This window comes from Sylvia atricapilla, chromosome 2, assembly GCF_009819655.1.
Source record: "Sylvia atricapilla isolate bSylAtr1 chromosome 2, bSylAtr1.pri, whole genome shotgun sequence".
Lineage (NCBI taxonomy): Eukaryota > Metazoa > Chordata > Aves > Passeriformes > Sylviidae > Sylvia > Sylvia atricapilla.
This window is the reverse complement of record NC_089141.1, coordinates 101,088-172,773: the sequence shown is the minus strand read 5'-3', so window position 1 is coordinate 172,773 and position 71,686 is coordinate 101,088. Positions and strand designations below refer to the sequence as shown.

The following is a 71,686-nucleotide window of genomic DNA, read 5'->3' as shown; positions in this document are numbered from 1 at the left end:
TCTGTCATTTCTCTGCCCAGAGAACTGTAGGGGGGAAAGGACCACATGCAAAACATAGGCTCTAAAAGGTGCTGTACTCAGGATAAAGACTTTCCATCTCAGAAGGAAACTAGATCACCTGAATGATGAGCACATCATCTTTTCTTTTGGAACCAAGAGGATCATCCATCCCCGTGCTCCTGAGATACAGTATTGCAGACTCTCGTTCTCCACCTCACCTTTAGCTCTGTAGTGTTTCTTTCATAAACAAGCAGGTTCAAACGTGTTCTCAGAAACGCTGAAGATTATGCAAATGCTGTCAGAAGTGATTTGCTAGACCTAATTGAAGTAATTGAAGTAAAAGATTTATTCTTTCTTTGTGAGCTGTGCTTGATGGCTGGCACACATCTGGTGGGAGAGGCGTGCAGGTGAGAGCCCCTGAGGTGCCCCCACCAGGGCTGTGTCCTGGGCTTCTGTAGGGCTGGTTTGGTGCAGCTCTTGTGCTGGGCCACCAGGGCAGCAGGCACTTGCTCCACTAAAGCTCTGTGCACTAAACACCAAGAGATGAAGGCAAGGCAAACCTCCAAAAGGCATTTCTCACAAAGCAGGGGCTGATGCAAGGTGGCCCTACGTACTGAATCTGGCTTGTTTCAGGCTCCTTGAAGAATGAGTTCCTTGAAGGAGGAATTGTTCTCAGTATTTTTAAAAGGGCTCTTGCACAAACAAAACAAACCCTGGGCTGAAAATACTGTTGGAGTGTGTGAAGTAAATGCCTCTGTGCTTTCTTTGCCAAGAACGTGAGAAACCTCAATTCAAATTCTGAGGTAGTTTTAATATAATTAAAGAATCACTGATTTGCCCTGGGGGGATTATTTCTGTGCACAGGCCAGAGTGTCATTGAAACACAAGTTTTGTCTCTTTGTCATTTGACCGACAGAGACATATGGAAGAGAAAACATAGTAAAATAAAAATGTAAAATGTAAAATGTAAAATATAAAATATAATAATAAATCTATTCTGCTAAATACCACATAGGGAAGACCAAAAGATCAAATCAAACAAAGACTCAAACCAGCCTATGGCGCAGTTGCAGGAACTTCTGTACTCTGTAAGTGATATTTCACTTCATAGGAAGAGTTAACACATTTAATGTTGAGCTGGTTTGGTTAGGCATAAATTATGACATTCCTTAGAACTTCGGTGGATGCTAACCTCCCTGGAACAATCTCCAAGGCCCCAGAACAGGTATGTGCTCCTTTTGCTGTTGTTATACACCTATTTTCATGTAACTCTCCATTGTTTCACTCACATTTGCTGCATGTCAAAATAAAAATGTAAGGTTAGCTCTAGCTGCTTTTATCCTAGTGGTCATTCAGGGAGCCATTAATATTTTTCCCTTAAGCTTACAGAATTTGGTGTCTATCAAAAAATTTTCTCTCCTAAGACCTCTACCTGGCACACTGATGTTAAAATTGCAAACATGGTTATTAAATTTTACCATATCTCATCTCTCAGTGAAAAATTTTCTTGTAATTATAGGTACTGGCTATATGTTTTAGCATCTTCATTTTGAAACCAGTTGGTAGTTCAGAGCAAGATGTGGATTTTTTTTTTTTTTTTTTACTGCTGTTGACAGGGGCTGTGTGAAGTACCAAATTCAGGAGCACGTTTGGTGTATACTGTATAGTTAGCAAGTGCTTTGTAAAAGGGCAATCCTTTGCTGAACCACAAATATTTCCACTCATCTTTTAGCTCACAAATGATGATGAAGTTCATCTTCTGCAAGGGTAATTTTGTTACAGTGATTGGATCAACTCAGGATTAACACTTCTTTAGATTTGGCTTTTGACAAGGGGACTCATTGCATTGCTTCTGTGAAGTTTAATTATATTTCTGTTTTTCCATTAGAATAGCCCCCAAACCATTTTAGAGACAGTTAGCTCATTGTACTTTGCTACCTTTTTTTATTCAGAACAAAAAGTTAACTTTTCTTCAATTAGATTGTTCTCACATTCCCTCAAGTATCAAAAAGATAGAACCGCTTTTATTTCAGATGGCTGAATACTCTACCCACACACACATCCTGGAAGATTAAAGACAGGGGAAGGGTGTATGTGTGAGCTAAGCAAATGTCTTTGCCTTGGATAGAGACCAGGCCTCTCTCACTGCAGATTTCATTCCTGAGAGAAAGGATCAGAATGTTAATGTGTCCACACGTGGGAAATAATGCGGTGCTATGGCTCCTATAATTCACCTTGCCCAACATTTCTGTGTTGTGGTAGAACAAATAGAATGTCAGAGAGCACTAAATAGAGCTGTATAAGGCACGGCATGAGTAATGCGTTTAGTTAAACTGCCTGGGACAAAAACTTATTGGTGCTGTCATTCTTCATGCTTTAGGATGCACATTGATCTCTCAAAAAGGCTGGGGGAAAATTTATCCCCTCGCAGCCCATTCTTCCTCCTCTCACTGCAACTTAATTGAGTATGAGCATGATTGTTTGCATTCTGTTTTGTTTGCTTTTCCCTTTTGTTGACTCCAGCTGAAGATTACATGAAATATTGATTTAACCTGATAAAATAATGCCTGGTCATTTTAGCAGCAAGTAGTAGAGAGGTATTATGTAGCCACATGTGAACTGATTAGGCTTTCATTGGTTTTCTGATTTCCTGAAAAAGAGGTGTGTCAGATCTGTCTTAGGAAGATTACCCTGTCATTAACCTAAGTGCTAGGAAGAGGATAAAGGCTTGCCAGCCAATAAGCTGTTAATTGGAAACTTTTTTCTTCCTACAGCAGTCAATCAGTGAAATGTAAAAGGATCCTGTTTCACTCACATTTTTCTACAAAAACTGCAAGCAGGACATTGCACAAAAAAATAGTGCTTTAAAGAGATGCCTTTCTCCTGAAAGCTTGTCACTTAAATCAGAACTGAGAACTGGGTTTTTAGCATGGAGATATATATTCACTCATTACCCAGAAATGTGATTTAAGATCTCCTCCATGCACCCTGGGCACAAAAGTGCAAGTCACATCTGGAATGTCCTCTAACAATCTCAAGATTTTTTTCAAAAGGAAACATATTCTGAAATGTGACACAGAGAAGGAGACATCCCAGAGATTGATTTCAGACTGTGCAAGTATTCAACATGCATGTTTTTATGGTAAAAATACCTCCAGCCTAGCTTAGCTCCTACGTAATTTTGCAGGTACCTCTTCCCAATCTAAAGGAAATCACCTGTTTTGTGAACCACAGATACTGTTAAAATTGATGTGAAAACCAGTGGTCCAGAAATTATCTGTGTGAGGAATTTCTTTAAAATGCCAGAGCTGTTCTACAGTAACAAATTGCATCAAAATTGAACTCGGGGGTGATGCTAAACCTCCTGCTGCTTAAAGAAACATCTTTTAAACTGGTGTCTTACCGTGCAGGTTGAAGACATTTTTGCAAAAATATAAATTTACATTGGTTCTTGTAAACCATGACAAAAGGCTGTGCTGTGGCAGGAAAAGTAACATGGATGGACTTTCAATGTCTTAAAACCAGTAATACTCTTAATACAGTGACTGAGCACTCTAAATCTCTGGCTTGGGATATCATTTGCCTTAACTACTTGTGGATCATCTGTCTTAAAGTGTTGACTTGTTCTTGAAAACATAAGGTTGGCAATGCAGTGAAAGTCAACTGACAAATCTGATATATAACTTCAATTAATATTTTCTTACAAGTAGCTACACAAATATAAAACCTTAGAAAAACATCATATACTCTAATGAGCACGTTTATCTTTTCCTTTCTCTTTACCCTCCTTTGCAATAAAAAAAAAGAAAAAGGGGGAAAAAAGAGAAAGAAAGGCTGTTGATACATTATATGAGGGGTAAAGACATCTAATACATATTAACTTTCAGAAATGGAAATTTGATGGCCAGAGGCCAATTTCCAAAATTATGAAGATATCCTGCAAAAGTAATTTATTGAAAATACTTAGAATTGAATGCTCCAGAATCAAGAGGGCAAAGCATAAGAAGAAGTTAAATAAGGCAAAGTTTAGATGATATTAGTAAGTTATGTTCATTGATTTGTTGTAGCATTTCACTGCAGTACAGAATGGGATTTTAAAGTACAGTGAGCATTAAAAAAAATCCTAATGTCATTTTTTAATTGAACAAAAGAAATCTGCACCAGTTTCTGGCTACTTTGGTGGAGAAAGAGAAAGACTTTGAAATCAAGGAGTAATAGCCGTATGTATGGATAGTAGGTTTGCATTAGGAATAAGCAGTTGATTTAAGAGCATTCCTGAGTTGATTGAAAGCAAACTAATTCTACTAAGATAAATGTCAGTAGAGTTGTGAGTGCTTATAGTACACAGCTGTTTCTCATGAGGGGTACGAAGTTTGGCACTGAGCAAGGCTCCAAGGGTGTGTTACATCTCCTATCAGACCTTGGAATTCATCCATTTGGGATGACATCACAGGAGCTGTTTAGGTTGCAGTTCTTTTTGTCAAGATGGACCATTGTTGTGCTACTTTTGTTTACATTATGTTTCATGGTTTTCCTTCAACTGAATTACTGTCTGTATGCAAATAACCTAATTTTTAAAAGGCACCACGCATGTTGGAATTGCAGTATAAAGTAGTATGATCTAGCCCAGTTTTTTCAGATCATACCAAATGTTACAAATGAAATTTCCCACCAGCTGTATCCTTTCTGTAACAGATGGCCTGTTCTCCTGATACACAAAGAAGAAGTTGAGTCTATACACAGTACTTGGTGCTGTAGACAGCACCAAGACATCCTGAAGACACTTTCTCATGTTACACTATTTTTTTTTTTTTTAATGAGGAAGAATTTACCATAACACAAGTTTTACCCACCCTGTACCATTCAATCCCAATCTGTCTTTAATTCCTGCTTAGCAACTATTCTGGTTGTCCTATAAATGGTGAATAGTTTTAAACTCAGCCCAAGTGGGTGATGCTTTAATGCTTCAAACATTAACTTCTCAAAATTACTGCATAATTCTCTCCAGGTATGCCACTCCCATAATGCTTATGCTTTGTGATTCCGTGGGAGTTTCTTTTAGCCCTCTATCACTGTCTCAGTTACACCTCTTACACCATGATTTGCCTTTCCTTGCATGATTCTCTGCACAGTCTTTCTCTCATTTTTATGTTTTGAGCCACACAAACTCTGGCATTTTGACAGAATAAAAGAAGGCAGTAATTTTTTCTACTACTAAGCCCAGGCTCTTTATGAAAACTGGCCTGGGTTTTCTTAAGTTCCTGGATATTTGGCAATTTCACGTGCACTGAGATCAGCCATTTAATCTGTCACATGGAACAATGTGGGATAGCTTTGATGAATGGTTTGCAGAACATGTATTATCCCTGTTTCAGAACTAGCTGAAATGTCTGATAATCATTATACCATGCTTTACCTCATTTTTATGTGTTCAGGTAGGTAGTTCATTACTTTTAACACTTCTCATCATGCCTGAGTGGTAACAGTAATAGCTTCAGTATTGCTTTCTGTTTGTAGGAAGCTGTTGTTAAGAACCGGGGTAAGTTACATCTATCTCGCTCCTTTCCTTCCTTGGAAAGCATGACGTGGCCTCCTTTCCTCATCCCTTCAGGCATCTGCTGGGCCTTGCTGGCAATAGCTGCATCAACACACTTGGGGAAATGGCATGGCCAAGCCTTGGCAAAACTGGGCTGAAAACTCACTGTGGCCATGAGGGAGAGACATCTTGAGAGCACTGATTGCTCTCGCTCATGCCGGGCCCTGTTTGTCCCCTGACTGCATCCTGCTCTTCAGGAGCCCTTGGTTTTCTCTTCTTTGATTCTGAGGGATTTGAGGTGAGTTTTGGTGTTGGGTTTGGTGTTCTGTGTTGTGTTTGGGGGTTTGGCAAGGGGCTGGGGTTGGTTGGGGTTTTTGTGGGTTTGTTTTTTTTAAGTTAGAAGTTCGCCTGTCTTGTTTTGTAAACTAATAATTCTTGACCTTTCTTGACTTATACACATGACATCTAGCTCCATGATTAACTTTTGTAGCTGGTCTGATTTCATTGTGGCTGATAATCAACTTTCTCTTATGGCAAAGAGTACTTACTGTCCGAAGACACTACATAAAATCATCTTTCTGGGGCATGTCTATGATAAGCAATAGGGCACATGGACAGAAAATAATCGATGCCAATTACACTGAGAAAAAGAATCTGCTCTTCTCAGATGGTGACTACTATCACTTCTATAATAAAGGCCTGCTACTACCTCTATTACAAATCCCTTTTCTTCTGAAATACATAACAATTCTCTGAGACATAGCTTTGTATAATAAACCTGATATCCAAGAGCAAGTGTGAAATCACCCACTCACTTTTCAATAGGCAATTAAACAGGGCAGTTGAAGCAGTTCTGTGCTATACATAAATGATGGGAAACTGTAGGCCAGTAGGAATCTGTACATCTGATCAAACAGTGGTTTCAGTTTCTGTCTCCAACAGAAGCCTGCACTCCACTGAGGGCTTTCCCTGCAAAACCAGTCTTGTTTCTGCTTCTTTTGACTTTGCATGTCTGAGGGCAGAATGAGCAAAGAGATTGACCTGGCACTGCCCTGGGAGGTTGAAGCTGCTTCTGTCAGATTTTCACAGCAGCTGTGAAATTAGTTCAACCTCACTTCAACCACTTCTCTTAGAGGTCTCTGTGTCTATATGATCTTATTTAGTAGCCATCAACAGACAGACATATTTAAGATAATTAAGTCAGTCAAAACACTTACCTGATATGGTAAAACACTTTGTGTGTTACATATATATATCTATATATATATATCTTTGTTCTATGTTGTGGCCAGCAACTGGGTACCCACCAGCCACTCTCTCACACCCTCACCACCTCTATCCCCCAGGAGCTGGAGGATAGACTAGGAAGAGGAAAAAATGAGAAAAAAAATTTGGTTCAAGATAAAGGCAGTGTCATAATCTGTTTTATAATAATGATGAGCTGCTGTTTGAAACTGTATTGGATTGAAATGGGAAATAACTAATAAGGAAATATTTATAGCTCAGCTCCAGCATTTTAAACCCATTAACATCATTGAACTTGCTTCTGATGAAAATAGAAGCAAAGGTGTAGTAGGATGCAGTTGCACCTAATGAACAATTAGCATCTGACTCTTGTTAGCTACAGCCTTGTTTTTAATCAAAAGTAAAGTAGGTTAACACATAGAAAACCTGAATTCATTGTACATGGCATTTTATAAACTTTGCTTCAGTTTGAAGACTTACTTTGAAATGAGGCTTTTCCTAGATTTGAGTGCTATCTTAATTGAGTCTTATGCATGGGGTTTTGCCTTACATATCCACTGAAATTATTATTTTATTCTTCTAAAGATTTAAATCACAAGTGCAGTCAATTTTGAAAACCTAATAATAATTTTACAAGCCACATTTTTCTGTAAGTAAATGCCTCTTGATGTAGATTATATCTATAGAATTCTTGTTTATTCTTATTCTTCATTTACTGGTAATTTATTTTATAAATACAGGCTTAAGACAACAAATCTGACATTGTAGATGGTAAACAGCCTCAACTATTTTCAGAAAGAAGACTTAAACACCTATTCTCTAAATTGCCAAAAAATAAAAAAAAGTTTTTCTAAGACCCTGCTATTCACCCAGTGTATTAAAGTGTAGTGCTTGTCCAAGGCTTCAGATCCCTTAATCATGCTACCTTAGTTTCAGTGGTATATTTTTAGCATGCAGTTAGAACAATATAATTGCTACTTTATGCAGCTGCAATAAAATGTGGCTGCTTAATGCCAGTGTGCCACACACAATATGTAGCCTTGCAAGGCTTGGAGCAACATTTGCTCTCATAAATTTGCCATAATAAGACTCCCTAGGCCGGAGTGTTGGATGTCTGACCCTACTCTTGTCAGGGTGGTTAAACTCAATGTAGCATTCAGCCAGCTATCTTGTTCTTTTTTGGATGAATGAGTGTAAAGACATGTAGACTGTGCCTGTGCAGAGGTAAGATAAATGGAAAAGGCACTTCAGTAATACTAATGCAGGTACTAAAATAATATTATATCACAATGAGGTAGTATCTGGACAAATAATTTTCCTGTAGTACCTCAATCATTTATCTTTATGTGGCATCTTGAACTGCTGCTGTGTGCAGCATCAATTTCTGCACTTTATAGCACGAATCAAAGCTAGGAATTGTTGCTCTGATTTTTTTCATGTGCTTCTCTTAAAGGTCAGTAAAAGGAAGCCCACCAAATAAAGCTTTTGTTTTAGCATATTTCTCAAATAATGTAATATTCCTGAAGATGGCAACAGTCAGAATATTGGTGCAGTGAAATACTAGATATTGTAGTGTAAAATATTCAACACTTTTTTTAAATCAAAAATATGAAACACTCGGTCTTTCTTAAAACTTTTGGTCTGTTTAACTTTATTTTTGTGCAAAAGTGCCTATTCATCTTGTAATTGTTTGATTTTGCATGTTTAAGTTAATTAACTACTTGAACTTAGCAAGTTTTCTGTCAGCTCTTTGCTTTCACTTTGCTGTTATGCCTAATTTTGTTCTGCTTGGCTGAAGTGGCTGGGATAGTCATTCCTTGCTGCCTGCTTCCTGGACCAAGGGAGCTTTAGGATTGTGCTGCAGGATTGGAGAAAACCAGAATTCCCCAGTCCAGAGCCCTGGGAACAGTGTTCTCAGTCCAGTGGAGGTTTCACCTGATTCCAGAGCCCTGACTCAAAAATAAGGACAGCGTGGTCTCCCTGATTTCAAACTTGAGTGTTACACCAACTGCAGTAGCTTTAGCACATGAACAGCTAAGAAGCCGTGAGGACTGCTGAGGAAACAGGACCTCCAACATTCTGTAAGTTTTTAAGTTCTTCTGCTGCTGCTCTCTGCTTATTTAGTGCATTGAAGAAGTCTGTGCCATCACATGGAAGCTGGTGCAGTGACAGCATTTACGGCATCTTGGGGTCTTTCTTGTGCATGTGTAGGACAACACTGGAGATGCCACCTCTCATCCAAGACAAGCTTTCCCATGCAAATGTTTTATAAATCCTGCTGTGCTCACCTTGTGTGCAGATTGTTTTCAATCATTTTTCAATCTTTTGCAGAACCTTAAGGGCAAATAAAAACATTTGGCCTTCAGGGCAAATAAAAACAAAATTTGACCACTGTGAAAAATTTCCAGAGCATAATAAACCTCTGACCAAGTTTCCACAGTCTAGGATATGTGCCCTACAGCTTTATACTAAGGAGAAATTCTCAGGCGCTCAGTGATCACTCTGGAATGTCATTTTGTAACACTATGCTGGGGTGAGAGTTAGTTTTGAGGGTTTGGCTGTTGTTTGTTTCTACAGGGGCAGTTCATCCATGTGAGCTGTGATTTTAATGAGGAAGAGAACTGAGTGATTCCTCCCTTCGCACGCTGAATTCCTATTTTACAACATTATATAACTCTAATCCCTGTTTCAGCACTTCAGCAGGATGAAAGTGGCGGGTCTTTGGCTCTTTTCCTGTCACATCACCATAGTGTAATGGTGGATTTAGCAGGGTGAAGTGAGGATTTTCATCTCTTACTACCTCTTGTGGCTGTCTCTGAAGCCGGTAATAGTCATGCCTCCTGTGGCTGCTCAGGATTGGTGTTTAGGGGCCAAAAGACTCTTCCTTTTTCTGGAAGTAGTTTGATGTCCTTGAATAAGGGAGGAAATCTTGGCTTAGTGCTGAACTCAGTGCTCAGGAAATTGTATAAGGTGAATATGTAAGGTTTTGGCAGATGTTGTATTTCAAGCAGATTTGGAGGAGGAATGAGAATTTGAAAGTAGAGCTTTGAAACATTGCACTTATAATTTAATGTGGATGCATTGTGGCAGCAGTGCTATCTAAATTGTCATTGTAACTCTCTTTCACTTATTACTGCATCTTTAATTTGGCTAATGGTGTACTACATGTTTTACAAAGGCATAAAATACCAAACTTACTCACTTGGCAGATTTTTCTCCTAAGACTGTCTGGTCTGTAGTAAAAACAAAGTGTTAAGTCAAGTTCAGAAGACAGAAGCATTAAGAGTTTTATTTCTATTCAGCCCATTTACCCCCTGAAATGATTCAAATTCTGTGCTGCCTAGGGGTACAGTTCTGAGCCCCATATTAAGTGTTAGTGAGCTCTCTTCCCAGAGTAGGTAGACAAAACAAATCCTTTTCCTGCTGAAGACCAAGGACAGCAGTTAGAACTTTCAGGCCCAAAAGCACAAACAAAGGTGGACTCGAGAGAGAAACAAGAAGGATGGGACCTCACAACTTGAAGCTGTAATTGGGCAGTTAAACCCCAGTATGCAAATGGACCAAAACCTATAAAAGTGTAGGACCTCATGACTGGTCCTACACATGATTTGTCCATCTTGTGACCATTTTAAGTCCACCCTGGCTGTAGCCCTGGTCAGGCTCTTGTGCTGCCCAAGGGGTATCCTAAAGGCCTTTCAAAAAGTATCTACTTTATTCTCTAGCTTTGTCCAATCTCTGTTTCAGGTCAGCCTTCCCAAGGCATCAATAGTACCAGAGGGCATATTTATCCATTGGCCTTGCCTTTTACTGCAGTACTGCAGACTTATTATTTTTAAATGCTCCAGTGTCACCTTTAAAGCATAAGAGGACAAATCAACTGTCTGTGTTCACCTACTGATAATACAGAGTTAATTTGCTCAGCTATGCCTTCTGTACACTCCTGAATTTAATTACTGCTCTCTCCTTTCTCTATTAGCTTTTGTTCGGTTGTTTCTTCTCTACAAATTTTTACTCCTTTTATACACACACAATACTTTGTGAATGTAAATACTAATTAATTTTCTGACTAAATAAGATTCCTTCTAAACAACTGAAATCATGTTATGTCCAGGTAAAATTTTTTTCTTTAAAGATGTGCTATTGAATAGGTGTTACAATGCTTTGTAGATGCTCTTTCCAAGAAAAAGAGCATGAGTTTATTTCTATTCTTGAACTTATTAACAAAAGTATGTTTAATACTTCAAAGAGGTTTCTTAAATTATGTGAAATAGACAAACAGGTCAAGCCAATCCAGAAAACCTGAGCATGGCTTTAGCTTTCAGTTACTGTTGCAAAATACTATGGCGGTCAATACTAGCAAAAGGTTAATGAAGACAGAATTTATTTCACTTAACTGGTTTCTGTGATTTTTTGGCGGAGGGAGGGAGGGTGTTGAATACATTAATTTCTTTGCTCACAGCCTGGAAAATCGGTCTCAAACTCATTAATGCAAAAGCAAGGATTAATTTTGAGTAACTCTTCACACTGAGAGGAATTGCTCTAAGAGATGTAACTTATGTTTTGGACAAACCATATCAGCATGGTGAATTTTAGGAACTCTGATAGAAGAAAAACTAGTCTATTAAAAGGTCTTAGTCTAACAGATGAGGGGAACCTACCTGGTTTCACAAACAGATTATGAAACTCTCACTTCTTAAGCTAAAGAGTGCATTTCTTTTCATTAAATTAAACCATCAGACAGCTTTGGAACCCCAGTTTGGTTTTTTCCCCTTAGTTTCTTTTGAAATTGTGATTGCAAGTCTGAGTCAAAATTTTCAGAGCTTAGAGTCCAAGTGATTTACTCTTAATAGTGAATGCTGATATTATGACCTGTTCCATGATGATGAAAACACTTTAAAAATGCAAAAAAAAGAAGTCTGCAATAGATCAGTAAAAATGTCTGGAAACAATGATCTTAGCATTCTAAACTCTAACAGATTTCCTCCCTTTATTTTAATTGCATGTGCTGATTAAGCATGTGCATTCCTGCTCTAAATATGCTGGAGTTGTGCTTTACTCGTAGAGTGCAGTTCCTTGGTGTAAGTTCTCTAATGTGTATTTTTATCAGTTTTTCAGGCTAAAACACAAAGCAATACTCTTTGTCAATACTCAGTTTAAAAAACACTCGAATAAATGCTGTGCCTGCTGGTATTTTTTTTTTCATATCTTAAAGTTTGTCAAGAATTACAGCAGCTAGGAACCACCCTGAGATTGCTGTGGCAGCATGAGACAACTTTAGAGCACAGCCAGAGCTGCATAGTGCAGTGGTGATGAAATTCCTCTTGAGGAATATAAGCTATAAAAGGTTGAAAGACCTTCATGCATCTTTCTTTTAAATCAAATTCCATGATGGTTTTATGTTTATGCATTGCCTCTCAGGATGTAATATCAAATACTGAAAGTAAGATAAATAGTTATTATTTTCCTTTTTGTTTTCTTTGTCCTATCCCATTATTATACTTTTCTCTCAACTCTTCAGGGTCCTACTGACAAAAAAACCTACAGGAGTAACAAGAGTTACCAGGTTTTTGAAGTCTGAACTCTCTAACAAACAATTGGCATAGGGGCTGGCCAAAGGTTTTGGGTATGGTACAAAGTAAGCTCCTGGAATGACACAAGTCCGTTTGAAATCAGTTGCTGCTGACCAGGCATGGACCATGGATGGACCTTACAGGCTGCTCTTTGCATGTTCTCTGTTAGGGATTATTAACCATGGTGAGTTACTGGCTTGTAATTCTCTAGATGCTGATGAATATTTATAGGAGTTCTTGGTAGTTCTCACTAGAAATGTATTTTAAAGGGACTTTCAGGCTGCTTATATTCAGGATATAGGTTGTTAGGATATAAAATTAAATGGTCTGTTTAAATTTAAAAGGTCTCATACTGTTTAAAAATGAAAGAAAAATTCTATCCATCACCACATCCACAAAGCAGACTATGCTGGCAAACTGCAGCAAAGCTGTAACTGCAAACATAGCTTCCCAAGGAAAATTTAGTAGTCTGAGGGGAAAGATGGCAGAATTACTGAAGTCCCTTCACAGGGAAAATTACAATAAATTACATTTAATTTTCAGTTTTTCTTGTTATTTAACAAAAGAAGCAAAACGTGGCTGGTTCTGGACTTCCAGAGCCAGTAGCATGTTCAGCTGTAAGCACAGACACATGCAGATAGATGTCCATCTTTGGATTTCGGACAGGGAGACATCCTTTACTGCACTGGACTTGACCATGTTTGTGTTTCCCACTGAGTCTCTCTGGCTCCTGAGGGAGTCTGATGCTTTGTGTGCCATGAATTCCTCGGCCTGTTCACATTGCACTGATCTTGCCCCTTAGATAATCCCAGACTCTATCCCAGGGAGGGACTGACAGATTGCATGCAATTACTGCTGTCAAATCAAATTGTGACTTATTAAATGTCAGAATTCTTTTTAAGATGGTATAAGCACATTATATATGTTCTTCAAATTGACTTTATATAATCCCTTACCAAATATTATTTGTTAAGCTATTTCATTAATTACTGTTGGTGCATTTTATGGTATTTGCTATCCTTCCAAAGAAGAAATAAGTTTTATTTATCCTATCTCTTTTTTCTGCTTAGGTAGAGGAAAGGGGATGGTTGCCTTTTTTTTTTTTTTTTTTTTTTTTTTTTTTTTTGTTAAATACAGAGTAGTGTGTGTTGTGTAAGAGTCCCAGGAAGATTATGGTGTCACCTTAATACTTTATAAAGGGCTTTAGTAGCATTAGAATATTACTTAAGTAACCTTAACAACAATTCAGAACCCACTTACAGAACTAATTTTAAAAGGCATCTAATTAAGTTTGAGAACCACAAGAAATTATTAATTTTAAAAAGAGGAAGAATTAAAGTTTAATTGCCATCTAGTCATCTCCTCAGTGTAGGCTATCACAACAATTTGCTCTCTTATTAGTTGATATCAGTAGAACCTTGTTGTCCCTTGGTACCAATAGAACCTTGTTGTCCCTTTATGCTTCATGATTTTAGTAGCAGACAGATTTCTGCATAAGTATTTTTGTCATGTAAGAAAACAGACACAAATCTAAACCCTCAGCAAGGCACTAATTTACAGGTTCATTATTGTGTATTCTGAGTTGTGTGTTTTCACATACAAGCACACTGAGAAGTTTACAAGCAAATTAAATCAGAAAATGTCCTAATAAAGAAGTATTAAACCTGTGTGAAAAAAATTATAGGAAGATGCACATAGAAGCTGTAGAGAAAATATAATTTACATGAATGCTTTTACAGCAAATAAGTCATTTATGGTAAATAAACCAGGTTTGCCTGCATTGTACCCAACATCCATCTAAGACAGGACCTTCCGAACACCATAATTTTTCCAGAATGATTGATCTTCAGCCAGTCTGTCTGACCACCACTGGATAAAGGTAAGCCAGTTAAATTCTCTCTGGGTCATGTCTGGTATAAAAATAGCAACACTTCACTAGACAGGTCTAAGACACTCAGGTCCACTCTCCTGTCTCTGCTCTCCTGTCTCTGGCAAAAGCCAGGAGCAAATGCCCAGGGAACAGGACCCCTGTCACCCTCTCTGCTTTCAGCAGCCTGTGGCCACCCATTCAAAGAGCTTCAACATATGGGTTAAATGGGCTTTTCCTCCCCAAAATGATCTGGGGTTTTTTATATCATACTTACTTTTAGCCTCTGTACCACCTTGTGCTAATCAGTTCCACACTATAATTGTACAAACTTTTATTTTATTTTTTTTAAATAAAATTCTTTCTCAAATTATTTTGCAGGAATGTTTCAAAGAATTCCAGAAAGGCTGCCTTGAGGTTTTTGTTTCAGTGACCTGTGGTTTTTATATGTTTTTTATGTCTACAGGTAAGACCATTGCTTGTCACTGTAGTAAGGGGATCAGATAAAACTTTTAAATGGTGCTGCCTTCTTACATCTTTAAGTCCAAATGTTTTATTCCTGTGGCTTGGTGAGACTTACGGTGCTATTATATAACAAGGAGAGAGACTTAGTGTGAATTTTGCTTTGGGGAAAAGCTGGGGTCAGAATTTAGTCTCTTGAAGCTTCTCCCTTTAATAGATGTGGATTTCTTTGTCCTGATGTTGTTGCCCTGATTGTCTGCAATTTTTAAGTTTCAAATGCTTCATTAAACTTTCCCCTACGTTTTGTAGCATCATCCATGGAAAACTTGAAATTTCCTAGATACAATCTATCACACTCTTAAGGGTTTTTATTTCCTAACCTTTGTTAGTAGCCTTGGGTCCCCACCATCACATATGAAGGTCTAAGTGCCATCTGGAACAGGGTTAGGAGGCTCCAGGTGACCTGGGTGGTTCTTTACAATCATTTTCAGAGGCAAATAAGCACATGCCTCTTTGATAGAGACACTGCTCAGCCAGTAGGCTTCTGTGTGTGTAACCACTGAGGCTGGATTTAAGTCACTGAAACTAAATTTTAGTTTTAACTGTAATGCATAAGTTCAGGTTTTTTCTTTTCAGGCCTCACATTTATGGCAGAATTTAATATATAATTTTTTCATCCTTTCTTGACACTCTTTTCATTCTCAGAGTCCTGTGAATTCCTCTGATAGGTGTTGGTTTTCTTTTCCATCTGCCTTTTCTCCCTTTCGTATTACTTTGCTTGCAGACCTACAGTGAGACTTCTCTGCTTCTACATTCTCCCTCATTCTACTTCTGGACTTTGCTGGAGGTTAATACACTTGAAAAGATGTACTCCCCAGCTAATGTGGATGTGGACATGCAATAAGTCTGAGAAAATTGTCCTTTAATTAGAGAAGTAACTTTTCCTCAGAGTGAAAGTGAGGATATTAAATGGCTAAAAAGAACAGTGCTGCCAGCATAGCCCTTCTAATCTGTGTGTACTTCATCACTATAATCCCTGAGTAAAGCTATTCTAGCAGGAACATGGCCAAGAACTCCTTGAAAAGTAGCTTCTTCTCCTACATGCACCTAATTCTACCTTACATGTTTCCATTTTAGTCTGGTTTATTGCACTGCTTCTTCAAGTCTTCTCATGTTTTCTCTTAATTCTTTTTAAATAATGACCTTTGCTGATAAGCATGTCATGCTTGTTCATATGCTTATTTTTTCAAATGCTTCACCTGCAAATTTGATGGGTTTTGTTCCAAGTCACCAAATAGATAATTTAGAATAGCTTGATGATTATCTTGAAGAGTTATTTAAATAAAATGTAGATTTTTCTGACATTTGTAACCTTGTCTTCCAAAAGGATAATAACAACATATTTTGAAGAGTCTTCCATGCCTTATGAAAGAAATATGCACATTTTCAAAGACTGAGATGGCTTATTTTTTAATATTCCCATTTATGCTGTTGCCTTTTTCAGAAGAAGGTTTGAAAATGAAAATGTAAAAAACCAATTGCAGGCCACTTTATTTACTAAAAAAAAGGTCTACAGTTTCTGAAACCTGTGCTTCAAACCTTTGATTTTTTTCCTTTGAACACTGCTGTTATTTCGGGAGGTCAGGGGGGTGGGGGGGAGGAATTCTGAGTAACATTTGAGTTCTTTAAAACTTCCTCTTTTCACTGAATAATAAATTTGGTAGATATACACTTGGGAAATTCTGTGTTGGCATTTCTGATGCCTAACTATTGAAAATTTAGATTAGATGAAAAACAAGAAAAGATTGAAGATTGCATTTTAAGTTACATTTCTTTTGCTTGCTGTTCTTTGTTATTAAAAATATGGCATTCTTTGCCTGCTAGGGATATTTTGAAGTGACATATTTCTAAATACCACTTCATATGTTTCAGATTCTGGTTTTATTCAGTATTTCATAGAGAAAAATCCTGCTGCTTCTCAGTATTGAAGGTCTTGATCTTATAACTGACAGGATGTTAGTGGGCAGCTATTTTTGCTCTGTGGAGACTGTTTAAAGTGATCCAAGGAATGAGTAGAGATTAGGAAAAAATCACCCTTTACTGATACATACAGTACGTGTCTCTGTTGAAGTCCTCCAGGCATCCATGTGCACTTCTTTCCCCCTTCTCTGTCTCCTCAGCAGCATTGCCCTGACTGGCTGCAGACTGTGGTTTATGCAACATAGGTGCAAATATGTGCTGCAAGTCTGCTCCAGCAACAGCCCAGCTTGTTGTCCTTTTACTCTGAAGGCTTGTACCCATTTCTGAAAAATATCTTGCTGTTCTGACGATTAGCACATCACAGCTCTTTATTTCCCTAAAAACACTGGGGGCCCACATGAGCCTCCGTGCTGTTGCGCTAAACCTTATGTGTCAGCTGGTTCTGCCACCAGTGCATACCCCATAGATGCACCACCACAATGTTCATCTCTCCTGGCACCTGAAAACAAGGTCTCATTACATGTTCAATAGTAGTGTTCAGATTCTTCATTATTGTGAGACCGAATTTGTCTCTCCCGACTGTTGACACAGCTTTCACACCTGAGCAAGCAGGAGCCTTGGCCCAGAGGAAAATTCATCTCCTGCAGCTGCACAGCACTCAAGGGCAATGGGACTGCACCCTGCTCTGCAGAGCAAAGCTGCTGGCGTGGTGCTCACCTTCCTCTGGTGAGGGGCATCATTGCAGTGCCACTGGTGGGACACCACCTTTGCAGTAGCCTCAGGTGGAGCAGCTGTGTTTTAGACTAAATTCTGCCAGTTTAGTCTCTAACTGCTGCATGCCATAGTATCTGCTGTAGGGCTTAAATGCTGTAAACCTGTACACAGCTATGTACTGCAATACAGCACAGACATTATACAAGTTTCCACAAACAATTTGAAGCAGCAGAAGCAGCAGTCCTGCACTCCCTGTAATGCTGGCCACCCTTTTCCACCCTCACTTTATCTATTCTCTTATAGAACCCAGCATTGTGACACCAGGCAATGCAAAAAAGTAAGCAGCATTTTCTATAGCTAACTTTATTTATTGGTATTCCATCTTATTGCAAGTTCTTGCCTGGGTCTGTTCTAACACTTGTTCCCAAGTGCAACCACAAACACTTCTGCTGGCCTAAGGGAAGTGAAAGAGCAGTGGCAGTGGGGAAGCAATTTTCAGGACAACATTTGCTTACAGCAAACTCAGGTGCTTGTAGGACTGCTGTCTAAAGACAACAAGTTTTTTGTGCTTAGTGTATGGCCAATTTCAGTTCTTTCAGGTTATCCAAGTCAAATTGTGTTACAGTTTTGATTTGTAAGGTAAGATTTGGAAAGCTCTATATACAGAAATAATAAAAAATGGAAAGTCACTTACTCCAAGGCATCTGCACAAAATTTATCCAAGTATTAAAATGGTTCTAAGTTTTAGTTAAAACTTTATAAATTATTAAAATTAAGTTTTAGAAACTACCCTCAAAGTTCCAGAATGTTGCTTATTCAATATTTATCCAGTTTAAGTACCTTTAGCACCATAGATGCAAGTGCAAGAAGAGAACTGGTATAATCAGTTCATCTGAGGCTCTGCAGACTGACTGTGCACAAAGACTGTAATTAGCTGCTAAAACCACAGGGTACTAAAACTGGGTGCCAGTAATCTTGCTAGGGTGCTATATTTACTTAGTCTATCTTGGTTGTGATCTGTAAGAGGTTTAAAGTAGCTCTCAAAGGCAGAGTTGGTGTTTGAATGATCACTGTTGGGAAGCAAGAATCAGCATTTGGATGAATTAATACTGAAAAAGGTTCCCTGGTATGTTTGATGCAATGGGTGCTGCTGGATCAGCAGATGACATTAATGCGATGGAAATTCACCACTGGTACACAAAGTTTATGAAGGAGTGCCCATCGGGACAGCTTTGCCTGCATGAATTTAAACATGTCCTGGATCTACATGGACTTACTCCTGAAGCTAACAACTATGTTGAACAAGTATTTCACACATTTGACATGAATAAGGTAAGAATTCTTTCTTGATTTCTGGGCTTTCTTTTGGGTGTATGTCTCAGAGAGCTGCAAGCTCCCTACTCAGAGGTAATGGAAGTGATTGAACAGAAAACTCCGAGCAGGTAAACAAGACTGGCTGGCAAACAGGGTTGAATGCTCTATTCCCAGTATATTTTGCCAATTTGAAAGTTTCATAGAGTCATTCTAATACATGCTGATGGTTTCTCATCTATGAAAACTAGATTTTTATTATTATTTTCAGTGTGCATTATTGATTGAAATTTTTGTTTATGTAGCTGCTTGAAAAATCTTTCAAAGGCAGTGGGTGCTCAGCTGGATCCACAGGCATTAATGCTTTCAGATTATGCAACATAAGCACAATAAGATTCCTTCTGTCACGGGATTCATTCTGAACACCTTCTGTGGCCTAATTTGGTATCAGTCAATCCCCCTGTTCCAAAGGCACACCTGTTTGGTTTTGATCCATCATCCCAATTTTAATGCTTAACACCCTAGGTCCTCCTAAAGATCCATCCTGTGGCTGTTAAATGCGTTGCTGTCTTGTGTTATTCCAACACAGAGTTCATACAGGTTCCTTCAGCCACGAGACCCATCCAGAGCTATTTTCCTCTTAAGCCAAAGTAACGCTTTCTACCAAATGTGACAAAAGGAGTGAAGAGTCAGCTGTGATCCCTTAAAAAGACACAGAATTTAGGCTTAGGCTGAATTGTCAATAATACTAACTCAGCTTTCAGCTAATAGAAGAGATGGACCCATCTTGGTATAAAGAAGTATTTTAAAAAACCAGTAAATCATTAGTGCTCCCTACCCACATTATTCACCTCAATGAGGTGAATGAGTTCAGGGATGTATTAAAAAAATGTATTACATTACACAGCTTACTTTAAGATCAGGTTAAAACTGGTCCAAATAGTAGGCACAACTGCTCCACACATTTTCCTGTTCAAGAAATTGCCTTTCTGTTCTTGATTATGGAGTTAATTATACTTGTTTCAGAAAATGCTGAGAATATAAGGTACCTCATGTGTTTTTACATGCAACAGTACCTCTATTACACATTATGTGTTTTCATATATATCTCCACTGCCAATTCAGCTTGCTTTTTTGGAATTATGTAATTCTTTCTTCCGTAATCCTCAAGGACTCTTCCTATAAAATCAGGCTCCTTGCATGCTCTTTTCTTCCCACAGCCAATTACCAGATGGTTAAACACACTGAAATTTGATTAAGTAGTATCACCTAACTCAATAAATGTGCTAATTACAGATGATGAGCAGACTTCCAGTCTACAAACATGAAACGTGACTGGCAGAAATTCTTAATTTGCTATGTTCTTTTCAATTAAAAATTTGATGCCTTAAGTTCCCCAGAAAAGCTTTATGAATGCTAACCTTCCTGCACAGGGCACAGGGACAATGTCTGAGCTCACTCAAGAGCTTTTCCAGTTTAGCATTAATGTGCACTGCAAAAAGTCCTTGACACTTCAGTGCTCTTGAAAAGTGTGGGGAGCTTTGGGCTTGGGGATTTTGGCTTTTTATTTTATGGGACAACACCTTCAGGTTTGCTGGTATTTTAAAAGTTCCTAATCGCCTTTCTCTCACTACTAGTAGCTTATCACCCATGGAGCAGTTTGCTCAGTTATCTGAGGAATATTAAGATGTATGCCTTCAACTTGTCAGGTTATATCCATCATATATCAGTTGGACTTTTACTACCAATCAATCTTTCATCTCCTTCTCTGATATCCCCAGAACATTTTAATCAATTTGTATATTTCCACAAAATTTCAAAGAGCAGGCATTCAGTTAATCAGTTCCTAATTTTTTCATAAAATTTGGCAGCTGGGTAGCAGGGACACATCCAGAATTCATGCAGAATTAAGCTTTTACTCATTGTTTAAGGCAACAGTTGGCTGACAAAATGATCAGGCACTTGTTTCCTTTTGCCTAGAGAAAATACAGGATGGAGCTGGGGTACCAGTGTTTGGGGTTTCAGGGGACAAAAGACAGAGTTTGTATGGCTCTAGGCTTTTGTTTTGCTATTCCCAGAAGGGCTTGTTTAATTAATGTTCCATGTTAGACAGAAAAAGATGCTTCAGTTTTTTATCACTTTGGAAGTCTTCCCCCATTTTAATGAAATTTAACAATGATTTGGCCTTCAGGGCTTCATAAAAGCCACTGTAAAACTCTTCATGCTAGGCTGAAAATCTCATTATTTAATAATGTACTCCCACTAAATATCTGATATTCATTTCCTGTTCTGCAGGATGCTGTAACAATCCTCCACTAGGTACTACTAATCTGAGGCATAGATTTTATTGTGTGCTTTCTTAATTGAGCTGTTGCTCAGCTGCAGCAATAGGACCAAGCAAAGTTATTTAGAAGGCAGAACAGGAATGGCATATTTTGAATTGTCAGTTACATAAGATTGTATAGTCTATGTCCATTTCAAGATGGAAAGATGAAGAATGGAGCGTCCATTCCCAGAAAAACAGCTGGCAAGTTTTAATCCCTGCCGAATCTATTTGTATAATTTAGAAGTTGGAAAGATTTAAACACTTAGGGAAATGAATCAAATGAACCAGAATATTTTATCTGAATGTTTTACTTTTTCCCTTTAAATACTAATTTAAAAAAAATCTATTTTTGATTAAATCACAACAGTATAGCTACATTATTCAGATACGGCACATAGCATCTAGATAACCTGTAGTTCAGTATTATTCTCCTCTTGCCTTGAATAAAGTGTTGTGAAAGCCTCACTGAAAAACCTGTGGCAAATGAGAGCCAGGACCTCTCAAACAATGTGCCAGGATTTCATAAGTTTCCTCTTTGGCATTCACACTGCTTCTAAGCTGTTTAGTTAGATATGATGTGTATATTTATCTGCTGTGATTTATGTTTCCTGTGAAGTCACTCTGTGAGGCTTCAGGCTGGTTTAGGGGACTGATGGATGTAACAAGCAGAATGAGCTGTGGTCATGCCAGCTTGCCAAGAGAAATGCATTTGGGAGTTCTATGGCTTGGCATGACTTTCCCAGTAACAGCATCCTCCCAGTATTCTTGGTCATTCCGACTGCATCAACTCTTCTAACAAGAGCACGGCTCAGGCAGAGTACAATAGAAAAGCATTTGTCTTCTGGATGATGGTTTTAGTGCAGAAATCCAGCTCAAGACTCCTTTCTGTGCTTAGCAGAGACAAAGGATCTTACTTCACCATGACTCAGCTCTTTCCAAGTTAGATGAACAAAGTCTCTCTGTCCTGCCTTACACATCAAGGGAAAAGCAACTTACCTGAGTCAGTGGAAACTAACTTGTAACAGACTTTTTTTTTTTAATGGTTTTTTATGCAAATGAAGTAAAATTATTACTTTTTAGTGTCTCTCCATGCTCTTGCTGTTTCAGAATTATATACATGTTGCTAGTTCTTTTTAACCTTTTAAACCTTTTTAACCTTAGGATTATATTAGGAAAATATTTATACCATGCCTGGTTTAGATGAGATGTTAAATCAAAGTACGTCTCTTAATTGGAGAGTCACAAAGTGTTGGGCTCCTACAATGAAGAGTCTGTTTCCAGTGAGAAATCCCCTTCCCAAATTTCACTGGCTTTTATTTATACCCTTTCTTCAGGTGCTGTCATGTGAATTTCACCTGTGTTTGTATTTAAATAACCTGATATTTTTTGTGAGAGATTTCTGTGAGATCTGAAGATTTTTTTTCCCGATGCTGTATGATATATGTGAAGTTTAGCAAGAGAACCAAGGCTGCACACTTGACACAAACTCTTATTTGACATGAGCATAAATGTCATGTTTTGTCTTCAAGAGAGTCCCTGCAGACACACCTGAGAATATGTCAAGGTCACTCCAGACAAAGAGAAGGACCCATCCATCTATTGATAAGGTCTTCAAAAATCTTCAAAATGAACTTGTTTCCTTGTAGTTGGGGCTAGATGAGAGCCTTAAACCCCTCATATTTTCCTCTTTCATTACTAGTAGGTTGTGTGAATTTTTTTGTCTTCACTCTCCTTCTTAAAAGTTACTTAGTTACTTTCCCCACCATTTCTAAAGTAAATTCTGTTCAGAGCTGCATTTTCAGACAGTTACAATGAATCTTTTCTGGTTTTCTTCTTTATTTTATCATTGTGATTTTTATTCTTATTTGGAAAGCTTTTTAAAGACTTATACAGCTGTTTTACATCCCTATTCACCTCCTATTTAAAAAAAAAAAAAAAAAAAAAAAAAACAACAACAAAAAAAAAACCAACTTTTAAAGCTAGGTAGTGGGAGGAAGCCAGACTTCAATTTTTGCATACATTGGAAAGAAGATTTTGTAACTTCAAGAAGATAAATTGAAAGAATTGATAAATGGAGAGGAAAAAGCACAGTGAAAAAAACCAGGAATAGACAGGAATAAGTAGATAAGAGCTTTTGAGGAGAGGGAAGAAAATAGTGAAATGTAAAACAAAAATCAAAATTTACAAAATCAAGGTCCAAGTATAAAGAAATGAGAATAAATGTTCAAGGAGTGGAAGGAGGAAATAGTGCTTCATCCCTTCTTTGTACAGTAATTGAAACCCTCGTGGAACTGAAATTCCACCTATGGAGAAAAAGAGCTGAAAAGAGAGTTAAAATCTTAACAAGAGATTCATTCTTCATCAGAAACGGAGCCAATAGTTGGACAGAAACAACATCTGGGAATAAACATCTGGTTATTCGCTCACTGCACTGAGAGGGCGTGGGGCTTGCAGGGGCAGCCACAGGATCCAGTCCCTGGAGGCGTCTCCACAAAGCCTCTGCAGTGTCCCAGAAAAGCCCTGGAACAGGGAATGCTGGGCAGAAATACCACCGAGCTCCTTGGCAGGAACACGAGCCCTTGTCCTGCGAGCCCAGGCCACTAGGAGATGCCAGTGGCTCAGTGTCTGCTCACCTCGGGAAAGGCTTCAGGCACCGGGAAGGAAAACAATCAAAACAACCGCACCTCATTAGGGAAGATAGCCTTGTCTTTTAATTGAATGTGTGCTGATGACTCTGTAGGCTTGGTTCTCCTTTTTCCGAAGTGCTTAACTCAGGGGATTCTATTGCTGGTAGGGAAAAAAAATACAAAATGAAAAATAATTTCAATTTTTTTTTCTAAATAGCTGTGCTGTGTAGACAGATAAAAACAGGAAGCCAGGATTTAGAGTTGTTTAAGGATCTATGTGTAGCATTATTAACTGGAAAAATCCAGTTTGTCTAAGCTGAAATGCTTTGTGAAAACAGCCTGTGGCATCAAAACATTGTTGGGGTGAGCGCTAATTTAGATCAATTACCATTAACATGATGATTTCTGGGGATCCTCCCATCTAGTTCATCAGTATGAAAAAGTTCAGTGATTTTTTTTTTTTTCTTCTCAGTTCTCCCAATTGGAGCCAGCACATTTCATTGGTCTCTCAGATTTTCCCTGGATAAGAGGACTCTTCATTTCTAAGGAGATGACTAAAAAGTAGCAGGTTAGCAGTAGCAGGGCTTTTTAGTCCCACTTGCAGTTCCCTGATGCTCACCATAAAAGGTGCAGCCCAAGATCTTGCCCACCATGAGTTTAGGAAAATCAGTGAACTCACAATAGCTACTAAAAGAAAGTATTCCTGACTTATCCTCCTGACAAAGGAGGCTGCACCTCTTCTGCAACTAGAAACCTTGATGAAAATAACAGCTTCAGCAGTGGGTTCTCCTTGTAAGTCAGGAACTCCAAATGAAAGATGTAAAATTGGTATCTCAGAGCACTTCCCATAATCACTAAAACTAAAGGAACAGCACTGCAAATGGTTCTGTGAGAGGGACCAGACTTGTTATTTCATTATGCATGCTTTGCTGGTTATTTATAGATATGGGGGCACTGTGGCATGCATGGCTAACAGCACCCACAAAATTAGGTCTGTAACGGGTTTAATGACAAAAAAGCCCTCCTAGACTGGGCTCTGCACAACTAAGATAAGCACAGCTGACTTTCTCATCACCAAAATGTGTATCATTGAGCTATACTCATAATCTCCATGTCAGGAATAATGAAGCAGTACTACAAAAAGAAATCAGACATTATAGGCTCTTATAGATGTGTTGTTTTAACAGTCACTGCCTTCTTTTTCAGTTTTAAAGCTGTACAAAACCCCGAGGAGTTAATTGTTTGTACAACTACAGTAGCAGGCACACAAAGAATGTGGCTGTGAACTAGCAAAGTTGGATCAGTGTTTTCAATGAGAGAATAATTCAGAAATTTCGTGTCCCACAGTGGTGCCAGGGTTTAAACATCTCAGAAGGCAGCAACGATCTCTCTGTCCCCCATCTCCGTGCTAGAGTTAGCAAGAATTTGTGAGTACTCTTGCCTCAGATTAGGGGGTTGTGTCCTACTAGAAATTTGTCTCATCGGGGCAAAATCTTTCTGCTTTATAAAGCATAGCCCTTAAAAGCAAGCTACATTCTGATGAAGATAAAAGAAAGGTCAGCTTGGTCTTCCTCCTTGTATAATGCATAGAAGAAATGCAGAATTGAGAAACTAAACACCCATTCAAATAGTTAGAAAACTGTAGAGTGGTCCAGAGGGAGAAGATGGTGATTGTTGAGACCTAGTATTTTGGGTCTTAAAAAAAGCAAACAAAAAAGAAACAAAACCTCCTAACACTGAAGGCCTTCCTAGGTCAATTTTCTGACTAGCATAGGTGATCCAGCCCTTCTGGGAGGATAGCCTTCTCCTTCCAAACCTTTGTGTCTGGGCCAGATGACTCTCTCGTTTGGGCTGTCTAGGTAGTCTCTCTGAAAACATCTCACCCAGATCTGTTTGACCTGGGAGGGAGGTTGCATCTACCTTAAGAGACATAAATGGACTCTGAAGTGGGCTGCAGGTGATGAGTGGCCACATGCCTATGGGGAGGGGGAAGGTACTAGAGGGAGATGACAGGACAGGGGGAAGGAAACCATGCCCAGGGACATGGGAATGCCTGCAATGGTCCTTCCTCTGGTCCTGCCACACAGCTCCCTTGTGCCACTGAAATGAGCAGTGTCAGATCTCCACAGGCACCCAGCACTGGTAGGATCCTGCATCTGATAGCAACAGAGTACTGGGAGGAAAGAGATGGAGAAAGAGAGACGTGGAGCAAAGTATAGAAGCGTGAACTAAGTCACACAAGAGATGTGGCTTTTTTCAGGGAAGATATAGAAATTGCCACACAGAACTTGCTGAGGAAGGAAACATAAAGTGGGGCTGGACTGAGCTGGAGCAGATGCAAAAAGTTAATTGGCAAAGATGACGTGAATTTAGACAAAAATCTGTAGATAAGCTTTTTATTCCAATACATGTAAAACTTTGCATTTGCCACTTCATGCAATAGCAGTTCTCTTTTTTGTATTACACTTCAAAGAGGTAGCATTTAGCTGCATCTATCAGAAGGGAAAGATGTGTGTCCTTGTTTCACAGTATAGAGATGTAGTATGGGCTGCCTACTGCCAAGGTACCACTGTTCTCACAGTACCCAAGAGAAAGAGAAAGGTCATGTTTATTATTTTAATTTGCTGCTTTTTTATATTTCAATTCCTGATCACCCTGCTGTGAAGTTTTGTTTTGCTGTGATGTGTTTGGGTTTTTTTTTTTAAAGGCTCAAACTCTATTTTTAACCTCTTTCAAAAAAACTACCTTTTTTCACTTGTAAAGAAATCTAAATTACATGATCCCTTCTACAACTAAGAATTTTTATACAACTTTCACAGCAGAACTAAGGAATCTGATTTTTTTTTTCTCATAGTTCCCTACAGAGACAGTTTTGCTTTATCTGCAATGTACATTTCCTGTGTGCCCGTGTTGTTGCATGTCCTTGAACCTGCAATCTTTATTGTGGGACTATCATTTTTGGTGTAAGTGCCTAGTCCCTCTGATGCCTGTTTGTATGGGTTTGTTTTTTTTTTTTTTTTTTTTTTTTTTTGATTCCCAGAATATTGTACAGATTTCAAAAAGCTTTTGGCACCTCAATAGATACTGTAATATTATCTTCACCTTTTAGAATCAGCTTTGTTTGGTACAGATAGCCCATTAAGAATTGTTTCACTGGGTTTTCTATACACAAACTAGTCTCTACACCCATTGTTTCAGCATTCTTTGAATTATCTTTGCTATATTAATTTATTCAGTTTGGCTCCACATCGTTATCAGTTTTTCTATTTTTATTTATAAATAGAAATGCTCCAATGCCTTTGGCTTCTGGAAGAGGTGATTTCTATAGAATTTCTACTATCTCAGCACATGCTTTTAAGTACCTTTTTAAGTAGCTCATTAAGTACCATCAGACTATGCAGAGGGTTATAAATTTTAGTCTTTTTGTGCCCCAAAAAACTCACCTTTCATTTTGTCAGGTGTTATATCAATGAAATTATACCATTCTAGTCTCCTACTAGGGATGAGGGATGCTGTGAGACTGGACTATAAATCAGATAATTTTTTACCCAGGTATTGTTGCTGTCTTTACTGGTGTTTTAGTTATTAAGGTAAAAGGATTCTGAAAACAGGTATTACTTTAAAAGCATTCCAACTTTAACTTAACATTCTCCTAAAAGTCTTTTGCCAGAACGTACAAAATCTGACAAAAAGCCAAACTTCTAAGGCCCTTCTTTAAGGCAATGCAGCAGTCTCTCCTGTGCCTCCATCACTGTGAGCACACTTCCTCACAACTTGCTATTTGGAAGCAACAAGCAGAAGTAATATATGGGGTTTTGATGGGAAGAAAAGAGGAGGGAGGGGAGAGGGATCAGTATATGTGAGCAACTCCCAAATTCCCTGTGCCTAGAGTGAAATCCAGTGACCAGTGTCTGTACAGAGTCATGTGAAGAGAGGGGAGGGAGCTGTTATGGCCCAAGTGAAAGAAAGAAAAGAGGAAGGATGACTAGCACTGAGTGAGTTATTGATGGACAGTCCTTAACCTAACCATATCATGTCAGATTTTCAGCCTGCTTAAGTCTTGTTCCTGATACTCTCTTGTCTTGGTTTTAGCTGGGATAGGGTTCATTTTCTTCCTTGTATCTAGTACAATGCTGTGTTTTGGATTTAGTAGGAGTAATATTAATAACACACTGGTGCTTTGGTTGTTGCTGTGTAGTGTTTCTCCTAAACCAAGGACTTGTCAGTGTCTCATGCTCTGCCACTGAGGAGGTGCATAAGAAGCTGTGAGGGATCACAGCCAGGACACCTGACCCAAACTAGCCAAAGGGATACTCCAAAACACAGAATATCATGCTCAGTATATAAACTAAGAGGAGTTGGCTGGGAGGGGCCAATTGCTGCTCAGGGACAGGCTGGGCATAGCTCAGAGGGTGATGACTAATTGTATTGTACGACACTGTTTTTTCTTGGGCTTTATTCCTCTCCTGCATTATTATTCTTAGTTACTATATTTATTTTATTTCAATTATTAAACTATTCTTATCTAAACTCACTAGTTCTACCAGTCTTTTTCCTATTCTCCTCTCCATCCCACCAGGGGCAGGATGGGGTGAGAGTGGGAGCACAGCTGTCTACAGTACTCAGTTGCCACTTGGGGTTAAAGCACAATACCTGTCTTTGCTGTTTGACACAATCACTGCTCATTCCTTTTAGAGCAGGGCATGGTGGCTGAAGAAGAAAGTTCTGAATTGTCGTCAGACTGCATCCCCCAGAGGTCTGTCTGCTTTCCTTTCCCCTCCTTTGTCCTTGCATCACCTCCATTTACCCTAGGTGTTCTAGCCAGCACACGCCTGCACAGGAAAGGCCGGCACAGGTGTGTTCCCATTCTCTCTCAGTCACTGGGATCACCCAGCAGGTCAAGGGCTGGGATGTGGTCTCTGGAGAAAAGGCAACACACCGATTTATTCACTTTGCCCTATGTTCTTTGCTTGTTTTGGTTAAACCGATGGCAATGTCTTGATCTTTCTGTTCGGTCTTCAGAGGTTCATGAGCACTTGAGAAGTGTTCAAGCTTTCTTACTCATATGCAGTATTTTGAAGTATATGATAATAAACTTGTTGCTGTTCTTGTGGAGAGAGCTGAAGTACAGACCATTAGGAGTATGAGGGTCCTTCTCAAAATCTGACCTGATCTTACAGTATTGATTCCTCTTAAGCTGAAGTCAGCTGGAGGATGGTAACCATTTTTCATGGGCTGTGATCTTTAATGCCACAGTGTGACTACAAATGAAAAGGATGAGGGGCAGTGTCTCCTTTCTGTGTCACTAACATCCTGTATGCTCACACTGGTATTTATAGCGCCTCGTTTCTTTGTCCTATAGTAACGCTCCTGAGCAGCTCATCTCCTTGTATAAAACCTAATCAGTACAGAAGTATTAGTGATACCTAACCCCTTCCCTAAGCTTATGGAGGAAGAAGGAATTCAGCTCCTGAAAGCTATAAAACAAAAAGCAAGACTCCGCCACTGACCAAGAACAAACCTGTTTTTAATTTACTTTCTGGACTAAGTTGAATTCTGTTGAGGAAGTTACTGTAAAAGATTCCTCTTCTGTTTAAATTCTATGACAAGGCTGGTAACCAAAACTGTGTATTATATCTGGAAACTTATGCTGAGAGGGAAGAAACGGGATGTGATTTGCACACAAATACAAAATATACAGCATATTTATGATAAAAAGTACATCAAGGAGGAGTCCAAAGGGCTCAATTTTTAGAAAGGCTTAATCTACTTACAGCAAAGAGGATATAATAACAGGCATTGCTGTTTGCACTCTCAACTTTTCCATCCTTATTTGCAGCAAAAATTATAGCTATAGCTGACAGGTATTCCAGAATTACACTTGTGTGTAGCTAATGGCTTGTATATAATTCAAAATCAGCCACTTTTAGAATATTCTCTTTATTTTTTTAATAACAAGTATGTTTGTTGTCAGTGGAAGAGTGATGGACCATGGTGCTCTTTGCTTCTACTTTAGCCACAATTTGAAATCTCATCTATTTTAGACCCAGGCATTAAAGGTAATCTCATGAGTAGAGATAGGCACTACACAAAAATAGAAACTTACGCTGTAAGATGTTTAACATAGCCATTTAAAAGCCATATTAACCCGAGCTGTGGTCATGAGCAAGACTTTGAACCTGGCAGATAGAAATGTGAACACACAAAAAGGAACGCTTACTGTGTAACAACATGGGCGCCCAAGAATCGTTACCAGATCCCCCTGCACAGATGCACCATTATTACAGCAAATTTATGAGAGAATGTCCATCTGGGCTGCTTAGTCTGCATGAATTCAAGAAACTTTTGGATCTTCAAGGGCTGGATCCACAGGGAGACCTATACATTAAACGCGTGTTTGATATCTTTGATCTGAACCAGGTAAGCCTTCTTTTCTTTATTTTTTTAATCTCATACTACTGCCTTTTTTGTGACTTGTCACCTGCAGGCTCCTCTTTGTGCTATTCTCCCAAAACTGCTCTTGTGGACAGGTTTGCCATCAAGGCACACTAGAGGGGAAGAAGTGAGACTGTGCTTTGAGGGTTTGGATTCAGACTTTTGTTAGTACTTTCTGAGGACATTTTAAAAAATGTCAGGAAACAATTCTTAAAAAGAGATGTAATTTACAGTTCACTGGTTATTCTTCTATTCATTGCTTATCCTGTGCTTGTATATAAGCATACGAAAACATTGGTGTGCTCAAAGTAAGAAAGTTCTTGCAGCATTGTTAGACAAAGGGGAAATATGATCTGCACTTTACTGAAGATGAAGTGCAGTGTATATAAATGGATTTTCTCAGAGTACCATTTTGAACATGTGGCAGAGGGGAAGACAACTCAGATGAGGAGCTTACACTCAGTATACAAGTCACAAGACCTAATACTACTGAATGAAGAGGTCAAGCAGTTTCTCTAGGCTATACTTCTAATTTACTTTCCTTTGTACGGCAATTACTGCTTATGATTGCAATCAGCTCTCTGTAATGTAGCTGGCTCCCAGACAGAAAAGATACATTTTCCTCAGTAATATAGACAAGGCTGAAGATGCTGGTACTTCTGTGTAGCACCCTTTTCTAGCTCTGTCTTGAGCTCTGCCTCGTGTTTGTAAGGTCCTGGAGCTGGCCACCTTGAGCCCTCCACTCATTGTGATGCCGAGTAGCCTGGGGCACCTGCTCTGCAGTACTGGGAAACCTTCAGAGTCTGGATTAATGTAAAAGTGAGGAGAGTGGAATCAAAGCAGGTTAGAGAAAGAGCATTTGCTCACCCTTCGGTGTGGCAGTGGCCAAACAAAATAAGAGTCATCTGCTAATTGTTGCTACTCTGCCTGGTGTTACTGAGTTGTGCCACTCTGCTCTGCAGGCTGCCATCACTTGTATATGCAAAGTGGTTAAGCTGCCACACACTAAAACAACTGCTTTGATGAGAACTAGAGGACAGATGCTTGGGGTGACTTAATACACATTTTAAATGTAGATCGGAGGTATGTATGGCATCAAAAACAGAGAGGCACAAAGAGCTGCACCAGGACTGTCAGCTGGAGAACACTGCCTTTTCAGCACGGCTTTCAGGATTGCTGTCCTGAAAGATCTCAGCTGCCTCATCTGTGTGACTGAATCCCCTCTTTTACTGGGAACTTTCTTGCTGCATCTGTCTGGACTTTCGTCATCTTCCTCAGACGAGCTAAGATCAACACAGGCTGAGGAATGGGGTAATGACCAGGAATTGGGTCTCACAGGAAAACTGGTTCCTCACCCATCCTATTGGTGACCATCCAACTTCCAGGAGCACATCCTTGGGGGACTGTTGGCTATGGCTGTATGGTCAGCACAGGAGAAAGCATTTCCTCTGCTGTCTTCTCCCTTGTCTGTATCTTGTCAGTCTTGGGCTCACAGATAGCAGACCAGTTAGGGGAGGAGGCCTGTTTGATTAAACTAATGGGGTTGGGTTGGAATGCAGTTCCTTCACCAGAGAAGGTCATGTGTGTCCAGATGGTGTCTTAGTGTACTGCCTCTACCAGTCCCTACAGATACCCCTTTTTCTCAGGTGTTTCATAAGTAGTTTAACTAAAAAATTCAGCTTTCCATGTAATGTGGAGTTGAAGTGTAGTTACAGCAAGGACATCCCAACCTGTAGATCAGTTTCCAAGCTAAAAGAAAAATGAGGAAATAAAAAAAATAAAAAAAAAAAACAGAGTAGAAAAATAGTTATTAAACAATAGAGCAGCTGGGAATTGAGATAGAGTGCAACAAAGCTCAGAAATCTATGCTGATCAATAGCCTGTGAGCATTTGTAAAGGTATGATAGATATTGAGAGGATCAACCTTGCTAGGGAATGATATCAGGCAAACAAAACTAAAACTGGCATATTTGAGACCAACAGATATTTTTATTCAGGAAAAAATGGAGTAATTTAAGATGCAAGAGACAAGATTTATATCCTGTGCCCATGGCAACTTTTTACAGAGCTTTACAGATTTGCAGTATTTTAATCTCTACTCAGTATAGTGATATGGTTCCTTTTCTTTTTCCTAGCATTGTTAAAAGCACTCTGTTTCATAAATTTAATTTCTTTTTTTTTTTTTATTACCAAAATGAATGGCCACTGTGTTTAAGGAATACTTTTATTGTGTTTTAGAAATAAGAAGCATGCACGCTTTTCAAATGCATGGCTGTGATTTTTTATGTGATTAAGCTGAGAATAAAGTGATAGCAGCCAGCTTCTTAGGGCAAGAAGAAAGTAATGTTGTTTATAAGATAAAATAAGAGGATCTCTTTATTCCATATACTCACGTTTTGTCTTAGAACCTGTAGAAAGGTTTTTCTACAGATTTTTCTCTGCCCCAGGATTTTTGGCAAAAATGCAAGATTTGATCCTAAAAGGCTTTTAGTTTAGTACTGATGCATGAGGAATAGGAGTGTTACACTTTGGGCCCTGAAATTGCAGCTATTACTCTACAAATAAGGGGTCTCTGACATTCTGTAGAACTTTTAGGCACTGAGCTGTATTAAACAGATGAGAATCATCTCCAAGCCACAGCAGTTAGTGGATGTAATAATGCATAATACACAAATTCAGAAATAATTTCATCATTTTTTCTTGCATTCAGTTCCTCCAGTACTTTAACAGCTTCTGAGGTATGAAGATCAAAATTTTGTTTCTTTTTCTACTGCATTCTTTTCTGGTATTTGCTTTCTAATTAAGGGGTCTCTAGCTCAGTGACTGGTGGAGTATACCAAACTTCTTGATAGAAATCATTTCCTTTCTCTTAAAAGTGTCCTTTATATATAAGTGCTGCTATAATTAGATGGTTGGCAAACTTGAACCTTCTCCCGTGCTTGCCCCAGCTGACTTTTTATAGATATATGACCTGATTTTTTCCTGCTCTAACCATGCTTTAATAGTGGACTTTTACAGTTAAATATTGTTATTTCTGTTGCTGAAGCTTATAAAAATCATATAGTTTAGTGACTAGTTTACAGTTGATCTAAATCTAGAGAAATCCATTATGGAAAACTTGAGTCATTTAATAACGGACTTCTCAGCATAAAATACATTTTTCACATGTAGGCTTCTGTTTTCTCAAAATAGGAATCTGCTCAGAAAGCTCTGCTAAAGAGTTGGTCCTGTGATTAATCTACAGTTCCAATTATAGCAGCCTAATGCCTCGAGTTAATCTGAGGACATCCCTGTTTGGAGGTATATAAGATAGAACAAGATGGTAAAACACTGCTGAAAGGTGTATAGATTTTCTCCTCTGTATTTCATGTGTGCCCTGTTTAAAACCTCTAGCATGTAAGGTGTGGAATATTAACCTCATGGGCTTCCTGTTGGACTGTGGAATGTCATTACAGTTGTAAATTCCACCTTCTCATCAGCTTTGCTGCTTCCAGCAGAAGCCTGTTACAGACACTCTTTTCCCTCTGAAGATTTCCAGTAAAAACCCTACATTTCCAGCAAACTGAAAAGAGTTTAAAAAGAATAATAGCAGCATGGTAAGATGTTTTTGACAATTTGTGATAGACTGAAAGCCCAGTCAAAACTCATTTCACTCTCAAGTCATCCATACAAATACCAACAGGAATTCAGTTGCAAGCCAAACCTTATCAGTCCCTCCCTTTCTCTAGGTTGGAGAAAGTAGTTCAGCTCCTCACTCATGGAGATTAATGGCTAGTGGACAAATGACAAGGAAAGGGACATCTTCACAGAGCAGTTAAATGCTGTGTGGAGATTGTGGTCTCCTCTGGTGTCAGCAGCAGGCAGATCATTTTGTGCCCAGGAGACAATGGTGCTGCAGCTGTTTGATAATGGGCTCAGTTATCTCATGTGCCAATGTGTGTCCAGGGACACCTGTGAGGCACAGGGACACCTGTGAGAGACAGGTACAATTATGAGATACAGGTATATCAGTGAGGGACGGGGACACCTGTGAGGTACGGGGACACCTGTGAGGGACAGGCACACCTCTCAGCACTGTGTAGGTATTTGTGGTTCTGGCTCAAGAGATTGCCCCTGTTCACTGCACAAAGGCCATTTCCAGGCAGGGTCTGTTTCTCCACGAGGTTAGTGACAGAGGCTTTGTCTGAAAACCTTTCTCCTCTGTTTCAGGAACAGAGTAAATAAGCACTAACCCTTCCTAGTGTGTCTCTTGTGCAGACCACCAGTGTTTTCAAACCTAAGTGACCCTGTACACCAAGAACACAGATGTCTTTTTAATTTTTTTAAATTTCTTAAAAACAGGGACTATCATGTGAAGGGTTTTCAACCCTTCCTTGACCTTTGTGGGATGCTTTGCTAATAATTAAACTTAAAAACAAGCAAACAAATAAATAGGCTAGTGAGGTTTGGAAGCTGTTCTTCATCATTATTAACAGCAATGAAAAATAAAGGTGCTGAGCATTTGAAACTGTAATTGCAAAGTTCACTTTCCTTGAGATTATCACAAGGAGTGCAGAAGGTAGCATTTCAGCAAACGTTTTATTAATGACTCATACATGAATTCTTGTAAGCATTATTTATATAAAGACATTGGCAGGATAATAAGTGGTAGGTTTATCTTTTGCTACAGCTTTCCAATGAAAACTTCCAAAAATAACATGTTTATTAAAACACAAGTGCAACCAAATAAATTTTTTTAAGGATTCCCTTTCTTAGATTTGAAGAGTCCCTTCTTTGGGAAAAATTATCTCAGTCTTCTTCACCCTTAAGCTATTTGTAAAACAAAAAGGATAAATCTGCAAGCACATACAAACACATTCAATTCTTCCTACTTTTTTCCTTCCCCTGCATCTCAGTCCACGTGTACCCTTTCAATTCTAGTTGATGCACCCTAATGATGAGTTTTAGAGAGGAAACAGTTATGTCACCTATAATATCTCAGTAGTTGCCAAGTATACAGATGTATATTTGGTTTTCAGTGAGAAGATGTATCATAGTTCAGTGTTGTTGTATCTGTCAAAATGAGGTTTCACCGATGTTGAAGGAGAAAACATATCTAGGAAAAAAATGTCTGGTGTATCCATAATACATTGCATGTGTTACTTGCTCTTAGGCAGAAATAAGGAAAAATGCTACAGTCAGCACTGCTACTATTTAACACTTATTCTGAAATATCTCCTTTCTTTAAATCAGAAACCTAGATCACTGTCATCCATTTCCTGTTAACTTGTGGATAGGTTTGCCACCACTAAAAATAAAAATGTAACACTGTTGATTGATAGGTTGATTGATTGACGGAGTTCTTATGAGCTCTGAAGGACAGACTTTGTATAGCCATTTAACACACGAAGCAATGGACTGAAAATGGGATGCTGCTGTTGTAGTTCTCTTACTGCTTCTTTTGGCATTAATTGAAACTAGCTACAGGAATAAATGTCTGCTGCTTTGTAGGAAAAGCAGATTTTAAAAGGTAGGTTTACTGTGAAGAGTAAAAAAGATTAATAGGTGTTTGGCACTGAAGAAAAATTAGGCAAGTTTGAGGATTTTCTGTTAAATTTAAAAAGCATTGAACAGACCACATCAGAGAACACTATTTTTTGCTACTTCTTATGCAGAGATAAAGTTGGTAGATGCACAAAAATGGACACTCCACAGCAGTTTTAGAAATCTTCAGATAAGGAGCCACCAGCTGATGTCAATCTTTAATCATTTTTCTACTTTGTGTTTTTCATTTAAAATGTAAAGTAGTTCTCTGATAGAGTTCATCTGACATCATTATGCAGATTAGAATGATAAAAAAAGATTTTAAAATGAATCCATTTAAAATATTAAGAAGAAAGTTTTAAAAGGATGTTTGATGTAGAACAGATAATAAGAAATGTAAAAATATCTTACTTCAAGAGAACTTTGTTGTGTGTAGAGATGACTACATAGCAATGTAAACTAACTCTCAAGTTAAATCTTTTTCTTTTTTCTCCTTTTTTTTTTTTTTCCCCTGAAGAATAACTGTTTCCTTTCATTACTCGTGCTTTGAACAAAGCCAAGAAGTGTTGGGAGGCAGACCATCTTTTCTTTTTTTCTCATCCTAGCCCCTTCCCAACTGTCCTGCAGTGTCTTTATAATTCAAATTTTCATGTAGACTTCTCAGCATCTGATTTTGTGTTCTGGATATAAATAGATGTTATCTTCTTTTGGTAATAGGGACATGAATGTGGTTAGCCAAGTACTACATCTTTGGTGTTGTAGTAGAAGGAAATGAGAGTCATTTGGCCATGAAGTTCTCTATTAAAGCAGTGTTTGTACTTCATATTCCATAAAAAGCATACAAATGTCCACAGAAAGATATCATATTTTTCAGAGGTCTTTTGCTGCTTATTGTAATTCATTCTTCGTTTGGCCTTCATTTGGGTTTTTTCCTTCCACTTTTTCCACCTTGAGAACTGTGAGAGAGAGAGGAATGCTTATCTCTGTGAAGCATCTGGTCTAGAGACTCTAGTGAAGATATTCTTTTGTTAAAGACTGCAGGGCCCAACTGAGCAAATGTTACCTGGCATGATATACTAGCTGCCTTCCACATGATCACAGCAGGTATGAAGAGCTCTTAAAGGATGGGGGGGGGAAATGGGTGCTAGAGAGCAATCCTTTGAAAACTACCTGGAACCTAAATCTTAAACATTTCTGCTTCTTGTGAGATTGACTATAATGGCTCAGGATAACTTTGCTAACTGTCCTGGAAAATATAATTTTCAGTTGGGCCTACTTTTGCAGACTGTCTTGCTGTATTGTGTGCTCAGAACTGGGAACAGCAGCTGTGATATGAGTTGTCAGGCTGCCGAAGGAGCCTTAGCCCTTTTGCTACATCCTTCCATGTTTACGGGCATTACCAAAGCAAACACAGTGAAATTGGGTGCAATAGTTAATAGAAAGTAAAGATGATGATCAGAGAAATATTTTCCCAAGCTTTCCTGAACTACTTTCCTCTTTTGTGTCATAAGTCTCTGAATAATTGAGCAAACATAAGTTCAGGGATGTCTTCAGCCTGAAATGACTCCTTGGACACTTCTCTTAGCCTAATCTAACCAACCAGTTTAGCCAAGGCAACAAGGTTGCAGCAGTAACATCTGCATTACACTGTGGGGCCAAGAACCATATAAACTGATTTTGCATCAAGGCAGGATATTTTACATTATTCCTTTTCCATTGTTCTTGTACTGGCCCAGTACTTCCACTTTGTTCAGAGACACCTAACTCTTGCTTTTTCTGGTTTTGAAGCCTTTGTCACTCTTATAAATGTCCCTACAACAAGAAAAGCCTAGAAAACTTACTTTTGTTTTATGGCAGTCATTTCTATCAAGTTGTAGTCAGTAATAAAAAACCTGTATGTGAAAAAAATAATCGGCTTCTAAACCAAGGGCTGGAAGAAAGTAAGGCTCTAGATATGTCTTAGACAGAACGAATTCTTCTGTTGGAAGTTACAAAAATCTACAGCTTCCTGATATATTTGGACTTTTTGAAGGCAACATGTAAAACTCCTGTTCCCATTAGTTTCAGACAAAATCCAACAAAAACAGCAAATCCAAATCACTTGCTTCTCCTTAATCTGGAGTAATGTTGCACAAAATTATCTCAAATGTGAAGTAACCAGCCTGATTACAATAAATGAGAGGGTTATATTATGCTTTGCTGTGTTCAAGGCAGTATAGTTATCTAATTCTTCTCAGTACGATTAAGTGCCTTTAAAAGGTGCAGTGCCCTAAAATCTCTGCTGTGGTTAAGGACCTCAAAGGTTAGTTTAAAGAGAAGGTTAGGGAGGTGAGGGTGCAGGTAAGGAGGAACAGTGCAGCACAAGTGCAAGTCACAGACCCCGACACAAGAGCCCGATGCCCCCCAGCTCAGGAGAGAGGGTACACTGCATGAGCTGAGCTGTGGTTTTTCCTGTGTGGCCATGAGGGAGACATGGGAAGGTGGCATGGGAAACCCACTTCTGTCCTGGCAGCACAGGTGTGTGAAACACTCACTGAGGGGGTTCCACAAAAATGAAGGTAGCTTCAGCCTCCTGTGACCAAGCTGCCAGGTGTCACAGAAGTGAAGACCATGTGTCAGACCCCTTGGAGGAACTTCTAGTATGTAAGCCCAGGAGGAAAATGATAACCAGTGCTAGAGGGGCCCTGCCTCTAGCCAGGAAGAGGCACAGGAAAACTGGGTCTTTTGGACTGTGTGGATTCGATGGCCTGGCACATCAGAGCCACAGAAATATAAAGCTTTGGTTGATACTGGATCACAGTGTACTCTAATGCCATCGGGACATGTGGGGGCAGAAACGATTTCTATTGCTGGGGTGACAGGGGGATCACAGGAATTGACTCTGTTGGAGGCTGAGATGAGCCTGACTGGGAAGGAGTGGCAGAAACATCCGATTGTGACCGGCCCAGGGGCCCCGTGTATTCTGGGCATAGACTTCCTCAGGAATGGCTACTACAAAGACCCTAAGGGACTCAGGTGGGCATTTGGGATAGCTGCTGTAGAGGCAGAAATCATTACATAATTAAACACCTTGCCTGACTATCAGAGAATCCTTCTACAGTTGGAGTTCTGAAGGTGAAGGAAAAAGAAATACCAATTGTCACCTTGACAGGGCTGGCAGTACCAGATGAATCGAGACGAATCTCCAGGCTGCACTGGAGAAGGATGGGGCTCCAGAACATCTGCAGTACATTGATGACATCACTGTGTGGGGGAAGACTGCAGCTGAAGTGTTTGAGAAAGGAAAGAAAATCATTCAGATTCTCCTGAAAGCCAGTTTCACTATCAAGGAAAGCAAAGTTAAGGGAGCTGCCTGAGAGATCCAGTTCCTGGGGGTAAAGTGGCAAGGTGGATTGCATCAAATTCCCACTGAGGTCATCAATAAGATCACAGCGATGTCTCCACTGACCAACAAGGAGACACAAGCTTTCCTAGGTGCCCTAGGTTTTTGGAGAATGCACATTCCTGAGTACAGCCAGATTGTGAGCCCTCTCTACAGGGTTACCCACAAGAAGAACAATTTCTACTGGGGCCCTGAACAGCAACAAACCTTTGCCCAGATCAAGCAGGTCACTCATGCAGAAGCCCTTGGCCCAGTCTGGATGGGACCAGATGTGAAGAATGTGCTCTACCTTGCAGCTGGGAACTATGGCCAATCCTGGAGCCTTTGGCAGAAGGTGCCTGGGGAGACTCGGGATCACTGGGATTCTGGAGTTGAAGTTACAGAGGGTCCAAAGCAAACACTGCTGTGATAGTACAAACTTACGCTGTAAAAATTTTTCATTACCAACTAAAAGCCTACATTATCTTTAAAATCATGACTTGCTTGATGCAAGTACAGTTGAATTCTTGGCTGTAGGATTTGACATTATGAGGTTTGAGTTATGAGCTGAAAGTTTTTCACCACGTGAGGAAGATGCGGCTGCGCTCGCACCACAGCGCCCCCTGCCGCCTTGGAGGAATCACCGCACCCTCTGCCTGGCTGGGCTCCAGGGGCGTCCCTGCCGGCTGCGCCCGGAACTGCAGCAAAGGGGAAGCTCCAGGGCCGGGAGAGGGCTGGGATTCTGGGCTTTGTGTGTTGTTAGGGCTGTGGTGGTTGTTTATTCATTTGCCTCGTTACACATCTTAGTTAAGAACTGTTACTCCTTTTCCCATATCTTTGCCCGAAAGCCTCTTCATTTCAGAGTCATAAAAGAACAAAATATTGCCCCCTTATCTTCAGAGAGAAGGGGATAATATTTTTCCCACCTTCCTTGGCAGATATCTTTCTTTTAAAAGGAGGCAACTTTTCCTGGAGGTTTGTCCTGCTTCGGTTTGAATTTGTCAAACAAGAAAAATCTGCTAGGATTAGCAGATTTTTATCAAGGAATTTGCTGGGAAATGTGTTGTCATGGCTGCATATTTTAGTCTTTTTCCTCTCTTGCCTACTGCTTTAAGTTGGGAAAGATGTTCCTAAAAGCACATGCAAAGGCTCAAAATTAGGAGTGCAGACAGCTAAAGCCCAGCATCCAGAGAATGGCCGAGGGCAGAGGGCTAGCTCTTTTCAGTACAGCCTTCCTGGGCAGAGGCCCCAGCCTGGTCACCTCCCTGTCTTCTCCAGTAATCTCGAAAGAAAATTGTCAATGATGGCAGGGAGTTAGGGCACAGCTGTTAATTTTAAAGTAATAAAATTGCCATCCTAACTTGTTGGATTTCACCAGGTTTTACCAGGGTAGCCTAAAAGTCTGAGAGCCAGACTTTGTTACACAGCTGGCTCTGCATTTCCAAGTCCTCCAACACAAATATCCTGGTAATTTCTCCCAGGTCCTCTGCACCTGGGCAGGCAGAACCTTGTGTAACAGTCTGGTCAATACAGCCTCATCCCTTTACGTAACAGTGAGAATGCAACGATTACAAAACCACTTAACGACCTGCAGCTCCTAATTCCCTGCTTTGCTCCTCATCCTTAGTTAATAATCTTTGCTCGCTGAGGTCTCCCCCGCCCCGTGACAAATGCCAGCCCTGTTTACTTACGAAACCTGTGAGTCCGGCCAAGCCCAAACTCCAGGATAAGATCCTGGGGAAGTATCAAAGTAACAGAGTTACAAGTAGCCCTTTATTTCTTCAGTAATTGCACATGCAACCTTTGAGGAGCAGATGAAAGTACTCAGAAGCAAAAACAAATCAAGGATGGTTGGACTCAATGATCTTCGAGGCCTTTTCCAACCTACATGATTCTATCATTCTCTGATTCCATGGAGTGAGGAAAGAAGAAATAGAGTGAAATGAATCCTCCTTTAGGTTTCTGAGGGCAGAGAAAGCAGTGCTATATTTGAAATTGGACCCAGTGAGAATGAAAGAAGCACACAGGATTAGCTATAAATTTCACAGTTATTCTGAGCTGTTTGACCCACACCTCCTCTCTCTGCCTTAAGAGGTTTAAGGACTATTCCTAAAGACAGGCAATTGGGAAAGAAGGTGGCTTAATGACCTAAGCCCTAGGTTTGAAATATCTTTGCAAATATTTTTGCACACGTATTTATCCTGATAAACAATTTGAGCTATTCTCCTGCTGTCAGATTGAGTTTAGAGATTTTTCAGGAGCAGATTTTGGAAACAAGGCACTGTTTATTGTGTATAGACTCCTGGTAGAGCCCACAGTAGTCCAAGATGATGAGTTCACTAGCCATAGGGTTTTCAGAGACAGAAATTGTCCCTTTTCACATGCATGGCCACAGCGTGTGGTGTGAGATGGCTGAGTGCCCCTGCAAGGGGATCCCTGTCACTGCCTGGAAATCACTCTCAGGGAAGAGCTGGGCAGCCAAAACACCGAGTTCGGATCACTCTGGCACAGCCTTGGATAACCGTGCTGTTTCAGATCAGCTGGGTATTTATAGCTGACAAGTCAATTATTTTTAATCTCTATAGTTTGAGGTCTTAAGAGTTTTCTTAAGGATCTGTGAAGATTAGGAGTGCTGTTCTGGGAGCCAAAGGGTAATGCCCTCCTACAGCTCCAGGGCTGGGGTATTAATTGCCTTGTATAATGTGGCAGTTCCTCACTGCCCAGCTTTGCCCCAGGGGACACACATCTCTGTCCTCACCAAATAATGGTGAGCAGCCTCCAGTAAAAGTACATGGACTGACAGCCTGAAGCAAAAACCTCTCATGAAAGGACAGAATTAAATTCCTTTTTCTTCAGGAGATCCAGTAGCTAATGAAAAACTGAAATGGGCTCTGGGCCCTAGGCAGTCATGGACAGTAGTGCCCTGAGGACCAATTTCATACCATCCCCAAGCTCTCCTTCCATTTTTGGAGCCTCCTTTTGTCTTTGTTGTGTGAATCAGTCTGTTGCAAGTGGCTTTAAAAAGTGAAAGCAAAACAAATTACGAAAGCACAGTATTAAAGGACACAAACACATGCATGACCATAAAGCGTCCTTAAACTTCTAGTTCATCCAGTCAAGCTGTTAAAAGACTAAAAATAGATCTACATTTTTATTGAGCCTACTATGCATAGAAATACAGAAAACTTTGGGGCGTATAAAAGAAGATCTGAACCCATGTTTTTGGCATGTCTCCAGCCTAGTTCTCAGAACCACATTAGGAGATTTGTATCCCTCTATTTTCCACCATACCCAGAAGAATACCCTGTGAAGTAACTCCATGTGCCTGTGTTCATTTGGGCAGGAGAGAGTACAGGACTTCACCATCCCTACAGATGCCCATGGCAGCATGCTGCAGACAAGTACGGCAGAGGCAGCACCACACAGACATGGAAAAGAAACCTTCACACCCCTAAATTTGTCTTGTGTTCTAAGCTGATGAATAAGCAGGTTTCACTAGCATTAATTCCATTTAATCAAAATATTACAAATATTTGACAATTACAGAGTTAAACACCAAAAGTAAATAATGTAATAATATTTCCACCACTGGTAATCGGCTCTGCTTATTATGTTGTTGAGCATTATTTAAAAATTAATTTTATTATTCTTACAGTAGCCATTTGCTTGTGAATTAATTACTTTCTAACAGGCAACAGATACACTGCTGTGCGTGCTGCAGAGAGGTGTTTTACAGAGCCCAGAGACACAGAAGGACCTGCCTAGGTATTTGTATTGAGAATGACTGTAGAGAAGCAGATGGGTAAATCAGCATGGCAGTATTCTTTTAATAACATCGTAACACATTTATTGCTTTATTTGTTGTGCTCAGAGAACCACAGGATGATCTTCACAGGTTACTGTTACTATGTTTTTCACTGTTTAATGTCGTGTTTTGAGATGCTACTGTAAAAAGTGCAGTATTTCTCTTTATCTCAGAAAGTTCTATACAGGTGCAACAAGATCACTGTAGCCTTCTGCATCCCATAAATGTTTCCTTTTTTACTTACAATGTATGTTTTTTGGTGAAGGCAGCAAAACATTACATTTCTCATCAATGCTTCTATGAAATGCTTCTGGTTCCACATCAGGTAGACAAACATGTCCACCTTCTCAGTATTTCAATGCCTGAGAAATAGAACCTGGCCACTGGCTACCATGGCACCAGTAGTTTTTGCACTACCACAGAAAGCGGCAAGGGCTTTCCTGACAACTACAATTTCTCCAGGTGTTTTTCAGAGGTGGGAATTTTTTGACCCTGGCCTTCAGTCCCTTCAGCTGTTTGGGACAGGCCATATAATCCACCAGATCAGAATTACATACCCAAACACTTGGGTATGTAATTTGGACTGGTGTCCAAACTTCTGATGTTTTGTCAGAACAACAATAGTGACACCAACATGCAGAAAGAAAGCAAACAAAATGATATTTTCAAAAATCCCAAGTGAAATGTAAGGGAGAAAGAAGAAAATTAATTTGGTCATGGACATCCAAAAATCCTAAAATTAATCTGTAGTTTCAATAAGCAGTATGAAATGCAGTAAAAAAGCAGCAATGTGAAATGCATTTAACCACATTCTTAATAGATATATCAAATCAGATGATGGAAATGCAATCAGCAAAATACATTTTGACTTCCAGTAAAATACTTTATGAGATCCTTCTTGAAATAATACTTGCAAAATGGAAATTTAGCCAGTGTGCCAAAAAGAAGATTAAGTTTGTAGCGCGTGATAGGTCATTTTTGGTTAAGCATCTGCTTTTAATACTGGGCCTAATTTTGTTTGAAAATTATATGTAGTTACTGTCAAATTTCATTTAATCTTAAACAGAGGTTGAATGGTGTCTTTGCTGCTTTTGCTTGTGATTGCAATTAGAGTAAAACAAGCAACCACTAGAAAACCTGCAGAGGGTCTGTGAAGCAATAGTCAGTTTGCACAACTCGTGCACACACCATTTCTGCATGAAGGCTGCATCCAGTGTTTGAGTACATTGGATTTATCTCTTAGGTGCCACTCTGCTGATCAGCCTTGCACAGAAATCAGAACAAGCATTACAGGAGGCTCCCAGGAGCTCTCACCCAAATCAGCATCATGAGGGCACAATTGTGAGGAATCTAAAAGGAGAAAAGAGAAAAGAAAAGAGAAAAAAGAGAGGATATACTCCTATTTAAAATATATATATCCAGTCTTTGAGAACCTACATTCATTTCCACAATCTTTTCTGATTGAATCTAGGCAGGTAGATGTGTGAGGATGATTTTAGGAGTTTTGGTTTGTTTTCAATGGAAGGTTGGTCAGCAGAGCTCCCAATTTCAGAATATTCTAGCCCTTATAAATTTCTGTTTGTCATCATTCTTTGCATGGTCACATGTCTGGTTCCTTGTCACAAAAATATATTGATAGTGCCTGGAGGTCTTCCAAAGACATGTAAGGTGTGGCACTTAGGGGCACAGTTTAGTGATGGACTTGGCAGTCCTGGGTTAACTCTTGGACCTGATGGCTTTAAGGGTCTTTTCCAACCTATATGATTTTAGGATTTTGATTTTGGCAATGAGTTGCACCGCATCCTTACAGGGCTTCTTTTCCTGCAGTACAATACTGAGGACTGATTAATGCCTCCTGGTTGTAAACCTCAACTGGCAAGATGTCTGTTGATATATGACAATAAAACTGAGTAACATGCTAAACCTACTTGATACTCATCCAACCTTCTCTTTTCAGTCAAAGGCCTCTGAAACTAACAAGTCTTTCCAAGGTTTTCTGAGCAATTGGATTCTGACCAATTGGATTCTGATCACAAAACAAAATTTACCAGCTGTTAATTCTTTTTGTATGCACATGAGAAACAGTTGGAGCAAGTATGCTCCAAACTCATCAACTGTTTCTTCCATCCTAACCACATTTTCACAGAAACAGAACATGACTATGGAGGCCTGTCCTTGACAGGCTTCTATCAGTAGCTTGAGCAAAGCAGTAAGAAAATAATGAATTAAATAAATCTGAAATTCTCTTCCTATTATTTAGAAACTAATTTCTGGCTTGAAGGCTTATATCCCATGCAAAATGTTCATCAGAGAGACTTGATTTTATTTGGATAAACCACAGGACTTAGGGTTCATGCCAGAGTATTGGTTACAATTTTAAAGCACTTATTACGTGGTCTCTGAGATGAATAACACCTGGACCAGCTCTGTGGCACTGGAAATGATGCATAGCTCGGCAGTATAGATGTAAACAACTCCACTGGAGATATCTCATTAGTACCAAACCAGATATCCCAAACTCCTCTTTTTCACATGGCAGTCTGCCACAAAAGTGCTTCTTTTCCTCTTAAAAACTGCCAATAACAATTGCTTAGAACAGATTTCCCCCTCACCTCCACAACCCCCCAATTTCAGGGGAGAAAAAACTATACTTCCTAACACCTCTTCCTATAGCTCTTCTGGTTGAGCACACCCTTCTATCACTTTTTAATACCACAGAAGATTTCTGTGTTAAGGTGCTTCATAAATCAATGCGTATTTTGGGGAATTTGATGACCTGTTTCTGTGCAAGTGCCAGAAAGAACAGAAAACCAATGTTGTTAAATAGGTGTGTTTTTTTCTCTCCCTCTCTCTTTCTCTTAGGACGGATTTATAGACTTCTTGGAGTTCATAGCTGCAATAAATTTGGTTATACGAGGGAAAATTGACCAAAAATTGAAATGGTACTTCAAGCTATATGATGCTGATGGAAACGGATGCATTGACAAGAAGGAACTATTAAGCATATTCAGGGTAAGCAAGTTATGACCAGCAGCAGGAGCATTTGATATAGTGCATTGCCCCTGAAACAGTGGTTCATCATGTGCTGTAAATGGACTGTCAGTACTTTATCTAATGTTTTATGGCTGTAAAACCAAAATTAACAGTGGCTAGTAGTGACACTCTTGACATTACTTTCTTCCTTATTGAACACATCTAAGTAGTATTTTACTTTAAGCCATAGTTCTACAGATAAAATACTGTAGAAACAGTAGAGACATTACTGTGACAAACTATACTATAAGGCAGGGTAGAACGGTAGCAGCATAATGGGTAAAACAGTTACAAGTCACAAAAATAGTTACAAGTATATGTGCCAGTCTGTGGTGGAAAACTGGCTTCTCAAACTGATCTTGCAGTAAGAAAAATACAGATGTCATCAAAATATTACAATATTTTAATTTTTTGAAAGGCTCTTAGATTGGTTACTACAAATGCCATTTACCCCTATTTTAAAACTAAATCATGGAAATATAATTTTACTAATAAATCACATGGTGACATTTGGATAAAAACACTTCCAAAATTTTGCAGAAAATGGGTCCTCATCAAACCCATAAAACCAAAGAAGTGCAATTGTTTCTTTAAATTTATCTTTATAATTTTCAGCTCACTCTAATGAAATAACACTGTGCTCTTCATTAGCTGCTTTCATCCAAAAGGTATGTTAAGGCCTCTTACAAATATATATGACTCAATACTGCTCCCTAAATGTACATGACTCACTATGGATCAAAGTTTTGCTGCAGGGAGCATCAAACCTTAATAGAGTTTTAATGTCATAACAAACAAGAAACGTATTTCTGGAGTCTGCACTTCTGGTGCCAAGCCAGTCACTGTTGGAGACTTTAAATAGCTGCTGCCAAAGGAAAGGAACTACAGCCAGGTGGAGCTACCGGGTCAAACAAACAAAGCTGACCACCTAACGAGCAGCTTTCTAAAGGCAAAAGGAGAGGCTGAATTCTCCAGATTTCTCCTTTGAGACTAGCGAAATCTTTCTTCTGCAAATATTCTCCACTAATTTTCACCCAGAGCCAATGAGTCAGCAGTGTTTTGTCTGGGGCTTTATTCAAAATGAGAATTAAAATTAAAATCCTTTCAAAAAAGAATATTTCATTTTTCTTTTACCTGGTTTTAAAACCAGTTCAGATCTCTGTGTGTTTTCATCTCTTTTAAAGTATAAGGACTTTAATTTGAACCTGCCTAAGTCATTGACCTAGACTAGATTAAAAATTGTGGGCCCTAAAAGAAAAAAAAAGAACAGGCTTGCAGCCATTAAGGGGTGCCCAGCATATCATAAGCATCAGTAAACAAGGCTTTGCCCAAAAAGATGTCTCATATCTGAGGCATTAATTTAGAAACACAGAAGTGCTATTAAAATTAAATCTGTCTCTACAGCTATGCAAACTATGGACCAGTATATCACTACCAACTAGCAAAACTCCTTCCAGATAACCATGCACCATTTCAATACCAAGTAGTTTACTATTGAAGGGGCTTTTTACTATTGAAGGGGCTTTTGTGGTAGTCAGTGACTCAAATACTTCAGGAACCACTGCTTTACTCCTGGCCCTGCAATAAATTTAACTGTGGAAGAGAACTCTCTACTGAAGACTGCAGGAGGGTCAGACATATAAAATACCAGAAGTACCTAAAGTACAAATTAGTAATAGAAACAATTTTATGTAACTATTTTTGTAAAACTATTGCTCCTTTTTGAAACAGACAGGAATTCAGGGCATTTGGAGGAGCATTTTCATGATTTTATTTGATCAAGGATTCCATATCAGTGCTGAATAGGTTTAACTTCTTGTTTTAAAATGAGGTCTAATATAGTGTTAGGAAAGAGACACAAAAGAAACAAGTGGCACATATAGTGACTTATCTTACACAACATAGTTCATCTCAAGATAATTCAAGTGCAGAGAAACAAATTCCATACTGTGCCCATTATATAATGTACATGCATGTTTATATATGCACATATTTTCCCAATCAGTGGGACAAAATTTTGCAAAAACATCCATTTGTACTTTTACTCCAAATATTGAGTCATTTTGCCACCAAAAAAAAAAAAAAAAAAAGTAGAGGGGATCCTTCTGGTTTTCTTAACTTCCAGGACTGCTGACTTTATTTGTGATTACTAAATTAAACGTGTCTTAATAGAAAAAATTACTTATACTTTCTCTGCATGTGCTTTCAGCTGGGAAAAACAATACTCCCTATAAATCAACAAACAATACTGCATTTAAATCACACAGACCAAAGGGCACTCTCTGAAGGCAGGGAACTCTCTAGGGCCAGATAAAAATGCTGATGTGGAATCTAAAGTGTATTACAGAGCAGAGGTGCCGCATGGTTCTTCCGAGATATGCAAATTAGGCTGTAATCTCCAGGCCGTGTTATGTTAATTAAATTTCCAGTCCTCATTACTGAAGTTTTACTTGAAATAGCTATTTATTTAGAGATTTTTGGAAGGGTTTGTGAACTAAAGAGTTGCACTTAAAGCACTACTTCTGCCAGTGTATTATTTTCACAACCCGATGGGAAAGCCTCTGAAAGAACTTGCTGTGTCTCTGCCCTCAGGCTATCCAGGCTATTAATGGCTACACCAACATGACTGCTGAAGAATTCACAAACATGATCTTTCAGAAGATAGATGTGAACAATGACGGTAAGAATCTAGATTTTGTTGGCATTGGCAGAGACTCCTCTGCAAGAAAGGATTTGAACATGCAGCTGAAGGATGACTGGTTTAGATAACTGAAAGTCTGAATCTGCCCTTATTTTACTTCAGCTTTACAGTGAAGTGTAAGTCAACTGACAAAGGAATTACATGCAGTAAGGGCTAAAACAGAGGGTTTTTTCTGCACCATTCATCCAAAATGCCAGTTCTCAGGTTGCACAGCAAAATGAAAGTGTGATTGGAGGTGGGGGAGTAATATATTTGTGTTGGTATAATCTATTTTAAATCCTTAAAAGAAACTCCAGTAGGATTGATGGTTGCACATGCTCTAGCATGTTCCAAACACTGGTGAGCATATTGGATATTCCTTGAAGGCTGACTGTCAACACATGCTAAGATACATGCTCCTGTTTTTTCCTCCAGATACTAGGTCAAACCAATTAGTCTTGCATTTGGAAACTATAATTTTATTTCACGGCTTCAGAGTTGTTTCTAATTGAAAATTTGTTGCAGATGAAAGTCCCCCCTCATACTCCTAATTATGAAGGTATTCCTTCCACTGGCAACTATGTTTTACAGCAATCGCTGCACTGATAAATTAGGAACATTAGGAAAGAAAACAAGAGCTAAGTCACAGACAGGAATTTTGGGCAGTTTAGCAGAGGCAGGGGCATTTTTATGGTCTTATTTAATGTACTGAGGCTACTCTTTTTAAAAGTTGTTTGCAGTGTATAACCAGAGTATAAACAGTGGTCTTGTGATGCATGTGGAGGATGCATCAGTGAAGGGGTTTTTTTGACCCGCTTCCTTGGCCCACTCTGGGTGAAAACAAATTATGAAAGGAGTCCAAATAACCCAGTCAAAATCTAACCCAAATTCTATGATTATTCACTCCTTTGACCATACTGGCAAGTAATAATTGTATCTGAGCTAGACCATCACTTGTGTCATACATTTTAGCAAGGAAAGTCCAGAACATGACATATTCAGGATTATCTTCATAGTGGTTCCATTTCAAACTGTTTTCCATAGTATTTTAGTTTTTAAATTGCTGGAAAGCAACAAAACTAGCTTGATCTGAGGAACAGACCAAGTTTTACCAAGTTTAGCTTCAACTATGCTAGCTCCCTGTAGCTTATTAAAGAAAAGTACAAATAGACAAATAAAAGGCAAAGTCCTTCCTTACATTAATATACAACAAATAATCCCATGGGTTGTAAAGAACAGTTCTTAGAACAAATCTCCTCTTGGTTTTGCATTTTGTTTTAAATATCTCACAGAAATCTGAGGCCCATCACAGCAGCAGTGAGTCTGGGCCTGCCAGTGTAACCTCATCTGGCAACTGCAGTATGGGTTGTACTCCTGCTGTTGGTACCTCAAAATGTACAGCTTGGGATCAAGAGGAGGGAATCCAAGAGCAGTTGGCCTGAATGAGCAGGAAAATGAGTCCAGGAGCCCATCCACCCAAAGCCATGAGTCAAAGGCAATGCGGGAAGGAGGGGAGGAGGGGGGAACTAAGAGGAGTGCCTGGGGTGGGAAGAGTGGATGAGTGACAGAGAAGGATGGTGCATGCAAGTGTACAGAGATGGCTGGTTCTGATTCTGCTTGGGGAAAGATTATATAGGCTGTTAGTGAAAAAAAAAGTACAAACTTCCTCAGGGCTCTGCATGCCAGGTCCTGGAGAGGGTCTTAGGAGGATCTTCTTTCACAGAAGCATAAGAACCAGGACTTCTGTCAAATGATGGCTTTCCTCTTTATATGAGCCTGTCATCAGTGTAGCAAGGGCATATGTGACTAAACAGAAAGGAAACTTTACTGACTATGGCTAGAAAGCAATTTTCACATTTTTTAAATGCTGATCATTTTCCTTTTTCGTGTCAGATGATGTTTCCAAGGCTGCCGTGGACAAAAACCAAGACACAAAAAACCCCCCTACAGGGAGTACATAAACCTGAAAACAGCCCAAAGTCAGCATGCTCAGCATTCACCAGACATACACAAGACTTGAATTGCTGCTCCCCTACACCCTGGAGCTTTAGCTCATCCAGCTATTTGCTAACTCTTTGCCTGGCCCTTGTAATTTCTTATTTTACTTAGAAAACACTCATTGTTGTGAATTTAACAAGAAACTTTAAACCATTCTCAGAGGAAAAAAATCTGGCTCTTCTTATTCAACCAAGATTTATTTCTCCTCTCAAGGTAAAACAGTAACATGGGAATAACCCCTAGACAGAGAACTGTGTGTATTTCTGTGTACTATGCAGACAGACACATGCCTAGAATTGGTCTTTGCTGACAAGGAAAAGAGCAGGAAATCAAGAACAACATTAAACAATATTCCTACTCTTCAATACAAGAGATGTTATTGTTGTCTTGAAACTTCCAAGTTATTAGCTCACTTTGACATGAGCCCAAAAAAGCTAAATGGCCTATTTCAGTTCCTTCAAAGAATTTATCTATCAAACCACTTAGTTGATTTTTTTTCTGCATCTGATCGTGGCTCTAAATAATCCTAGTAGTCAACACAGGGACTATGCCCACTAATCCTTAGCAAATCTCACCCTAATCTCTTTTAAAACCAGCTCTAAGATAAATTCCAGTTAGCTTAGTGAGAAGTGGACAGTACATCTAAAATTCAGCCCTGATACAGGCTTCATTAGAGCCCTTTACACACATTTATGAGCACTTACAATTGTCTCAGACCTCAGTGAAAGCCGTGTTTCACATGTTTGAACAGAAAAATAAATGAGTCTGAGTTCTAGGATCTGACTGATGCGAAATGAGAAAACATTAGCAAATTCTTTGCCTGCGTTTGCCTATCAGCAGTTTTTATATGGGATTCAATCTAGCATGAATTGTCTTTTGTTTGCTAGAGAGATTGCTGGTTTTCTCAGTTTCTAAAGACCATCTGACTTTCTTTTAGGGGAACTGACTTTAGAAGAGTTTATCAATGGTGTGGAAAAAGATGAGGACCTAATGGAATTGATTACGAAAAGTTTTGACCTTTCCAACGTACTCAAAGTCATACAGAACGGCAGGAGAAACAGTGTCTGAAGGATTCAGTCGTGGAGGTTGTCTCTGTGTCACCATTTCAAGGAAGATAATATTTGATATATTCAGAGAGCTTGATGCTGTCAAAGCCTGCCCGGGCAATACTGAGCAGCCTTCTCCAGGAGTAACAATTTTCACTCTTCATATATCTCCTTTTATTTTATTTGTCCTTTCCCTTGCTAATGACTGTGGCAGTCACAGACAAAGAAAAAAAACAAACCTGAAAACCAACAACTTTTGCCTGCATATAATAGAAAAGGTATTTGATGAAGTAAAAGTAACTTATTTGATCTCTATGAACATGTTGTGAAGAAACCCTGGCTAGCTGCTCACTCACTCCACTCTAGTGGGATGGGGAAGAGAACTGGAAGAGTGAGGTAACTTGTGGGCTGAAATAAAGACAGTTTGATATGGGAAGAAAATGCACACAAGCAAAGCAAGGAATTCATTCACCATTTCCCACAGGCAGGCAGATGTTCAGCCATCTCCAGGGAAAGCAGGGCTCCATCAAGCATAAGAGTGACTTGAGAAGATAAATGCCATGGCTTTGAACGTCCCCTCCCTTCCTCCTTCCCACCCAGCTTGATATGCAGAGCATGACTCCACGTGGCGTGGGATATCCCTGTGGTCACTGGGGTCAGCTGTCCTGCCTCTGTCCCTTCACTCCCTGTGCACCCCCAGCCCACTCCATGCTGGGGCGGGGTGAGAGGCACAAAAGGACTTGTCACTGTGCAAGGGCTTCTCAGCAGTAATGAAAACATCTTGTGTTATCGATACTGTTTTGGTTACAAATCCAAACACAGCCTCATACCGGCTCCTGTGAAGAAAATTCCCACTATCCAGACTGAAAACAGCACGTTTTCTTCTGTTCAGACTAATCAATAAAATAATGAAAATAACACAAACTTCAACTTTTCTAGAAGACACAAAGTTAATTTTTTTTCTTTTGATAATGTGTTCTTTAACCTATCTAAAGGGTGGGCAAAAATGTTTAGGTAGCATTGTGTTCTATCCAGCTGAATTAAGAACAGTCTGCTTTGTATTAACCTAACATTTGCTCTAATCAGTATTCAAAATTGGATTAATTCTCTGGAAACACTTCAGTTAGCTTACTACTCCCAAGATGTGTATCCTCCTTAACAAGTTCTCTATTACTCTTGATTTTATTACATTTGTTAATTAAACTAATGTGATATTTTTTTTTCCCCAGGGCTCAGTCACTGTTCTGTCAAATTAACCTTTTATAAAAGTGTTGGAATTAAATTTTATTGTCTTTGTAAAGCAAAACTAGAAGTTCAAAGAACAGCAAAACCAAAATAATTTTGTAAGCACTCCCAGAGATTTGTGTCCTTCGATTTCTATGTCCTCCTTTGCAAAAAAAATGTGTTTACTGAGCTATTTGCTATGGCTACATAAGACAAAAGGTAAGAGGTAGCTTGTGCTTCTGAAAACAGACAGCTTTTCCCTGCCCAACTTAGGTGTCTTTGCCCTGCCCAAACACCTGGGTTAAAGCTTTTAGCGACTGAGTCTGAGATTTCTACCTCCTGTCATTGCAATGTGTCCTGGCTTGCAATTGTCTCTGAAGGTGGTAGCCAGGACTGCAGGGAAGGCATTTGCAGATGGCATGATCACATATTCTTCAATTTTTTAGGAAAGCACAACCTTACTTTGTAAATAACAAGACTAAATTGTCGAGCTGAAATGGAATGGCAAGAAATGTGTGCAAAGGAAAACTACAGTTCTTCCTGATTCTGTCAGGATTAATTCTCTCTCAAGTCTCTAACAGGTTTTATCAAATTACTATATTATATCATAAGACTAGGTTCTCCATGCCTGACAATGCCCTGCAGGCATCACATTAATACTAATTACTGTAAGAAACACCAGAATTAAGCAAAATAATTTCTGCAAGGATTTGGACGGGTTGAACAAAACAGTTATTAAGACTTCAATATGAAAGAGTTTTTCTTCCAAATTCACTTCAAATCCATGTCCATTTGCACACGAAATGTACTCCATCATCTACAATTATTATCCCAGGTTCTGGCGGATCAATGAAATACAGAAAGAATATGCAATGTGCATCACTTGACATTATAAACAGCTCCGACATGATAGTTCTGACATTTGAATCTTTTATATCCTTAATTTAAAAAACGAAAAAAAAAATTGAAATTATGTATGAGATTGCTGGTGGTTTGAATTTTAAGTTCTTGTATTTACTCATCTTTGACACATAAATATGTCACTGTCAATTTTCTCACACCCAGACTTCAGAAATTCACTGTTCTTAGTCTGATGCTTTTGTATTTAAAGCCTGTGACAGTGGTGTCCTTCAGAACTGGATTTGCAGTATTTAAAATAAAATGGTCCAATCTAAGCAGACGGATGCATGGAAACAGGTGTATTTGGGATTTTTGGTTTTAAACTAATGAAGTGATAGACTTGGAAAAATAACTATCTATGTACACTGACTTTTTTTTTTAATAAGTGGATTTTAAAAAGAGTATTTCCATTTAAATTTGTCTAATTTTTCTGCATAACTGTAGTTATATGAAGAGAATTACCAGTTCTGGGAGAGTTCTGTGTTGAATTACAAAACAATGTATGTAATGAAATTCTTGGCCACACTTTGTTAGACTAAGTTAGGAAGGTGTAGCTGAAATGCTCATTTCCTACACTAATTTAAAACCATTTAGCAGAAAAATGTAATTAAGATGCAAGTATCTGTGTATTTTAATGTAAACACTATGGCACATCATTTCAAAAATTATTTATCCACAGTAATGCCACATGTTTGTGACTATACATAAGATTCTACCTAAATTTTTTTGTAAGTTGATTGAGTAAGATTAACACACATTGCCTTTGACTACTTCACACAATTTGATAAACAGCTACTTGACATAAATGCATTATGGCCATAACTTCTATCTAAACTTGTCAGCTGCTCATCAAGTGTATCAGTGAAATCAGGTGAGACAAGGAAAACCTGTCAGGTGTGACCCCTCCTCCCAAACTTGTTCTGAAACTACATGAAGCTGCAACTCATCCTTCTGGGGGCCATTTGTAGTCACAAAGGTACACTGTAAGTTGACCTGGGCTTCAGAATGCTTGTTGATAGCTGAATGGACAGCAGCAAAGGAAAACAAAAGCTCAGTGTGAGTGCGTGTTCTGTGCACACCCCAGCAAACACTGCACTAGCTCAGGGCGTTGCTGACCTGATGGTCCTGAGGGCTGCCTGAGCCCACAGGGTGCGCTCCTTTAGAGGCCTGGCAGGGGGGAGAAAAGGTTCTCCACCCAGAAGGTGAGTGGCCACTGGAACAGGCTGGCCAGGACAGTGGCCACAGCCCCAAGGTTGCTGGAGCTCACCCAGTGTTTGCAGAGTGCTCCCAGGCACAGGGTGTGACCCTGGGGCATGGTGCTGTGCAGGGCAGGGGCTGGACTGCAGCCACATGGAACTATATGGATGAACCTGAAAAGTGCCACCACCTGCTTGGGCCTGCGCTGCTTTTTGCCTCCAGCAGCCGTGTGACAGAAGAGTCAGCCATCAAAGGTAACTTTGTTTTTCTCCAGGCATTGCTGTATCACTACTTCATTTTTATTTCCGTTTTTTTGCTCCTCTGCAGCAGAATCATAGAAGTGTTTGGGTTGAAAGGGACATTGAAGATCACCTAGTTCCAAATCCCCTGCCATGGGCAGGGAACCTTCCACTACAGCGGTTTACTCAGAGCCTCATCCAGCCTGGTCCAAGGATGGGGAGTCCACAACCTGCAAGAAAATTGGAGACACCTTGCTAGGCAGTATTTACCATGCTTGAAAACAACACTGCATTGAAACAGTAACTTTTGAGTTGCTAAACCATCTGGCTGCAGTTTGGAATTAAGGCCTGAACTAAGACCTGCTGGGAACAGGGTAAGGCCTTAGTACAGAGCTTGTTAGCTGTGAAAACTTCACATTCACATACTAGTAAGAATACTTAAATGTGGATGAAACTATGTATTTTTATGAAGTCCTACCACCTAAAAAATAAATTCGAATACAACTGAATAATAACTAAGTAAATACAGATCAGCTTTAAACAATAAATGATTACAAAAAATGCATCTGTCTTAACATTACCCAAACGGCAAATGTTTTTGTAATGGGTGGTTCCAGGGAATTTGACGTGCTGATGGTATTTTGCTTTTTAAAACATCTTTATTTAAAGAAAACAAACGGTCACCTGAAGGCTATTGGGAAGGAATGGTATACAAAACACTAGTGCCAGTGGGCAGGTAACGCTTTGGCTTTGCCCGTTCCACTGCCCGCAGAGGCCTCCAGCCCGCAGTCTTAGGGGACCAGCTGGAGCGGGACTGGGGAGGGCGTGACTGCCGGCCACTGAACACCAAACTCCGCAGCCAGACTCCTCCGGTGGTCTGCGGCAATCCCACAGGGACACAACGCTCTGTAAATCTCTGCCCAGCGCTGCCCAGGCCCGAGAGAGCCCCAGGCCGCCTCCTGCCCCCGGGCGGCGCATCCTGCGCCCTGTGCCCCGGCAGCGCCGCGGCCAATGGGAGCCCGCGGCCGGCCACTTCCGCCGGCCCCGCAGCCAATGAGGGTCCGCGGCCAGCCGCCGTTGCCAGGTGGAACAGCGACCCCGCGCCGCGCCTGGCTTGGCGCCCAACGGCAGGACCTGGAGGCGGGGTGGTCGGGCACTCAGCAGAGCCAGCAGCCAATCAACACAAGACCCGCCCATCGCACGCTTGGGTTGGCTACAGTGCCAGAACTGATATGAGCAAGAGCCAATCGCAATCGGCAATCGGGGAAGCGGCCCGCGGTTTGAATCGGGGCGGGAGGAGCCGCTCACGCTGAGGCGAGCAGCGGGCGATCGGCGGCACGAGTGGTGCTCACCATGGAGCGGAACGAGGCGGTGCAGAGGGGGCTGAAGCGCAGCAACGACCGCTTCGTGGTCTCCATGAACCGCATTCTGCAGCAGGTGAGCTGTGGGAGCTGGGTGGCCGCGGGTTCCGGGCGCTGGCCTTAGGCGGGCGGGGAAGTGGGCGCTGAGGGCAGCGGTGCCGTCTGTGCTGAGGCGCGCACTCCTGTGCCTTGGCAGGAGCCGGCTCCGGGAATACAGCCGCACAACGGACACCTGGCACTGCCAGCGCTGGCTACGCGACTTAGTCACGAGTGAGAGCTGAGGCGATAGTGTCCTTAACCCCGATGAGCTTGCCTTAGACGGGGGCTTTTCAGTGAACCTACAGTAAGTGGGGGACTCCTTCCGTGAATCCTTCTCCCCTCAGAGTTATTTAGTGTTTAGCGCGTGGCAGTGGGCCTCCTCCGTGCACTGAGGCGTTTATCGATGCGGCCTTTCCCGTTGGGAAGATATTTTGTGCTGCCGCCCAGTCAAATCTGGCTCTAGAAGCTTTTTCTCGACTAGTGGCACGTTGAATGTTTTTACGTGTCATGTTGGTCTTAGGTGGGGGCTGCTTTTAGCTTCTACAGTGGAAGTTTGGGTGAAACTGTAAGAGAGCGACTTAACTGCTTTTGGGAACTCTCTGGAGGCCTGTTTCGGCACTGCCTGGCTTACGCATTGAGGTTGAAGGGTTTGCACACCTGCTTTAAATACACCGGGGTCCTCTAGGAGTTAGTATTTCCAGATTGCTGACTTCCAGCTTTAGCCAATAAAACAACCTACTAATAACTCCGTGTTTAGGATAAAACAAAAAAGTACTAAAATACGTAAAACAGACTTTAAAGATACTGCTTTCACCATTTGTTCTAATGTTAAGCACTTCTTTTTATTTAGTATAATCGTCCTTTTGAAGATGACTTGCTTGTTTCCATGTCTACTCTCACTTACCAGACCCCTGACGGTAAGAACTCCTTAAAGCTCCCATTCTGCCTGTTTAGACCTAATAAAGCATGCAAGTGTTGGCAGCTACTGATGCCTCCATCCTTCTGTGCACTTCGTGAATTACAGGGAAATGATTTGTAATGTTATAGTCTTCACCACAGCTTGTAGAAGAATTGAAGCTGTGAGGCCCGGAGCACTTCTTCCTCCCTCCTTTGCATCGGCTGTAAAAAAGAATTTACAGAGCTCTGCAGTGTTTAAAAGGGGATCCCGTCCGGCCTCTGCCGGAGAATTAGTTGCTCCTTGTGTCTCTGGCTGCTGGTCCCGAGGTCCCGGCCGGCTCCATCTCGTGCCTTTTCTTCACACAAGGTGCCGAGAGGGAAAAGCTGTGGCCACCTTTGCCCTTCTGTCTGCAGCGTGGCTGGCTAAGAGTAGCTGAATCCAGTCTATTCTGGCACCGGGAGGGTCCTGGCGGGTGGCTCGGCCGGGCCTCTGACCACTGTCCTGGTGACCACAGAGAAAGGGAGGTTTAGCGGGCTCTTTTGCTAATTAGATGTATGTTATAGAGGCATTACCCACTTCTGTAACTGACTTAGCCACATGCCATGTTCTCACAGCCAGCCAGCGCTTAGTTTTGCTAGGCATAGAAGCAGCTTTTAGAGCTCTTCCAAGAAAATCACTTCCATGACTGGCTTTTTCCAAAATCAAGCCCTATAAAAAACTATCACATACATAAATTGCTGTATCAGTTCTTGTGACTAGCTGGACAGACCTGAATAGTACCAGCTGTGCACCAAGAGTTTTTACAGGCTGGCAGCCCTACATTTGTTGGGAAAGGGAGGAAAAATTCATAGAGTACTGCAATCAACAGCTTTGGAGTTCTAAAAGTTTGGTTACGCTTTTGGGTTAGTGACCTCTATTCGATATGGAATGAATATGGATCTCAGTCTTGTAGAGCCATAATTATGGTTTTAACTAACCTCAGATACCATGTAGTCTACATTCATCAACTAAAAACTAAAAGCACTTGCTCTTTTTTCCTCTCTTGGTAGCATATAGGGTTGTAATGCTCTTTGGATTTTAGCTCAGTCTTGTTGGACTTGGCATGTGATTTTTTGCCTTGCCTGACTTCTCAATTGAATTACCATATTCTCCTGGTTTGTTTTCATCTAAATTTTTATTTCAGCAAATGTGGTGGAGACTGTTCAGATTTGATAATTTGATACAGATTTGTCATTCTGTAATATGTTCTTCCTAAGTATTTGTTAGAGTGATATTCAGTATAGATGGTGTTAAAAAAAGTGTTAATACTGTTGCTTTTTGGTTTTTTCTAGGACTAAAACAATGGGAGAACGTGTCAATGAAGGATGTTAAAAAATGGAAGGAGGAAATACTTAAGGTATTTAATAATACAATCCTACCACGTTCCCAAAATGCAGCAATATTCTTTATATATATGTATAGGTACATAGGAGTATATTCTAATTTTGCTGTGCCATATGGTATTTTCATAGGTATTAATGAGGTCAACATCTGCTTTAAAATAGGATTTTAGCACAGTTTAAGATTTTCAGATGTATTAGACTAAAATGGATGACCATTTATGGTTAGAACCACTCCTGGTAAACTAGGAGAATTTTTTTTTGAAATTGCTGTCCGGGGGAAATGTGTATTTTTGGAACTCATCAGAGTGTTTTCAGTGAAGTTGATGTGTTGAATCAATTTATCTTGGTTCAGATAATCAGCTCTTCAATTCCACAGGGCTTTCTGGTTTCATCTTTAGTTTCTTTTTTTTTCTCTTCTGAAATAATGCCAAAGTAATTAGAGAATCTTTGTAGTCTCACCAGTCAGTGTGTCAGGTAAACCCAGGGCCTGTCTGATGTCTCTTGGCAGTTTACACAGAAGCTGTTCTGAACTCCATGGAGTGAGGGCTTAAGGGGGGAGGTTCAGTCTGAGGGAACAACAGTGGATTTGATAGGGAGACAAAAAAAAAAGGCTGTGTTTATGGTTCTCTTTGCACTCCTGGTAAACCTTGTGCACAGTCTACTAAGCATTGCTGCACAAGTTTCCCAAATAAATCCATTAAAGACTGTAAGGGAAATTCTCTGTCTTGGCCTCTTATGTGGACCAATGGTTTTGCACTGATTTTAGCAACAGTAAGGGTAAAAGTTCATGATAGGCAAGTTTTACTGGACACTTGTGGCTTTTCTGGTCAGGCCATGGGAAACCTGAAGAAATAAAATGATTGTGTAGTTGAGAGCTATACCAAAGTAAATAAAAGCAATGGTTAAAATTTTTTTGCTGTTCTTGGATGATTAACTTCTTTTTTTTTTTTTTTATTGCAGCATAAGAGACAAGTTCAAAGGACTAGAGGTAAAGTGTTTAAAAAACCCCTGCTATGGATTATCTTCTCCAAAGAGTATTGACTGAAAGGGAGATATTCAGGTTCATGCTAAATCCTTTAGGATACTCACTGGGTTTTGTGTGAGAAACCATCTAATTAATCATCAATACTTATAAGGTGATTATACTTATACTCACAAATTTAATATAATGTTTAAGATAAGAAACTGCATTACAATTCATGGGGATATCATAACAAGTGGATTAAAATAAACACCTCTTATCAATTAATCAAAGAGTTTTTTATTATATTTGTCAGTTTTATCAGTTAATCATTAAATCTTAAAAATTCCAACTTTGACTTATGTACATATAGTGGAGAAATGAAGGTTAGCTTTTTGAAAATTACTAGATAAGTTGGCATATTAAAAAATATGTACTAAAAGAATCTCATGAAGTTCCATAACGGGCTATCAAAAATTTAGCAGGTTGTTCAGTGATCTCAATGCATCAGGATGTCTCCAGGGAAAAGTAGCACACAGTTCTGTCCTTAGCAGTCAAGTTCCAGGCCAGAAATCGAAACAAGTCAGTACACAAAGTGTGAACTGATATTGCTTAGGGGATGTGTGCTATCTGACCGTTTTTGAGCATTTTATCTTCCCTTGGAATGTAGAACTCACACTTCTGAATTTTGCTAGATTTGTGTTTTACTATTTGGATAAAATATCCCGCACCCTCATCAAGTTTTATTGATTAAAATGCAAATCCTTTAAATGGTGCGCTTTTTTTTATTATTATTTTTTTTATATATATATATATAATATATGGCAGCTCTCAATAAGGGAGGGCCAGGTATGTTAAATTTCAACCTCCAGGAGAAATGATATTTCTCTCATATATTAGCCACTTGAAGCGGTTCCTTTCCTTGAGAATTATTTTGAAAGAAAACATCCTCTGTGGTGATTCATAAATCTTGCTCAGTAAGGAATTTTGACAAGACATTGCTGTGTTCCCAATGCAGATATGTTTGGAGAAGGCACTCTTCAGGTTCTAAAAAAATACATTGTATAGGAAGTATTACTGTAGTGTTTTGCAAAATAATGAAGAGTCATTTCCAGGGAAGGTTACAACCCTTAGCCAGAGCCTTTTAGTTATATATAGGCTTGATGAATTTTATGGGAGAGCAGTTTTATAGCCACTGGTTGGCGAAGGGTGTCTGGAATAATTGTCAGTGGTCTGTGTCCAGACTTGAGGGAAACATGGGGCATTTTTTACAGGATTTGTCCTGTGCACTTCATTGGTTTATGCTTTATTTAAATAAATGACAGATAGCCTTGATGAAGCCTCAGATGATACCGGGTAGGGTTGACTGCAGAGAAAGGTGCCTGACAAATTTGGGTTTAAACTTGAAGTAAAAGTTGTTCAATTTCCTGCAAAGACAAAGTTGAAGGTAATAGACTGACTTTAGAATAATCAAGTGGTGAAGGGACAATTTTGAAAGCTGCTTGAGCCAACCAAGGATATCACACTGTGCTGTAAAAATAGCACCCACCCTGCTAGAAGATGCACACACGTGCCTTGAACATAGAGCACACCAAACAAGTTTTCTGCACTGTTCAACAGTGATACAAAGTGTGCTGGAGGACTTTGGATGGTATTTCATTGTGGTGTGATTGTCCAGAGTGAGTGAGGAAAAGAACCCAATGGCTAGAGGCCCTGGTGCTGGGACATAAATAGAGGGCAAAATAAAAGAAATTTCAAACAAAAAGAGCTGGAGTGGCTGACTATCCTAAAAGTAACTGAACTGTTTTTTTTTTTTTCCCTCCCATTCACGCAAAGAAGTCTCAGAGGACTGGGTCAGTGATTCTGAAGATGAACACTCACCTGTACATCAGGTATGGGTGCCACATTGCATCTATTTTTATGGAGTGTGCCAGGCCAGGCTGGATGAGGCTTTGAGCAGTCTGGCCATCCCAGAGGGGTTGGTGCTTGATGATCCTCAAGGCCCCTTCCAACCCCAACCCTCCTGGGGCAGCAGCCTCTTGGGGAAAATGTATTTATGTAGTCAAAAGCTAAGAAATTATTTAGGAGCAGGTGATCCTGTCCCATGGTATCAGCTGTGGATGACAGCTGAATTAATTATTAGGTTAATTTGAAGGGTGTGGGGGAGGGCAGTTCGATATAGGCTTCAAGTGCCATCAAGTGCCTTTCTAGTTAGGCAGTATGTGTGTCTATTCCTTTTTGATGTATCTCCAGATGTAGTTCCTTCTTGGCATTTGTGGGTTTTTTGGGGGAGGTTTTGCATGAAATGTCTACATTTAAAAGAGTGTTGATGGTGGTTACGTATCCTCATGTGAAGAATACTAGTTTGCAGTTAATCTGAATAATCAGTTTGGAGTTGTCTGTGCCAATAATTTCTATGTGCTTTAATAACTTTATTTACCTCTAAGGTTCTGGAGGGAGATGATGGACAAATCCTGAAGAAAGAAAGAGTCCCAGTCGATGTGATAGTACAAGATGATGAGAGAAATATTCCCAAATGGATAACGGTAACATATCTCTCCAATTCTAAGTTATTGGCTAGTGGGAATAAAACTGGGCAGCACAATGAATTCTAACACAACTTCTCTGTGGTTCTCCCATTGTTCTTCTGCTTGATTTCTGAGTAAATATTATTGGGTCTTGGTGTTTTGACAGCTATATGAGAAACAGAGCCGGTGATTTGCAAATCCATTTTCACTCTTTTGTACTTTTATGCTTTGTTCTTTGAACCTTGCTGTGCAGGTTGATCTTGGAGCTGTAAGTTTTCCAAAAAGCCTAAATCTGAGCTTTGTAGAGGAACAAAAGAGAATTAGCTTTGCTTTGCTTTGGGTGGTGAGGACGATCAGAGGTGAAGTGTTACGATACAGGGTACAGCTCCCCTTTTCTGCTGGAGCTGCCAGAGGTGTCTGGATTATTCAGGGCAGTGTGTGTATTGATGTCCATGGATGAATCATTATATTTGGGAAAGGGAAATAATACATGATACATAATGTGTAAGTGGAGAAAATGAGAAATAGCTGTCCAAGATTAAACTAGGAACTCCTCTGACTTCTTATTGAAGTCTAGGTGTCTACTAGTCTAGGTGTTTTCCACTTTGTGTGAACTTGGCTGATCCCCTAGGGACCAGAACTGTCCATGGCCCAGAACAGCAAGAGAGGAGAGGGAGTCACAAAGTAAGGTTTTGATGTTATCTTTAACCTGCAAAAATGTTAGATTGGCTTTTTCTTTCTTTGTTTTCCAGATAACGACTCCAAGGTCGTCCAAAGATCATCACTTAACTTCGCCAGTGCACAAATCATTTGGTACAATTAAGTCTTTTGTGTGTTGGTCAAACATCTTAGTTACAAAATGTGGTTTTATTAAAAGTCAGTCGAAAAAAACATTTCATTTTTTGTAAACGCAAAGGCATTATTTATCCCCCTGATAATTTCTGTAGGCTGGATTCTAAAGAAAAGTTAGGCCTGATTTTGCTTATGGCAAAATGTATTTGAAAACCAGAAAATAACTTGTGTACATAAAGCCAGTTTTCCTTACCTAGCCTCAGGTACAAATATGCCTAGTTACAAAATTCAGCAGCATTTAGCTCACTGAAAGCAACATTTTTTAGTTCTGCTTGTTTTAAATTCAAGGAATGTAACACAGTGACTTTGGGTCTGCTGGCAACTGGTAGTCAAAGTGATACTTGCTAGAAAACTCTCTTCAGAAGCTTTCCAGACTTGGTGCCAGCCTAAGAGTTTTTGTGTAAATATTTCAGGTTTAACAACTACAAAAAAGCCCCCCATATCGAATAATGAAAGTGGGTTTTGTTGTATTTGTCAGTTTTATCAGATAATTGATGACTCCTAAAAATTCCAACCTTGACTTAAATATAGTGGAGAAATGAAGGTTAGCTTTTTGAAAATTACTAGATAAGTGGGCATATTAAAAAATATGTACTAAAAGAATCTCATGAAGTTCCATAACGGGCTATCAAAAATTTAGCAGGTTGTTCAGTGATCTCAATGCATCAGGATGTCTCCAGGGAAAAGTAGCACACAGTTCTGTCCTTAGCAGTCAAGTTCCAGGCCAGAAATCGAAACAAGTCAGTACACAAAGTGTGAACTGATATTGCTTAGGGGATGTGTGCTATCTGACCATTTTTCTGAAGAGGAGCTGTGTGTTGCACTAAAATACATATTCCTACTGGGGTAAATGATGAGGGGGGGATAAATTTTCCAGTGTAGTACTGTGAAGGTATGTTGGGCTCTATTCTCTCAAGGTTTTGAAGGGGGGGTTTGGTGATATTTTATGACATTCATCTGAGACATTTTCATTTGGAACACCAGAGGACAAAGCACTGCCTAGAACCTCTCTTCCTCCCCAGCAATAGCAAAAGATTTGTCCATATGGTGTGGTCAGGGACAGGCTTTGAATCAGCCTAAGAAATTTAAATGTAGAGCTGAGAAATAAGAGTGTGGTGCAAGAAGTTTCAGATGGTCTAGACCTTTACTTCTTGCTGCATTTAGCTGATGGGGTCAAGTAGTACAAAAACTTGGCTCTGGTCTGTGGTAAAGCTTGGAAAGAAAGTATTTTTTCAAAGATCTGATATTTGAAGTGTTTTAGAAGAAATGTTTTGCTAATAATTGCTAATCTAATTCAGGGCCTGAATGTCTTAAAAGCTCTTAAAACAAGGACTTGGGGTTCTTTAATGCTACAAAGTCTTGATCCTATTAATTTTAAAGGTAGTGTACTGCATTACAGATGACATAGAGATGCAGAAAAATAGATATATTCTATTTTTGCTATTTCTAATGTAACTTGAGAGAAGTACTATTTAATTTGATTTGAATTTCTCCTCTGGAAAAAATATCTAACTAAATATGCAAGTTGAATGAACAGCTTTCCTTCAAAGAAAACAAGCTTGCATAGATTTGTATTGATACAAGTATATTTACATATTCCATATAAAAGAGTCTGATCGATTTTGATCAGTTTAAGAAAGCCATATCTTGCCCTGATTTTTTTTTCTTTAAACACTGAGACACATGAGTAACCGTTTGAACTGTCTGGTTGTGGGTGCTGTTTGCCTTCAAAAACCACCAGCTCACACCCCTAAAACCTCAACCCAAAATGATATTTCTGACTATGGGTTATTAAACTAATGTACCAGTTTTCCTTACTCACTTACTCTTAAGTAGACCTAATTATTTGCAATTAAGATATATAAAGTTTTGTGCTATTTAGTGTAAACATTGGACATTAAACTAAATACCTATCAATGAAGCCCTTCCCTTGGAATGTACAACTCACACTTCTGAATTTTGCTAGATTTGTGTTTTACTATTTGGATAAAATGTCCAGCATCCTCATCAAGTTTTATTGATTAAAATGCAAATCCTTTGAGTGGTGGGATTTTTTCTTTTCTTTTCTTTTTTTTTTTTTTTTTTTTAATATATGGCAGCTCTCAATAAGGGAGGGCCAGGTTTGTTAAATATATTAGCCACTTGAAGTGGTTCCTTTCCTTGAGAATTGTTTTGAAAGAAAACATCCTCTGTGGTGATTCATAAATCTTGCTCAGTAAGGAATTTTGACAAGACATTGCTGTGTTCCCAATCCAGATATGTTTGGAGAAGGCACTCTTCAGGTCCAAAAAAAATACATTGTATAGGAAGTATTACTGTAGTGTTTTGCAAAATAAGGAAGAGTAATTTCCAGGGAAGGTTACAGCCCTAAGCCAGAGCCTTTTAGTTATATATAGGGCTTGATGAATTTTATGGGAGAGCAGTTTTATAGCCACTGGTTGGCGAAGGGTGCTTGGAATAATTGTCAGTGGTCTGTGTCCAGACTTGAGGGAAACATGGGGCATTTTTTACAGGATTTGTCCTGTGCCCTTTATTGGTTTATGCTTTATTTAAATAAATGACAGATAGCCTTGATGAAGCCTCAGATGATACCGGGTAGGGTTGACTGCAGAGAAAGGTGCCTGACAAATTTGGACTTAAACTTGAAGTAAAAGTTGTTCAATTTCCTGCAAAGACAAAGTTGAAGGTAATAGACTGACTTTGGAATAATCAAGTGGTGAAGGGACAATTTTGAAAGCTGCTTGAGCCAACCAAGGATATCACACTGTGCTGTAAAAATAGCACCCACCCTGCTAGAAGATGGGCACACATGCCTTGAACATAGAGCACACCAAACAGGTTTTCTGCACTGTTCAACAGTGATACAAAGTGTGCTGGAGGACTTTGGATGGTATTTCATTGTGGTGTGATTGTCCAGAGTGAGTGAGGAAAAGAACCCAATGGCTAGAGGCCCTGGTGCTAGGACATAAATAGAGGGCAAAATAAAAGAAATTTCAAACAAAAATAACTGGAGTGGCTGACTATCCTAAAAGTAACTGATCTGGTTTTTTTCCCCCTCCCATTCATGCAAAGAAGTCTCAGAGGACTGGGTCAGTGATTCTGAAGATGAACACTCACCGGTACATCAGGTATGGGTGCCACATTGCATCTGTTTTTATGGAGTGTGCCAGGCCAGGCTGGATGAGGCTTTGAGCAGTCTGGCCATCCCAGAGGGGTTGGTGCTTGATGATCCTCAAGGCCCCTTCCAACCCCAACCCTCCTGGGGCAGCGGCCTCTTGGGGGAAATGTATTTATGTAGTCAAAAGCTAAGAAATTATTTAGGAGCAGGTGATCCTGTCCCATGGTGTCAGCTGTGGATGACAGCTGAATTAATTATTAGGTTAATTTGAAGGGTGTGGGGGAGGGCAGTTGGATAACAGGCTTCAAGTGCCTTTCTTGTTAGGCGCTATGTGTGTCTATTCCTTTTTGATGTATCTTCAGATGTAGTTCCTTCTTGGTATTTGGGTTTTTGGGGGAGGTTTTGCATGAAATGTCTACATTTAAAAGAGTGTTGATGGTGGTTACGTATCCTCACGTGAAGAGTACTAGTTTGCAGTTAATCTGAATAATCAGTTTGGAGTTGTCTGTGCCAATAATTTCTATGTGTTTTAATAACTTTATTTACCTCTAAGGTTCTGGAGGGAGATGATGGACAAATCCTAAAGAAAGAAAGAGTCCCAGTCGATGTGATAGTACAAGATGATGAGAGAGATATTCCCAAATGGATAACGGCGACATATCTCTCCAATTCTAAGTTATTAGCTAGTGGGAATAAAACTGGGCAGCACAATGAATTCTAACACAACTTCTCTGTGGTTCTCCCGTTGTTCTTCTGCTTGATTTCTGAGTAAATATTATTGGGTCTTGGTGTTTTGACAGCTATATGAGAAACAGAGCTGGTGATTTGCAAATCTGTTTTCACTCTTTTTGTACTTTTATGCTTTGTTCTTTGAACCTTGCTGTGCAGGTTGATCTTGGAGCTGTAAGTTTTCCAAAAAGCCTAAATCTGAGCTTTGTAGAGGAACAAAAGAGAATTAGCTTTGCTTTGCTTTGGGTGGTGAGGACGATCAGAGGTGAAGTGTTACGATACAGGGTACAGCTCTCCTTTTCTGCTGGAGCTGCCAGAGGTGTCTGGATTATTCAGGGCAGTGTGTGTATTGATGTCCATGGATGAATTATTGTATTTGGGAAGGGGAAATAATACATGATACATAATGTGTAAGTGGAGAAAATGAGAAATAGCTGTCCAAGATTAAACTAGGAACTCCTCTGACTTCTTATTGAAGTCTAGGTGTCTACTAGTCTAGGTGTTTTCCACTTTGTGTGAACTTGGCTGATCCCCTAGGGACCAGAACTGTCCATGGCCCAGAACAGCAAGAGAGGAGAGGGAGTCACAAAGTAAGGTTTTGATGTTATCTTTAACCTGCAAAAATGTTAGATTGGCTTTTTCTTTCTTTGTTTTCCAGATAACGACTCCAAGGTCGTCCAAAGATCATCACTTAACTTCGCCAGTGCACAAATCATTTGGTACAATTAAGTCTTTTGTGTGTTGGTCAAACATCTTAGTTACAAAATGTGGTTTTATTAAAAGTCAGTCGAAAAAAATATTTCATTTTTGGTAAACGCAAAGGCATTATTTATCCCCCTGACAATTTCTGTAGGCTGGATTTTAAAGAAAAGTTAGGCCTGATTTTGCTTATGGCAAAATGTATTTGAAAACCAGAAAATAACTTGTGTACATAAAGCCAGTTTTCCTTACCTAGCCTCAGGTACAAATATGCCTAGTTACAAAATTCAGCAGCATTTAGCTCACTGAAAGCAACATTTTTTAGTTCTGCTTGTTTTAAATTCAAGGAATGTAACACAGTGACTTTGGGTCTGCTGGCAACTGGTAGTCAAAGTGATACTTGCTAGAAAACTCTCTCCAGAAGCTTTCCAGACTTGGTGCCAGCCTAAGAGTTTTTGTGTAAATATTTTAGACTCAACTAGAAAAATCATTATTTTCAACATGTTTTTTAAAAGGAAAAGCTTCACTTGTTCTTGCCAAATACAAAGCTTTCAAGACACACTGGGAAGAAGCAGCAAAACCTTTTGGATAAGGCTGTTACTAATGACCAGGAGTCACAAAGGGCGAAGAAGTCTTCATCTGCTATGAATATTTGTATATTATGCTACTGTGAATAGTGGGTTTTCTCCAATACATTTAATTTCTTTCCTGTATAAGATGTGAATTCCATGTGGTTAGGAAGTCTATTAATTTTTTCCCTAATTGATTGAATTGTAATCATCCATTTAGCCTGGCACTAAAGCTTAATGAAATATACTGTTACAGTAAGTCTATCTGACTCATATGTAGCTGGTTTTAAGTCATACAGTACATTAGCTGAAGTGCCTTAATGGGCTTGGATTTTTTTTTCTGACTTCTGTTTTTGTTTTTTGACTTGTGGTTTTTGGTTTGGTTTTTGTTTTATTTTGAATAGGCAATCGAGCTGCTGTTTGCAGAAAGAAGCTAGAGTTGTCAAATGAGTGTTCTTCATCCAAACACCTACAGTTACAAGTTTCTGGTATTCCCAGTTCATCAAATACAGTAGCCTTACCCAGGCAGGGACCTTTTCCATGACTGAGCACGACTCCATGTGCTAGTATCCTTGGAGAATGCCAGCCTGCAGATGAGGGGTGTTCCTGGAGCAATACAACTCTTGCAGACTTGTATCCAGCAATGTTAGAGATATTTACAAAGCTCATGGCAAAGCACTATCAGAGAAAAGTGTTAAAGTACGTGTTTGGACACTCAAGGTCCAAGAAATGGCGTTCTAGAAGACAAAAGCACAGTGTCACTGTAGACAAAATGGGAAGGTCTGGAACCTGTAAATTAAAGAAAGCATTTCACAGCATATGTAGCTGTACAAGTGAAGACAGCCAGAATCCAGCTTTTGGAAATGAGAGCAGAGAATTATGTGGTGACAATTCTCTCATTAGTAATTCTTCTAGTCTGGTGCCTTATGCTTATAGTAATTCAACTGAAATCAAAACAGGCTGTTCTGACTCAGATTTAGAACAGCATTTGGCATCTAGAAAGGGCCAAGAAGTCTGCAAACCCACCACTTTTCCTGATGTTATGGATAGAATGGGAGAGACATTTCTAGTTGAAGAGGAATTACAGACTACTGCCTCACCAAAGAATTTAGAATACACAGAAAGTAAAAAATGGGCTTACAAACTTTTCTCAAAACCCAGCTCCATAACATCTACTGCCAGTTCAGGTTCAAGAGCAGTTCATCTTGTAAAAGAGAGGAAGACTCAGAAAACTGACTTTTATGTTGGTACCTCAGAGTTGGGCTCATGGGCTTGCAGTTCCCATGGCAACAGTAACAATTCTATACCTATCACGAATTTTTCTGCTGCAAGATCGTCAAATACTGTGTTCATGAATCCTGAAAAAATAATTCCTGAAAGACAAACTTCTTTCCAGCACAAAGACTCATTTTCCTCCTGTTTTATGAAACAGAGTCCTTCAAAGATGCCTGATAAATATGAAGATGCATTTGAGGAACTCTACTACAAAGTGTGTTCTGGAGAGTTCCAGAAGTGTTTGACATTGACCAGACCTCTTTTAAACTCGCAGAATCTTGAAGAGAAAGAAAGATTAGTGAAGAGTAATTTAGGTGATTTTGGGAGATCCATTAAACAGATTGATAGAGAATTTAACAGGCTCTATGAAAAATTGTCTGTTCCAGGAAACAGGTGGGAGTCTCTTCCAGAATTTCATGTGTTTCAGACAGCTTCAAATTTCAGGAAATACCCAGAAATACAGATGCCTGAAACTGTAAATGCTCTTGTTAATTCTCCTGTCCGAAGTTATTCTTCAGTTTTCAGAGTTAAAAGAGAAGGAAATTCTGAAAACTATCTTCCTTGTTCACCACTAAAGTGACTGAAACTTACACCAGAATGTTGGACTTCTTCAAGGAAATGTCAGAAGATTGCCCACAGTAAAAAGGGTAATCTTCAGACAGCTAGCATGGATTTTTTGAGCATGTGCAACTGTAGCAACCCCAGCCTTTTTGCTGATCACAGCTGTTGTTGGCAGGTATTTAAGGACCTTGGGGGGGGGGGGTGGAATGTGTACCTTAAGACATTTGGAGAAGGGCTTAAGAATGGATTAGAGCTGCAAGCTGTTGGAACTAGTGATAGCATAATTCCGGTGCTTTTTGGTCAGTTTTACAGCTCTGGGAGCTTGGGAATATCAGGTCTCCTGGATAATGTGAGGAAGCTCTCTATACTAATAAATTTGAAAATGTTCTAAGTGAAAGATTTGATTGCATTTTAGTCACTGGTTAAAATGGTCTCAAATAGTGACTCAGTTAGGGTGTTGTCCTTCTGAAATGATTTTGTAGATGGACATGGTGAAGCAAAAAAATTAATCTTTTTAGGGTTTCACAGGAATCATTAAACTTGTTGATTTAAATCAGACACTTATTTCCAAGTTCACAGTCATCTCTTCTGAGGCAAGCTGTGAAATAGTATATTTTTTCATTAATGTTATAGGTTGCTGCTTTACTTTCAGGGCTCTCGATCTCATGATTCTTCAGACAGAAGTTTTCTTGGTATTCCTGGCACTTCCCTCCAAGGTTAGTTTCAGACACTTCATTAATTTGCACAAGAGTATATTCTTAAGGAAATTTGCCCATTGAAGTATTTCCAATGTTTAAATAGGCTAATCCTTAAACAACATTCTGTAATGTTTGTACTACTTGACGTTGTTCTTGCCTTTTTCGTCCACTGTTTCTCAACACCAGAATCTGGGACTGCAGGTGTGCACTCTGGTTGGCCTGGGGTAATGGGGAATTGCAGCTCTCTCAGAAATGTGAGGAGCCATCTCCCAAGGTAATAATAATAGCCTCTTTAAAAAAGAGATTTCAAAATGAATTTGTACTCCTCTATGCTTGTATTAAAGATATGGAGGTGACATGTTTACTTGTGGAATGAAAATGAGCGTGGGAGAGCCCAAGCTAGTCATACCTGCAGAGCTGAACACTAAGAGGAAGTGTCTGTGGTCAAAACTAGCCAGAGTCTAGCAAGGAGGGCAGCTGAGCAGAAGAAGATGACCTAACTGAATGTGTAGTCCTTGTCTGGTGTTCATCATAGAGGCATTTATTATTCTAGATATACCATGGAATTGTTTTGGTTGTGACTATGTGTTGAAGCTGATGAGTCCTCTCAGAGAGGAGTGCAGCCTGTTGTCCTTTAGAGGGCTTGCTGAAGTTGGCCTCTGCAGTTGGACATTGTTATCTGCATTTTGGCTCTGTGTAAACAAGCAGTGGCTCTGCTTGGAACATATCAGAGATCTTCTCCTCCTGCTGTTATCCCTACTGGCAGTGTGTTCAGATCTCTGGAAGCAGGACACTCTATCCAATTCCCTGAGTACTGGCCTAATACGTCTTTTTCTCTTTGAAAATATCTAACTTTTAAAGGATTATAATGCTTCAGATCCCTTGGATTTTTTCATTACAAACACTGAATAATATTCTAAGGATTTAAAAATCATTA

General features: G+C 39.6%; 2 protein-coding genes and 1 pseudogene across 4 annotated transcripts; all 3 read left to right on the top strand.

Annotated features, from left to right (window-relative positions):
* The first annotated feature begins 18,502 nt into the window (after positions 1–18,502).
* GUCA1C (guanylate cyclase activator 1C) lies at positions 18,503–51,757 on the top strand. The gene is made up of 4 exons (XM_066338515.1): positions 18,503–18,706; positions 45,625–45,774; positions 48,388–48,475; positions 51,411–51,757. Exons 1-4 carry the CDS (start codon positions 18,503–18,505, stop codon positions 51,539–51,541), a joined length of 573 nt encoding a protein of 190 aa, XP_066194612.1. The 3' UTR covers positions 51,542–51,757.
* A 4,401-nt stretch (positions 51,758–56,158) lies between these two features.
* Positions 56,159–66,860, top strand: HJURP (Holliday junction recognition protein). 3 transcript variants are annotated; one of them, XR_010746045.1, is made up of 7 exons: positions 56,159–56,516; positions 57,330–57,396; positions 58,709–58,773; positions 61,557–61,612; positions 62,168–62,266; positions 63,001–63,061; positions 66,772–66,860. XR_010746045.1 is itself a non-coding variant. In XM_066340563.1 (5 exons), exons 1-5 carry the CDS (start codon positions 56,433–56,435, stop codon positions 62,196–62,198), a joined length of 303 nt encoding a protein of 100 aa, XP_066196660.1. In that variant the 5' UTR covers positions 56,159–56,432; the 3' UTR covers positions 62,199–62,307. The 3 variants fall into 3 exon arrangements, 2 of the variants coding, with proteins under 2 accessions (XP_066196660.1, XP_066196661.1); XM_066340563.1 differs by lacking the exons at positions 63,001–63,061; positions 66,772–66,860 and having other exon boundaries at positions 62,168–62,307; XM_066340564.1 differs by lacking the exons at positions 61,557–61,612; positions 62,168–62,266; positions 63,001–63,061; positions 66,772–66,860 and adding an exon at positions 59,720–59,889.
* A 486-nt stretch (positions 66,861–67,346) lies between these two features.
* Positions 67,347–71,686, top strand: part of LOC136375195 (uncharacterized) — a 6,489-nt pseudogene continuing 2,149 nt past the window's right edge.

Bases quoted from the DNA above. Each gene is read 5' to 3' on its own strand.
- HJURP (XM_066340563.1), top strand. From the start codon at position 56,433: ATGGAGCGGAACGAGGCGGTGCAGAGGGGGCTGAAGCGCAGCAACGAC. The intron at 56,517-57,329 runs GTGAGCTGTGGG...CTTTTTATTTAG, and splicing joins TGAACCGCATTCTGCAGCAG to TATAATCGTCCTTTTGAAGA. The intron at 58,774-61,556 runs GTATTTAATAAT...ATTCACGCAAAG, and splicing joins GGAAGGAGGAAATACTTAAG to AAGTCTCAGAGGACTGGGTC.
- GUCA1C (XM_066338515.1), top strand. From the start codon at position 18,503: ATGTTTGATGCAATGGGTGCTGCTGGATCAGCAGATGACATTAATGCG. The intron at 45,775-48,387 runs GTAAGCAAGTTA...CTCTGCCCTCAG, and splicing joins AACTATTAAGCATATTCAGG to GCTATCCAGGCTATTAATGG. The intron at 48,476-51,410 runs GTAAGAATCTAG...ACTTTCTTTTAG, and splicing joins GATAGATGTGAACAATGACG to GGGAACTGACTTTAGAAGAG.